Source organism: Nipponia nippon, unplaced genomic scaffold, assembly GCF_047370975.1.
Source record: "Nipponia nippon isolate SJK-2023a ecotype South Korea unplaced genomic scaffold, ASM4737097v1 scaffold_14, whole genome shotgun sequence".
Taxonomy (NCBI): Eukaryota; Metazoa; Chordata; class Aves; order Pelecaniformes; family Threskiornithidae; genus Nipponia; species Nipponia nippon.
In genome coordinates, this window is record NW_028262330.1 from 13,937,513 (window position 1) to 14,007,990 (window position 70,478).

The 70,478-nt window shown below is 46.6% G+C and overlaps 2 protein-coding genes across 2 annotated transcripts; both read left to right on the top strand.

The window, feature by feature from the left end:
* Positions 1–2,779: 2,779 nt before the first annotated feature.
* LOC104010548 (myosin heavy chain, skeletal muscle, adult-like) lies at positions 2,780–20,401 on the top strand. The gene is made up of 38 exons (XM_087751351.1): positions 2,780–2,986; positions 3,074–3,217; positions 3,311–3,467; positions 6,693–6,720; positions 6,819–6,933; positions 7,133–7,225; positions 7,356–7,419; positions 7,512–7,610; positions 7,717–7,820; positions 7,911–8,049; positions 8,701–8,819; positions 8,914–9,063; positions 9,721–9,891; positions 10,537–10,846; positions 10,999–11,066; positions 11,853–11,940; positions 12,032–12,149; positions 12,737–12,860; positions 12,947–13,083; positions 13,188–13,443; positions 14,233–14,475; positions 14,706–14,882; positions 14,969–15,114; positions 15,202–15,292; positions 15,381–15,770; positions 15,923–16,049; positions 16,198–16,316; positions 16,527–16,723; positions 17,141–17,324; positions 17,411–17,576; positions 17,749–17,873; positions 18,041–18,349; positions 18,450–18,653; positions 18,921–19,046; positions 19,142–19,312; positions 19,399–19,503; positions 19,647–19,742; positions 20,246–20,401. Exons 1-38 carry the CDS (start codon positions 2,780–2,782, stop codon positions 20,399–20,401), a joined length of 5,823 nt encoding a protein of 1,940 aa, XP_087607477.1.
* Positions 20,402–37,676: 17,275 nt separating this feature from the next.
* Positions 37,677–55,296, top strand: LOC148056482 (myosin heavy chain, skeletal muscle, adult-like). Its single transcript, XM_087751349.1, has 38 exons — positions 37,677–37,883; positions 37,971–38,114; positions 38,208–38,364; positions 41,588–41,615; positions 41,714–41,828; positions 42,028–42,120; positions 42,251–42,314; positions 42,407–42,505; positions 42,612–42,715; positions 42,806–42,944; positions 43,596–43,714; positions 43,809–43,958; positions 44,616–44,786; positions 45,431–45,740; positions 45,893–45,960; positions 46,748–46,835; positions 46,927–47,044; positions 47,632–47,755; positions 47,842–47,978; positions 48,083–48,338; positions 49,128–49,370; positions 49,601–49,777; positions 49,864–50,009; positions 50,097–50,187; positions 50,276–50,665; positions 50,818–50,944; positions 51,093–51,211; positions 51,422–51,618; positions 52,036–52,219; positions 52,306–52,471; positions 52,644–52,768; positions 52,936–53,244; positions 53,345–53,548; positions 53,817–53,942; positions 54,037–54,207; positions 54,294–54,398; positions 54,542–54,637; positions 55,141–55,296. Exons 1-38 carry the CDS (start codon positions 37,677–37,679, stop codon positions 55,294–55,296), a joined length of 5,823 nt encoding a protein of 1,940 aa, XP_087607475.1.
* Positions 55,297–70,478: the final 15,182 nt, after the last annotated feature.

The window sequence follows — 70,478 nt, forward strand, 5'->3', positions numbered from 1 at the left end:
CAATTACCTCCTGGGCTGCACAAAAGAAGCGTGACTAGCAGGTCGAGGGAGGGGATTCTTCCCCTCTACTCCACTCTCGTGAGACCCTGCCTCGAGCACTGTGTTCAGCTCTGGGGTCCCCAGCATAAGAAAGACATGGACCTGCTCGAGTGGGTCCAGAGGAGGGCCATGAAGATGATCAGGGGGCTGGAGCACCTCCCCTGTGAGGACAGGCTGAGAGAGCTGGGGTTGTTTAGCCTAGAGAAGAGAAGGCACCGGGGAGACCTTATAGCAGCCTTCCAGCACTTAAAGGGGGAAAGGGGGCGTGCAGGAAAGATGGGGAGGGGCCCTTTGTCAGGGAGTATAGTGATAGGACGAGGGGTAATGGTTTTAAACTGAAAGAGGGTAGATTTAGATTCAATATTAGGAGGAACTTCTTCACTGTGGAGGTGGTGAGACACTGGAACAGGTTGCCCAGAGAAGATGTGGATGCCCCCTCCCTGGGAGCATTGAAGGCCAGCTTGGATGGAGCTTTGAGCAACCCGATCTAGTCAAAGATATCCCTGCCCACAGCAGGGGTCTTGCACTAGGTGATTTTTTAAGGTCCCTTCCAACCCAAACCATTCTATGATTCTATGATTCTGCCCTCTAAGTTCCGCATGTCCATGGGAGTCAGGGATTGCCCAGAGAGGCAGGACTTTGGATGCACCCCTGCGCCCACCATTTCCCCCTGGTTGTTTCTGGGCTCCTCCTGGGCAGGACACAGCGTGTTTCCATCAGCTTCCCCATGCCCTGTGCAGGGAGCCCAGGGGTGAGCTCGGGGTTTGAACTCCAGAAACGTGGGTGCTGCAGTGCCAGAGCCCTCCTTGGAACAAGCTCTTCATGCACAGGCCAGTGCCCGATGCTGGATATTACCTTAGATCACAGGCATCATTTTTCTGACCTTGCCCCTGTGTTATTCACTGAGCTTTATCCAGTGAGCTCTTTTAATAACCAAAATGCCAATGACCAGGAGAAGAGCATGTTTGGATCGGACAGTGTTTAAAGCAGCTCAAGTGACAGTGCCCTTTTCCTAGACCTAGATCAGTCACTCTCCAGGACTACCGGCACATTCCCCCTTTCTCAGAGTATCAGCATTGTATAGGGCTGCCTGCCACCTCTAATGCTCTGATATAGGCAGCACTGTGTTGACAGCCTTTGTTGCTGGACCTGTATGAGTGTGTAAATGTGCAGGATATTTGTGATGGGATGGGAGTGCTGGACTGAGGATGTATCAGAGGGCAGAGGATCTTGGACTGTATGCTCTGTGTGTGATTGTGTGTAGAGTTGTGTTTGGGTAGAGGGGTGGGTTTTTTTGGAGTGGTAGGTAGTGAAGGGCTACAGGGAGCTCCCCTCCTTCCTGGTTGAGGACATTGCTTGGTATATGTTGACAGTGGGTACATATGTGAGGAACAGGCTTGAGCTGTTTAGAAGGTTATTTTGCATTTTTGGCTCTATTGTGTTCTTAAAAATCTGTGCTAAAGCTGGAGGTGCAGTAAAAACTTTGTTAATTACTTTATTGCTAGTCACTAAATATTACAAATTTATACTTACTCAGCTCTGTATCTAATGCATTTTCATGTGTATCCTATCTTTCAACAGGATTGTTTAGAAAAATATGTAATTGTTTCTTTGTCTTGGGCTGCATCTCAGTTCCCAAGAATGATGTATGTAAGAATTTGGATTTTAACACATGTTGTTTCTCTTATTTCAAATATTAGATGAACATAAGTGTTAAATTCATTGAACAAGAACATTTTTAGCTTTTTTCTCCACCCTTAATGCATTTCTTCATTAGCCTCAGAACATCATGTGGAAAACATTAATGTTATCTGCACAATGCAAGTAGAAGAGTTGCAGCACAGACATGCAATGAAAATCTGCCTTGAGTCCAGGAGGAAATCACTGGAAATGCAGCAGCAGAATCCATAACTCTTACATCCAAGTTCTCCAAGTGCCTTGACTAATTGAAATTCTCTCCTTAAGTCTCTTGTCAAATTATTTATAGTTGATACATTCACATCATTGGTAAGATACAAAACATTTCTAAATATATCTGGTCAAATCAAATGACAATTATGCCCTTAGTTAAGTTTGCCAGACAATGCTTTGCCAAAGAATGTTTGCCAAAAAATGTTTTGACCGAAGAAAGAGGAGGAATCCAGAGCATCTGCCAACCAGACTCTATAAAAGTGTCTTTGCAGTGCTCTGCCCTGTCTCCAAGAAAAGTTTCAAGGTAAGTGTGCTGGGTCTAGTGATTTGTCGAAATTAGGCATCCCCCTTTATTGCATATCATGCACCATATTCTTCCCTCTGAAACTGGTTTCCAAATAAATTTTTCCATCTGCTTTCAAGGCACCTGTGTATTTTCTACCTATACCTTTTTTTTGAATTTTACAGAAGAAGAAGAATGTTCCTTTAACATAATTCGTATTCTCGAATATGACACTGTACAATCTGTAAAGCCAACATACAATCTGTACAGTGTCACAGGACACAAATAACATCAATTTTTGAAAGGTTATTCTGTATTATTCAAGGATGAAAACAAGATTTTTCTCTTCTGGGTTTAAATCATTAAACAGGAAGAAGGCTAGTTTTGCTAGTTTTAGCAATTCTATTATCTGCCTAATTTTAAAACATTGGAAAAGGTCTCCTTGCAAGCAATGTGCATTAATGATCTATTGATGCTAAGTTTCTTCTCTCCCACAGGGTTCTCTGCCAGGGTTCTCTGTTGACGTGCCTTCAATAAAGTGCAACCATGACCTCTCCGGATGCTGAGATGGCTGCCTTCGGGGAGGCAGCTCCTTACCTCCGAAAATCAGAGAAGGAGAGAATTGAGGCCCAGAACAGGCCTTTTGATGCCAAGACATCTGTCTTTGTAGTGCATCCTAAGGAATCCTTTGTGAAAGGGTCAATCCAGAGCAAAGAATCAGGGAAGGTCACTGTCAAGACTGAAGCTGGAGAGGTGGGTAAAAACCAAGGCTTAAAAACTGTGTGTAGATCACAGTCTCAGCTCTCAGCTGACATCATACATTCTTTCTTCATCTGACAGACCCTGACCGTGAAGGAAGATCAGGTCTTTTCCATGAACCCTCCCAAGTATGATAAAGTCGAAGACATGGCCATGATGACCCACCTCCATGAACCCGCTGTGCTGTACAACCTCAAAGAGCGTTATGCAGCCTGGATGATCTACGTAAGTACCAGCAGCAGTCTTCCTTTGGGCGGCTAGGAGGAACTGCTCTGCCAGGCTAAGTGGAAGCCAACGTGCTGTCTCCCTTCCTCACAGACCTACTCGGGACTCTTCTGTGTCACTGTCAACCCCTACAAGTGGCTGCCGGTGTACAACCCGGAGGTGGTGTTGGCCTACCGAGGCAAGAAGCGCCAGGAGGCCCCTCCACACATCTTCTCCATCTCTGATAATGCCTATCAGTTCATGCTAACTGGTGAGTGGCTTGGTTTTCTTTAAAATTTTTTGGCTGTGAACACTTGTAGAGGAGAAAAAAAGTCTTTTCACTGCAAAATAGTTCAGGTTAATGGTGTTGGGAGGGTGGATGTCCTCTCATCATTGGAAAAATTTTCTTTACTGGACACCATCATGGAGATTATGTTTCTAACCATCAATGTTAGAATTTACTGTCCAAGATATTTGGGAGGATATGGTTTAACGCTGAATACATTGTCAGATTTTCCTTCAAAAGAATTCAGATAAACTTTTAAAGTTTTGGTTTTTTTCTTAGTTGGGAGGATTGTTCTTTGAATGATTTGCTTTGCAGGACTGAAAGTCACTAGGGTGGAGTTCTGTAAATTAGATTGGGTAAGGCGATTCAACATTGAAGCTTCCTCCCTTTTTATCCCATTAATACTTCCTCCCTCCCTTCCTTCTCAGAAACAATTTCTTCTTTTCCATTCATTAATATAAATGGAAGCAATAAGAAAGAAGGGTAGTGGAAACTTTTCCAGCATTGTCTAAATCTCCAGACTTTCAAGAAAGTGTAGATTAGTCAGAAAAATATTAAACAGAGAGGTATATTTTAATTTGTTAAAATAAATCTTGTTCCCCCCTCCCTTCCCAATTACTGTGTTTAATTCTGTAGCATTCATAGTGGTAAGAAGGTTAATTGGAAGATAATATGTAGAAAATGGAACAATAATAAATTGATGTTTAGTTAGTGTGTCTTATTATGGAAGTTTTTAGGTAGGTCATCATACATTTACTCCTGCTGGCACCTTCAAGAGATGTGCAGGACATTGGTGAACACCAATCCAGACTTGTCCACTGGGAGTTAGTTGCCTAATAGCTTAGTTTCTTCAGACTGCATGCAGATTATTGGAAAACACCATCCTAGAGGCATAGAAGAGATGTAAATCATCCAGCAAAAAGCACTTGCTTTGAAAGCCAGTCCAGCTACACAGCCTACTAAGGAAGGTTATTAAACACACATAGACTTTCTTCAAAACGTACCTCTGGCTAGTTAACTGTGAAAACACAGGAAGGCATGCAAAATTAAAGGTTTGAGAACAACCTGCAGCACACATAAAAACTTGTGCTTATTTCTTTTTCAAATACATAAGGAGTGGAAGGGCTTAAACTGAGTCTGTAGAGTCTGTACTGACACAGTCAAAATTTAAAAAGGCAACTTGGAAAATATAAGGTCATATCAGAACAACTAAATGAGATTTTCATTTGTTTACCTTAAAGCAGTGTGGCAAGTATTCATTTCTGGAAGTCCTCCTTATAATGGGATTCATCAGAGGAACTTCTTCTAACCGAAGTGTCCCTAAAAAAAAAACCAATAAAGTAAACATGAGCAAATTGCCAGGATAGAATTCAATCAGGCATTCCAGTGGAACTCTACAGATCAAAAATTCTCACTGAAAATTGCCTGGAAAATGGCAAGTGCTACACTAACTTGTAAAAAGAGTTGTAAGGGAGTTTTAAGGAACAGAATACCAGTTAGCTTGATTTTTGTAAAAGGCAAACTGCCAGCAATTTCTAAACAAGGCAATTACTGGGCATGTGAATACATGTGACTTACCAAGAAAAAAAAGATGCATTTTTTTAAAATGGGAAGTCTTGCATTACAAAACTACTGATTTTTTTTTAACAAAGGAGAACTGGTCAAGGTAATCTATCTGAATTCAGCAAAGATCTTCAGTACAGTTGATAAAGCAGCTATTCTTAGCATAATTTTTTATGCTTACATTTGCTACCAGCTATAGAATTAAGAGGATTCAAAAAGAACTGGTTAAGAAAAAGGAAGACATGATAAAAATTTTTTTTTTTCAGTTTTCATAGTGCAAAGATTTTATCAATGAAGTCATACTAGGATGCATTCTGGGACTTCTGCTGTTCAACATTTTTTTAAATGATTTGGAAATGATAATGCTTTCTGATGTGACAGAGTCTCTCAGGCCAGTAAAGTTGAAGTCTAACAGTGAAGAATTTCAGAGGGACTTCATGACATTAAATTATCAAATTATTATTCAGTGAAGTGGCAACAAAGTTTGGTCAACAAGAATGTAAAATAATGGACATCATAGGAGAAAAACCCAGAAGATGGGCTCATTGCTGACAACTACTGCTTATGTTATAGATATCCTTTAATAGAGCTTCAAAAATTTTGGCTCAGTGATCAGAAATCTACAATATAACAAGTTAGAAGTTTGCAATCACTGAGAAAGAAGTAGAGACCAAAACAGAAAACATCATTATATCATGATGCTTACCCAAGGAATATCTGCACCTTGTGTACCGTATGCATTTCTGCCCTTCCTTTTTCAAAAAAGAATATAGTAGAAATGGAACAGGTCAAGACAAAGATGAAAAGGTTTCCTAAAGGTATGGCAGGACATCTGCAGATAACTCTAGATAAATGATTCGTGCTACTTTATAAAATTATGCATGGCATGGAGAAGATGAATAGACAAGAAAAGAGTAAACAAGAAACCAAGCTCAGCATCAACCACATTTTTTTTCTTCACACAGTAAGTGGTTCAAAAATGGAGCAGACTGGATGATAAAAGTTGAAGCAATGCAAAAAGAACTGAGCATGGGTTAAAACACCAACCAGACAAAATTCTGGAAAGCAAACTCAGCCCAAGCTCTTACACATAAAACCATCAAATATAGCTTTACAAGTACCAAAATTTCAATATTTTGGAGTATGGGAGAGTATTCTGGTAAAAGGTTACTACATGCTTATGCTGTTTTTGTGATTTTCTTTAGGTAACACTCAATTGGCCGCTGACAGAAAAACTGTCTAGGGGGGCCTATGGACTGATCAGGAGTGGTTGTTCCTATGTTACAAAGTTTATGAGAAGCACCAGCTCCAGTTCACTTCACCTTACAGAGAGTTCAATTAATCAGCAACTCTACAAAAATACTCCTTAGTTAGAATCCTTTTCATAAAGAAAATGAGCAGCTTTACATGAAGAGAATATCCAGAAAAAGAAGCACGTATGCTACACCTGACATCCACATCAGTGTTGACATGTCGGCTTCCCAGGGACACCTGGGAACTTTAAAGTATTCAAAAGGAATTAGAGGTGAAGACACACAGATTAAGAAAGGAATTAGCTGCCTACTGCTAGTGCATCTTCTAAAAGCCCCAGGAATATTTTCATCCAGGATATTCATGATACGTATTAATAAACTGCCTCTTTCACAGATCGCGAGAACCAGTCAATCCTGATCACGTATGTACCCTCCCTACTCAGGTCCCTGTGGGGCTGTCGGGTGCCAGGGGACCTCCTGCCTGACCACACGCTCTCTGCCTCTCTCTGTGGTTTGACAGCGGAGAATCCGGTGCAGGGAAGACTGTGAACACAAAGCGTGTCATCCAGTACTTTGCAACAATTGCAGCGAGTGGGGAGAAGAAGAAGGAAGAGCAGCAGTCAGGCAAAATGCAGGTGAGTCAGGAAGAACAGACTGAAGGTTCGATGTGCAATTGCCATGTCAGCTAAACGCTGTAACTGAATAATTATCATCCTGTAGGGAATGCTTGAGGATGAAATCATTAATTAATAGATAGTAGTTTGAATCAATGATTTTCTCTGCTCCTGACAAGAGTTTTGGAAAGGATAACCTGCCATAATTATTGTCCTGCAGGGAACGCTTGAGGATCAAATCATCAGCGCCAACCCACTGCTGGAGGCCTTTGGAAACGCCAAGACTGTGAGGAACGACAACTCCTCACGCTTTGTAAGTTGTTGCTTTGGACAAAATCTCTCCCTCTCATTATAAGAAAAGTGATGGCCCTAGCAGTATTCCACGTAAAGGAGACATCAAAAGAACCCATCCAGGCTGAAATGCTGCTGCTTCTCCTTAACAGGGCAAATTCATCAGAATCCACTTTGGGGCCACGGGCAAACTGGCTTCTGCTGACATTGAAACCTGTAAGAGACTCTCCTGACCTCATCCCATTCCTTCCTAAATTCTCACCTCCTTGTGCGTTCCTGTGCCTCACTCTTTCTACCTTCCTTGCCAGATCTGCTGGAGAAGTCCAGAGTCACTTTCCAGCTCAAGGCAGAAAGAAGTTACCACATATTTTATCAGATCACCTCCAACAAGAAGCCGGAGCTGATTGGTAGGAAGGATCATTGTGACTTTTTGAGGAAGACTGCTGAGCAACAGTTCCCGCTATTACCCGGCTGGCTAAACTAAGCCTGTGCCTTGCCTCTTCCTGCTTTCAGACATGCTCCTCATTACCACCAACCCTTTTGATTTCCACTATGTGAGTCAAGGTGAGGTCACTGTTCCCAGTATTGATGACCAGGAGGAGCTCATGGCTACAGATGTAAGTAACACAGCAAAAAGGTACCTACTGTACATGTCTCAAAGGTGACCTACTAAGGACACGTATTTTACTTCATTGTTTTGACTGCAGAGTGCCATTGACATCCTGGGCTTCACTGCTGATGAAAAGACTGCCATCTACAAGCTGACAGGGGCTGTCATGCACTACGGGAACTTGAAGTTCAAACAGAAGCAACGAGAGGAGCAGGCAGAGCCCGATGGCACAGAAGGTATCAGCACAGTCAGCAACTGACTTGTTCAAAGAACTTCTCTGTTTGCAGAGGTGATATGTTGGCCTCCAAGCACAGGCCTTTGTTGGCCTGAGTCACCACATAAAACACCGAGGAAAAACATCTTTGTTCATTGCCTATCTAACTGCAGAGGTGCTTCCCTGATCATGGGGAATACCATTACTTTATCCAATGGATACTCCCCAAACACACACAGCCTGAGAGAGGGAACTTCAACCTCAACGCAGGCTACCTCTCTCTCTGTAAAACCTTCAGCCACTAAGTCACCATGATGTGCAATCATATTTTTAGTGAAATAAATCCTGCATTCTTTGCTATGCAGGAATCAGCTTTCCACAGAAAAAGAATGTGCTGCATGCATGCCTCACGTATTGCCAGAGGGTTTTTGCGGTTCTTCTAGGACCTTCCAGATTCAAGCTATTCCTATCCAAGCCATACCTGCTCTTGCTTTCAAAGGGGGCCATCATTAGCTTCCAGAATTTACATTCCTTCCCAGACGTTCTGTATGAGACCAGTCCAATGCTTTTCCATTTCTAGAACAGGAACAGCAGAGTTTTTCACACTGACCAAATTCTAGCCATTGTCCAAAGATAAATGCTTCTCTCTCTCTCTCTCTCTCCTGCTCTTTAGTGGCTGACAAGGCTGCCTACCTGATGGGCCTGAACTCAGCTGAATTGCTCAAAGCCCTGTGTTACCCCCGAGTCAAGGTTGGGAACGAATTCGTGACCAAAGGTCAAACTGTAGAACAGGTAAATAGGAGATAGTTTGAAAGTACTTTTTCAGTACTTGAGCATTCTTTTTTGACCCTAGGAGGTAACTCCGGTCCTTTCTTCTCTGCTTTAGGTGAACAATGCAGTTGGTGCCCTGGCAAAAGCTGTCTATGAGAAGATGTTCTTGTGGATGGTTATTCGCATCAACCAACAGCTGGACACCAAGCAACCCAGACAGTACTTCATTGGTGTCCTGGACATTGCTGGCTTTGAGATCTTTGATGTAAGGAGCAAGGATTTAGCACCATTGTCAAGGGAGGGCCAGGGAGGGGTCATGAGGACTCAGAAACACCCTTCTTTTTAAGAAGATTCAGAAGTTTATCCTCCTTACCTGCAGTTTCTAGAAACCCCTCCCTCCTCTCTGTCACAGTAACACCCTCAAATGGCTTTACTAACCACAACCACTTTGATTCTAGCCTTGTCAACAGGTAGAAGAAAGCTCTGCTTTCCGGCTAATGGTCTCAGAGACCCTTGAGCTTGCAAAAGTCTTAGGCTTTGCCAACAAAGAGACAGCTCGAGGACTAAGGCTCACACAGATGTGGGCCAAAGGTGTGGATGCTCTTGGAAGAGCCAAGGAAAGGGTAGTGCTATGGGAAAGTTCACGATGCTGCAGCTAAGGTTACTGAAGGATTTGCTTCTGAGTAGCACAGTAAAAAAGAAATGCTACTTTTAGCTTGATTTCAAAAGTAATAACAATAAAATCTTTCAAGAACAGCAAATTTTGCAATAGAAGCCCTGCTAAGGAAACACATGCTGTTACAGTAGGGTTAGGAGTGGTGTTTCAGCTGGGGAACTTCAACAGCATTAGGCGAATGCTAGCAAAAACCTGTGGTGTTTGCCACACCTTGAGAACCTGTGCACCTCTCCTTGCTTTGGACAGTTCAACAGCTTTGAGCAGCTGTGCATCAACTTCACCAACGAGAAACTGCAACAGTTCTTCAACCACCACATGTTCGTGCTGGAGCAGGAAGAGTACAAGAAGGAAGGGATTGAATGGGAGTTCATTGACTTTGGGATGGACCTGGCGGCTTGCATCGAGCTCATTGAGAAGGTACCTTTTCCATACAAGTGTACGATGTATTCTGGAATTCTCGGATGTTTCTGGGCCAGATTCATCTCAGGAAGAACTCAGGGCCAGGCATTCAGTGTCAGTTAAATGAAATATTTTGCACTGAGATTTATTTTAGTCTGGGGAAGAGAAATTAGGAAATGCAAATCTGTGTCTTCAGTCCTGCATTACCTGCTCTTCAAGCCTGGAAAAGGTAGCCTCGACTCCCACCAACAGACTTCTTCAAAACCAGCTGGAGTCAGTCTCCTTTCCTTTTCCCCCTGAAGACTCAATCAGAACTCCACACACAAATTTGGGAAATAAATATCATCTCACCTGATTTCCCAAAACAACTGGGCCTCTTGTAGCTATTTTCCCCATTATTTTTTCCTTAACCACTTCTCCCTCTAATTCTGCTCCCAATTCTAACCTGAGCCAGACAGACGTTCTTACCAGTTCTGTGAAGGCAGTCTGCAGGAAGGTAAGGACAGGCAGAAATAAGCTCCCTGGCTGAGAACAGCTCCTGACAAACTTAGGCCCTTATCCAGGCTGAGATGCTACCAGCAACACACTGGTACCTTTGATGTTCATAGCACATGCTTCACATCATTATCATCTTTCTCTGTCACTACTTGTGGTACCTTCCAGCCCATGGGCATCTTCTCCATCCTGGAAGAGGAGTGCATGTTCCCCAAGGCAACTGACACCTCTTTCAAGAACAAGCTCTATGACCAGCATCTGGGCAAGTCCAGCAACTTCCAGAAGCCCAAGCCTGCCAAAGGCAAGGCTGAGGCCCACTTCTCCCTCGTGCACTATGCTGGCACGGTGGACTACAACATCACTGGCTGGCTTGAGAAGAACAAGGACCCCCTGAACGAAACTGTCATTGGGTTGTACCAGAAATCATCCGTGAAGACACTGGCTTTACTCTTTGCCAACTATGGTGGAGCAGATGCAGGTCAGCTCTGTGAAAATTGTACTTTCAATGTGGGAAAATGTTGACAGGAAGTCAAACAGAAAGACCTAAATGTTTAAAAATTGTTTTTTTCTCTGTAGTTCAATGTTCAACATCACTATTTTAACTTTGTTTTCCCCTTCTTTCGATTACAGAGGGTGGTGGCAAGAAGGGTGGCAAGAAGAAGGGTTCTTCTTTCCAGACTGTCTCAGCTCTTTTCCGGGTACGTAGTGGTTTCCTTATTTCTTCTCTTTTTCCTTGAAGAAAGGGAATTTGAAATGTGAAAAGGGATGTTGCAACTCTTGAAGTCCTATAGCAAGAGCATGAAGAAGATGATGTACTATAGGTAAATTTTCTTTCCATTTAAATGAGGGACTAGTTTCTTCTCTTTTTCAATGTGGAACGATATTGTCTCATTAAAATATCAAAATGAAAAGTCCTTCAAATCGCTGAGGATGTTGTTATTCAGATCTTTTTTCCGTACAGCTCTACTTTTTAAGCTAAATATGACATTGAAATAGGTCAATTCCTTTCAGCTATTGCACAGAGTTCAGAATGTTTTACCAAATAGAGTTTTTGGACTTCTGAATCTTTTCAATACTGCTACCAGGCACAATTCATCAGTAATGGGGCAGTTCTGAAAAACAGAGAGGCTGGCTTTAAGATTATCACACATAAAAGCCTAACCAGTATATTGATTCAGGAGGGCAAGCAGAGGGAATTGTTCATGACTTTCAAAGCCATGCCTCTCAGGCTATCAAATGCGCTGTATCCCGTTTTTGTAAATAATAAATTATGATGACACAGTAACCAAATTCTGTTTCTTTTTCATAGTAACGTTCCATAGCAAAAGATGGATGAAAGCATAAGCTTTTGTACATTAACATGGAAATTTTGGAATTTAGTTTAAATCTGACAAATTAAGTCCTTTCCATGGATGAAATACATGCAGGTGCAGGGATGCACATCTTTAATTTGTTGATCTAAACTTTACCTTGTAATCTCACAGGAGAATTTAAACAAGCTGATGACAAATCTACGCAGCACTCACCCCCATTTTGTACGATGCATCATCCCAAATGAGACAAAAACACCTGGTAAGGGGATCCAATAGGAGGAAAACTCAAGGCACAGCAGCTCTTCTCCTGAGTATCAAAGAACGGGGTAGTCACTACTGCTGTTTCTTAGGTGCCATGGAGCATGAGCTGGTGCTGCATCAGCTGCGGTGTAACGGTGTGCTGGAAGGGATCAGAATTTGCAGGAAAGGATTCCCCAGCAGAGTCCTGTATGCTGACTTCAAACAAAGGTAAGAGTGCTCCACCTTTCTCCCCATTCTCTTCCTGTTCCACTCCTTCAATGTCCTAAATTACTTAAGTAGCATATTTACTACACAGTTTAGTGTATACACAAATCACATTACAGAAGTCTACTATGTGAAAACAATGAGATAACAAAATTTTTCTTCACACATCCACTTCACATTTGAACAACAATACATGTTTCCACCCAATGTCCCAAAAATGCCACTGAACTGTCTCTAGGGAGGTCTGTCCCTATCAACGATGGAGTCAGCTGTTGCTGAAAATGACCACCTGTTGCTGAGAACAGATTGAGTATCCTAACATAAATATTTTAACAAGGAATGGATTTGTAATATAAAAATGCTTCACTACCATTTCATTATGGTATGACATGGCTGATGATCAGGATTCCCAGAGTCCATCTGAGTTAACAGTATGAAACCTTCATTACACCCTCTTGAAAGAATGGACTGTCCCTAATACATGATATTACTCAGTCAGGCAGTCAGCTGTTGCTGAGAAGACTGTGGGGTTCAGTCACAGTGGTGGTCTCAGTAATGTGAATTTCTTCATGTCCTGTTTTCTTCTACAGATACAGAGTGCTTAATGCAAGTGCTATTCCAGAAGGTCAGTTCATGGATAGCAAGAAGGCTTCAGAGAAGCTTCTTGGGTCCATTGATGTGGACCACACCCAGTACAGATTTGGTCACACCAAGGTAGAAACAAGTCCCGTGTTCAAAAACTATGTGCCTCTGTTATGTACTACCTGAGACTGATGTGCCACAATGTTCCATTTCTTAAGGTGTTCTTCAAAGCTGGGCTGATAGGTCTGCTGGAGGAGATGAGAGATGAGAAACTAGCAGAGATTATGACCATGACACAGGCCAGGGCCAGGGGCTTCCTGATGAGAGTGGAGTATCGGAGAATGGTGGAGAGGAGGTAGACATTTCTCACCCATGTATCTTGTTCTCATGGTACTTGGCTAACTGAGTCTAAATTCACCATCCACAAAGTATGCAATAGCCATGTGAATTTCATTTCAGGGACTCAATCTTCTGTATCCAGTACAATGTTCGTGCATTCATGAATGTCAAGCACTGGCCATGGATGAAGCTGTTCTTCAAGATCAAGCCCTTGCTGAAGAGTGCAGAATCTGAGAAGGAGATGGCCAACATGAAACAAGAGTTTGAGAAAACCAAGGAAGAGCTTGCAAAGTCTGAGGCAAAGAGGAAAGAGCTGGAGGAGAAAATGGTGACCTTACTGCAGGAGAAAAATGACCTGCAGCTCCAAGTGCAGGCGGTGAGCATTACCATTCATTTGTCCCTGGGAAAAGAATGATATACAGTCAGAATGCTTCTTGTCCTACGCAGAGACTCAGAGGAAGCTGACTAACATGCAGTAGAAAACAGTCGAAATCACACGCTCCAATGCTGAGTAACCAGGCACTGGCAGGGGCATGGTGAGTCTCATGGCAGCCCCACCTGAGACTCAGCATTCCTGCTACCTGAGGAAAGAGCCATGTAACACTAGCCAACATGTAATCCACAACAGCGAGCTCTGAACTGGAAGGGAAGTATCTCCATCTACGCAGCTTTCAGAGCAATGGATCTGTCTAATAGAGTCAAGGCAAACCTGGGAAGGCCCCATTTTCCTACTTACAGCTACACTGGAAGGCCTTGATTACTTCCCGAAACACAGATACTTCCCGTTCAAAGTCCATTAGGAAAAGGCAGTTTCTTCACACCAAACAGAACACCACTTGCTCCACTAAATTATTCTCACAAAGCCTCTTCTCCCCAAACATGACGAGGTTCGTGAGGAGTCCATTAAAAAGAAGCAGCTGTTGAGTACTGTTTCTGTCAGCTACCCTCTCTGTGAGGCATTTTTAAGAGACACAAAACAATTGGAATCACTGTTGATTCCAGATGACAAGGTTTCCCAGTAGACACCGGGCAAGATCTTGCAGTTGCGGGAGTGGAAGACCAGGTTTGGCTCCCATTTTAACAGATGCCTCCTCAGTGACAGAAAAGACAGAGAGGAGAAACTTCAAACCATTACAACCCACAAAAATCTGTGTCTCCCCACCAGGAAGCGGACAGCTTGGCTGATGCTGAGGAAAGATGTGACCAGCTCATCAAAACCAAAATCCAGCTGGAAGCCAAAATTAAGGAGGTGACTGAAAGGGCTGAGGATGAGGAGGAAATCAATGCTGAGCTGACAGCCAAGAAGAGAAAACTGGAGGATGAATGTTCAGAGCTGAAGAAAGATATTGATGACCTCGAGTTAACATTGGCCAAAGTGGAGAAGGAGAAGCATGCCACTGAAAACAAGGTACACACACAGGGAGGCACGTAAAGGGTGAAGGGACAGATGCCTCCCACATCAGCCTGGTACCCTCAGAACGAAGCTAGGTTTGGAGCATACCAGGAGCATAAGAGCAGGGCAGCTAGGCAGCCCCCAGAAAAACCAAGCTCCTGGCTAAGGACTGCAAGGTGAAAAGGTCACTGCATTAGCAGTCAAGTCTTCTACACAGGCTTTTGGCACTTTTTTACAATCAACAGGTGAAAAACCTCACAGAGGAGATGTCAGCCCTGGATGAGACCATTGCCAAGCTGACAAAAGAGAAGAAAGCCCTCCAAGAGGCCCATCAGCAGACACTGGATGACCTGCAGGTAGAAGAGGACAAGGTCAATACTCTGACCAAAGCTAAGACCAAGCTGGAGCAGCAAGTGGACGATGTAAGCACACAGGCATAGAGCAAGAATAAGTCCAGGTACGGAGTTCGAACTGGCTGGCAGCGCACTGATGGTCTTGTTCTTTGTAGCTGGAAGGGTCCCTGGAGCAAGAGAAGAAACTGCGCATGGACCTTGAGAGAGCTAAGAGGAAACTCGAAGGAGACCTGAAGCTGGCCCATGACAGCATAATGGATCTGGAAAATGATAAGCAGCAGCTGGATGAGAAACTGAAGAAGTAAGTGTGGCTGTGGGGCACCTGAGTGCTGGGCTGGTGCACTTGTCTTCTTCCTTTGAGCTCTAACACGGTTTGCTTTGCCCAAAGGAAAGACTTTGAAATCAGCCAGATCCAGAGCAAAATCGAGGATGAGCAAGCCCTGGGCATGCAACTACAGAAGAAGATCAAGGAGCTGCAGGCAAGTCTCTGTTCCTTCTCTTCTGCCCTTCAGAAAGACATCAGGTAGGAGGAGGGCACGGGTGTGAAGGGTCCCTAATGTTCCCCAGGCTCGCATTGAGGAACTGGAGGAGGAAATTGAGGCAGAGCGAACTTCTCGGGCAAAAGCAGAGAAGCATCGGGCTGACCTCTCGCGGGAGCTAGAGGAGATCAGCGAGCGCCTGGAAGAAGCAGGAGGGGCTACCGCAGCTCAGATTGAGATGAACAAGAAGCGTGAGGCAGAGTTTCAGAAGATGCGTCGCGACCTCGAAGAGGCCACGCTGCAGCACGAAGCCACAGCTGCTGCCCTGCGGAAGAAGCACGCGGACAGCACAGCTGAGCTTGGGGAGCAGATCGACAACCTGCAACGAGTGAAGCAGAAGCTGGAGAAGGAGAAGAGTGAGCTGAAGATGGAGATTGACGACTTGGCCAGTAACATGGAGTCTGTCTCCAAAGCCAAGGTATAGAATTGCAGTAGAACATTCTCACAGGGCCAAGGTATGGCACAATAGGCTACATCTCCCAGCCACATTCTCATAAAAAAGTCCCTGCTGCGATGATAAGGCAGAGTCCAGGTGTTCATTTCCTTTCCTTCCTTGCATCTGCTATGTAGGCAAATCTGGAGAAGATGTGCCGCACTCTGGAAGATCAGCTGAGTGAGATTAAAACTAAGGAGGAGCAGGATCAGCGCATGATCAATGACCTCAATACTCAAAGAGCTCGTCTGCAGACAGAATCAGGTGAGACATCCTCATTCCTGAGGTGCAAGGGGAGGAGCTGCACGCTATGCCAATACCACGCAGTATCTCAGAGCTACTGGTCATAGGGTTTTACAGGAACAAATATCATTAATAGTCTGGTTCCTTTTCTTCACCGTACCTTTCCCAGGTGAATATTCACGCCAGGTGGAGGAGAAGGATGCTCTGATTTCTCAGCTTTCGAGAGGCAAGCAAGGCTTTACCCAACAAATTGAGGAACTCAAGAGACATTTAGAGGAAGAAACAAAGGTGAGGATATTTAGTATAAAATTATTTTTTCTGGGGATAAAACCGTTCTTTCAACACATCCTGATCTCCAGAACACATTGATGAAGGCTTCACCAGCCTTCAGCGTTGCAGTTGCCTACTGAGAGTTTCATTCTAATTCCGCTGTCGGTTTCACTGTCAAGAGGCATCTCAAGTCAAGTATTCAGGTTACCAGCCCCAGTGTCCCCACAGGCCAAGAACGCCCTGGCCCACGCCTTGCAGTCTGCTCGCCACGACTGTGACTTGCTCCGGGAGCAATATGAGGAGGAGCAGGAAGCCAAGGGGGAGCTGCAGCGTGCCCTGTCCAAGGCCAACAGCGAAGTGGCCCAGTGGAGAACCAAATATGAGACGGATGCTATTCAGCGCACGGAAGAGCTGGAGGAGGCCAAGTATGTGGCAAGCGGGATGTCGAATGGCTGGAGAAGACGGAGACTGTCAAGGGAAATTGGAAACTGGAGTCTCTGAGAGTGGAATAGGACAGGGGTGGGACGAAGGCAGGGATATACTGTCTTTGTGGTGAAGGGGAGAGAGGGAGGGAGAGGAAAAGGGTGCTGTGGAAGAAGTGTAGATTGGAAGGACAAACATAGCCTTTAGGGCTAGAAAGGCTAAGACAGGCCGAATACTCAGTAGGTGCTAAGACACGGAAGTGATAGACCCTTCAGGCTGCATGCAATCTTGGAACAGAACAAACACTGTGAAAAGCGCTAGGCTCAAAGCCCCCAAAGCGGCCAACTGCCCTCTTGTGAACAGTACAACATTGGCTCCTCTCTAAGCGCTAACCTGGAGCTGTGCTTATCTCCTCCCAGGAAGAAGCTGGCACAGCGCCTGCAGGATGCAGAGGAACACGTTGAAGCCGTCAATGCCAAATGTGCCTCCCTGGAAAAGACAAAGCAGAGGCTGCAGAACGAAGTGGAGGACCTGATGATTGACGTGGAGCGATCGAATGCTGCATGCGCAGCTCTGGATAAGAAGCAGAGGAACTTTGACAAGGTCTTTTAGGCTCCAGACCTGGGGCTCCTGGGCAGAGCATCCCCTCCTCATTACCACATCCATACTCACGCCCCGTTTCTCTTCAGATCCTGGCAGAGTGGAAGCAGAAGTATGAGGAAACGCAGGCTGAGCTGGAAGCCTCCCAGAAGGAGGCTCGCTCTCTCAGCACGGAGCTGTTTAAGATGAAGAATGCCTATGAGGAGTCCTTGGACCACCTGGAAACGCTGAAGCGTGAGAACAAGAACTTGCAGCGTAAGTCCCTGGCCCTCTGCTCCTGGCAGGGCTTTCTCACTATGCACCACTATCGACCGCCCCACATGGGTCTGTGCCTGCAGGTCTGCAAAGCTGCCTTTTACGTTGGTGTGGCAGGGCCCTTCCCATTCTGCTCTGTGCCTGACCATGCCCTTGGTCTTTGTTCCCACAGAGGAGATTTCTGACCTCACGGAGCAGATTGCTGAGGGAGGAAAGGCGATTCATGAGCTGGAGAAAGTCAAGAAGCAGATTGAGCAGGAGAAATCTGAACTCCAAGCCTCCCTGGAGGAAGCTGAGGTACACACAGTGCTAATGCATGGTGTCCAGACTGAAAGTATGGGAACAGTTTTCTGCAGAAACAGCAGGAAAGCAAACTTAGATTTCATGAAGAAGGACTACATCAGAGGAGATTACTCTAGAAAGGAAGCAGTAGTTTAAGTCACTGTTCCTGCTGACTTGTCCAGGCCTCCCTGGAACACGAAGAGAGCAAGATCCTGCGCCTCCAGCTTGAGCTCAACCAGGTGAAGTCTGAGATTGACAGGAAGATAGCAGAGAAAGATGAGGAGATCGACCAGATGAAGAGAAACCACCTCAGAATTGTGGAGTCGATGCAGAGCACCCTGGACGCTGAGATCAGGAGCAGGAATGAAGCCCTGCGGCTGAAGAAGAAGATGGAGGGAGACCTGAATGAAATGGAGATCCAGCTGAGCCATGCCAACCGCGTGGCTGCAGAGGCACAAAAGAACCTGAGGAACACACAGGCAGTGCTCAAGGTGCGTTCAGCAAAGCTACAGAAAGAGAAATGACATCCCTGACATTTTTGGCACCCAAGCTCACACTGCTGCCTTGCAACTTCTCTTGCCTCTTTTACAGGATACCCAGCTGCACTTGGACGATGCTCTCAGGACACAGGAGGACCTGAAGGAGCAGGTGGCCATGGTGGAGCGCAGAGCAAACCTGCTGCAGGCTGAAGTTGAAGAACTAAGGGCAGCCCTGGAGCAGACGGAGCGGTCGAGGAAAGTGGCTGAGCAGGAGCTTCTGGATGCCACTGAACGTGTGCAGCTCCTCCATACCCAGGTCAGGCGCTCTGCTGGAAATTAATCCTGTCAAGAAGGGATAACACAGAATGCGATTGCTATGCATCTTGTAAGTGATTACTATGCAAACACTTGAACAGCCATGCTGTGATAGGGCCAATCTAGCCAGCCACCCATGTCTGGTTTCCTGCTATGGCTCTAAAGAGGACTCTTGCATTAAAGACTTTCATAAACAATACTCACACTTTAGCTCTTGTCTGGAGGCATTAGGTCTAACAGTAAAAATCATGTCTTTCCGGTTGCACAGAACACCAGCTTGATCAACACCAAGAAGAAGCTGGAAACAGACATCATGCAAATTCAGGGTGAGATGGAGGAGACGCTCCAGGAAGCCCGCAATGCTGAAGAGAAGGCCAAGAAGGCCATCACAGATGTGAGTTGGGGGCTCCTTTCATTACTCCTGGTGGGTGCATTCTCTCCTAAACTGTCTGCAACCCCAAAATGGCTTTGACCCTTTGCTCTCATCAGGCAGCCATGATGGCAGAAGAGCTGAAGAAGGAACAGGACACCAGCGCCCACCTGGAGAGGATGAAGAAGAACCTGGACCAGACGGTGAAGGACCTGCAGCACCGTCTGGATGAGGCTGAGCAGTTGGCACTGAAGGGAGGCAAGAAGCAAATCCAGAAGCTGGAGGCCAGAGTGCGTAGGGCTGATACTTGTGCATGAGTGAGCGTGTCCCTTGGAGAGATACCAGGGAAGCTCCAAAGATGGGCTTCTCATTGCAGGTGCGGGAGCTGGAAGGGGAGGTTGATGCTGAGCAGAAGCGCAGCGCTGAAGCCGTGAAGGGTGTGCGCAAGTACGAGAGGAGGGTGAAGGAGCTGACCTACCAGGTAAGGCAGGAGGCCGCTGCGGGCTGACAGAGTTTTCTCAAAGCCAGTGAAATTTTGCACACACCATCCTCAAGGGCAATTGTAAACCTGACGTGGTGGGAAACCAATAATTAATTCTCTTTGCTGCTTACCAACCACTCTAGTCCGAGGAAGACCGGAAGAATATTCTCAGGCTCCAGGACCTGGTGGACAAGCTGCAAATGAAGGTGAAATCCTACAAGAGACAAGCTGAGGAGGCTGTAAGTATTGCTTGGAGAATGGGCAAGAGCCACCTTCCATTGGGGCAGCACGCTCCTTGAGCAGCTGTCGGGGATGAACTGAGGGAAGGTCTGCAGCCTGTTTTATACAGGAGGTGAGACTAAAGAAACTCGGGGGCCACATCCACTGACTGAGAAGTTCATGAATCTCACTAATCTACAGCAGAAGGCTTCAGGGTCTTTCTCAACCTAATAAGTTACACTGATAGCTGGGCAGCAAGTAGTGGGAGACTAAGTACACCAATGACAAATCCAAGTGACAAAATAGCTCCTCAAGTGTGACACAGTACCACTGAGGCTTGTCACAGGGGGGTCCTGGATAAGGGAGGATGAGGAGGTCTGTGTGAGGCTTATGTGTAAGCAGTGGTGGGTGGGGGATGGAGGTTTGTGCCTTCCCCCAGGGAAGAGCCACAGCCCCGCAAGGCCGAGGCGCAGGAGGAGTGAAACCCCTGCCCTGGGCTCCTCACCACCCTCTCCCCACACAGGAGGAGCTGTCCAATGTCAACCTCTCCAAGTTCCGCAAGATCCAGCATGAGCTGGAGGAAGCCGAGGAGCGGGCTGACATTGCAGAGTCGCAGGTCAACAAGCTCCGAGTCAAAAGCCGGGAGTTTCACGGCAAGAAGATAGAAGAGGAAGAGTGAGGATGTCATGAGGCAGCAAAGTGACCTGAGGGCTGCACAAAATGTGAACCTCCTGGTCAGTTTCTTCTGCAATGAGTCTTTGTAACCATGTCGATGTCTAGGGAATAAAGACCGTAGAATCCTTTGCATACAGACCATGAACACCAGTTTTCATTTGTTTGTCTTTTTACTGGTTAGGTCTATATCATCATTAGCTTTTGGGCGCAGCTTTGACTTCTAACTTTTGTGTACCTGTGTCACGGTACAGCTTTTTGTCACCTAGTTCCTGACTACTTATCCCTTCTTTCTTGCTTAGTATCTGTGCCACGAATAAAAATGTAACTTCACATGAGGAGAAATCAAGGACAATCATTCCTGCCAATGACTGCTGCCACTGCGTCCTTCCTACTGTTCTGTCCCATACAACATCTTATGTTATATTTACCCATACATACTCCACTATGTTTGTTTCATGAATTTCATTAGATAGGGGGACCATGTAGAGCATCTCCTCCCCTTGGGCTAAAACTGGAGAAGGCTGGTGACAGTTCCGTGACGATTTCTTTAATTCCTGTAAATCAGAGCAGTGTCCACAAAAGCTGACTCTCTGGCACGCTACCCTCTGAAGCGGTACCCTGCCTGGGGGAAACGTTCTTTCCGGATGAGACAGCCCAGCTGTTCAACGTGGTGCTTTCCTTAGTGGCATTAGAAACTCAAGGCCTCAACCAGGAGCTTCTCCCCCTAGCCTATGGCAAGAGAGGTCAGAGCAGACAGTGAGCAGAGAAGACGCAGCTGCAGTAGCCCATCGGCGGAAGGGAAAGACAGCGGTGTTCAGTAGTAGCTGGCATTTCCAGTCTAGCCTACTGATTTTCCATTCAGTGTGCAGAAAAAGTAACAAGGAAGCTGGGCAGACAAATGGCACCTTGATTTTGGCCAGAGCAGAGCTCCACAGGAACTGACACTGAAGACTTGAGAGCAGGGGTAAAAAGCCATCATGTTCAGTCTCAATCACTACCTGTTGGGGCAGAGCTCAAAGGGCTGGAGCTCACTGTCACAGCCACGGCTTCTGAACTCCCAATGAGCACTGGACCAAGCCAGCACACGTAACACCTCCTGGAAAAGAACTGGTATGGGCGACGGAGGACAGGTAGCTTGTGTCCTTCCAAAGGGCGTATTCCATAAAACTCAAGTCAGCCTTATACGTGAATCAACGCAGAAACCTTTGAAAGGTTTTTTGAAATGGGCATGCGGACAGGCAGATCCAGCTGATCTAATTGACTGGGATTTCCAGAACCTTTCAGCAAGGTATCTCAACAAAGGCTTTTAGAGAAGTGCTGAAGCATGGGCTAAGGTGGAAGCTTCTCACTCAGATAAATAATCCTCAAAGACACAGAATGAAGGAAAAAAGCTATTTGTGCTGGGGCGTGTGTTGTTCAAGCTATTGATAAAGCAAGCTGAAGAGGTGTTCAACAGGAAGAAACATCATGTTTCCCAGTGAAAGAACGCTATGCCAGGCAGTAAGGACAATGACTGATACCTAAGAAACACAGAAGGCTTTCATGACACTGAGCACACAGTGCCATTAAATAGCATACAAAGTTCAGTGCTGTCAAAACCACAAAACTATCTGCGTGGGGAAACATAATGCAGTGTCACATATAAAAAGATGGACTCTGAGCTGACAATAACCCATCAGGAGCAAGGTCTTCCACATGTGCTGCATATCGGTGTGAAAATACCCACTCATTTCTCAGCAGTGGTAGTGAAAGAGAAAATAAGAAGAGACAAACTGAATTTGCAAGGAGTTCTGATTCCAAAGGCAATCAAGTTGATCAGACGCATGGAGGGGCTTCCATAGGAGGACCAATTAAACAAACTCAGAGACTTAAGAGAGGAAAGGAGAGAGAACTGAGTGGGCATACAAGACAGAATTATAAAATCAGCACAGTGTGGAGAGGCTTGACAGGGATCAATCTTCTAACTGGCTCTGGCATGAAAAGAAACAGGAGAGTGCAGAAGGTGGAAGGCGGATGGCCATGTGCGTGCGTGTGCGTGTGTGCGTGTGTGTGTGTGTAAATCGAATGAAACTACCTGAAGGCAAGGTATTCAAAACCACAAAGATGTGTGGGTACTTCACAAAGTATGCAGTTAAGCTGTGGAACTCCTTGTCACTGCAAGCGGAAGGCTTGCATGGAGTCAAAAGAAACTTGGTCATGTTCATGGAGAAGAAATCTGCCGGAATTTACCAGCTGCACAGAAACCCTATCCACGGTGCAAAGGCTCAGAGCTGTATAGAAAGACAGAAGTTCACAGAGCACTTGAGGGTTACAGCATGCTTGGTTTCTCTTTTCTTACAAGCCTACCTACTGCCAGCAGAGCACAAATCCATTTGGGGGATGGGAGGGCATCCTCTGCTCCAAGTTTGTTTTGGGGTGGAAGATGAGGCTGCCAGTCAGGGGCAGAGGGATGAGCATATGGTTTGGGAGGGATACGGAGGCTTCTGGGCTGCTCTCATGAGTTTGCAGTCTATGCTCTCCATAACTTGCTCTCTGGGTGCCTCATGCCTGGTTTAGGTCTTGCCTAAAAGGAAAATTAAAAGAAAACTTGACCTCTAGCTATGACTGGGGTTGCCTTGGAGCTGCATTGTCAAGCAGAGAGCAATGCAGGGGAAGCTGACTATCGCCTGCTTGGTCAGGCACGGCATGCAGACCATGGCTGTGCCCAGGCCCGAGGTCAGTGGTCTCCAAAAACTTTGGCTCTCTTCACCTACAAAGCTTTCAAAGGAGAGCCTGCCATTGGAGCTCTTGAGGTTTCCTGGGAAGTGCTGAGGGTTGACAGTGGTCCCTCAGCCACTGTGTGCCAAAACCACTGTCATAGCATGGGCTTTGCTTCCAAAGGGCAAAGTGAGCTTCCCGTGAGCTTTGCTCACTCTGCTGGAAACTTCCAGCCCACAGCTCCGTGTCTGTATGGCTAAGACGGAATTATCAAAATGAGTCTTCAGTTATCTGTCTCCAACACACAAACTCACCAACACACCAGTAATATTGAGGTTGTCCTGCTCTCAGTAGTGAGGATGAGAAAGCAGAAAGCCCAGACATCTCCGTCATCGCTATCTGAAAGAGGGACGAGAGTGAGCTTTTTTGGATCTGATCAGTTTTTCAGCCACAAAGAGCTGAATAATTCCAGCTAACATCTAGCAGTGATGCCAGCCTAGCTCTTCCTTCCCGTGACATGTCAGAAGGCTTCCCATGGTTCCCTAGTAGGCTTCAGATTTCTTTCACTCCATTTTAGTCTCTGCACTCGTGGTCCATGACAGAGACCAGCCTGACTCTGTTTTCGGATACTGTCTTTGATGACAGTTTATCTTCTTTTTGCTCCTCCTTCTGAACACCTGACCATCCTGAGATGCTTCAGTTCCTTGAAATCTCCCTTACTGCAGAGCAGCAAATACGATTTTTTTCCATTAATAGCAAAAGGCTTGAGGGTATGTATTGAACTGACAGTGCACGGTCCCAGGACTTGCCTGGGCCTGAAGTGGTTTTAGGTTGTTTTAATAACGGTTGTAGTAGTCAAGCAGCTATTACCTAACCTGTTTTAGGTTAAGCTTGGTGAATACCATATACGACAAAGGTCTGACCAGCCTTGGCAGTCACTGCATAATAAAGAATTACCTTTTGTGGTAACTGAGGCAGGGGAAGCTACTCTGCACCTTTTAAACTTCAGGTGGGAACCAGGAAAGGGAAGCAGACTGTGATAAGGAAATAGATGAAAATAAACCCAAGCAAACCCAAGACCAAGTAGGAAGAAATCCCTGCCGTACCATACTCCTCCTGGCAAAGACTTGAGGATGCTGCTTGCTCATAGTAGGCTCCCTCCTTACTGCACCACCATTCTTAAGAAAGACTGACGAGTCAACCTTAGGACAGAAAGTAGCATTGAGAGGGTAAGTATAATACCACACAAAAGAGTCTGTGACAAGAAAGTACTGTGTATAAAAATTTTGACTGTTTTATTAATGAGGCTTTTCTAGATCAATGAGAGGATTTCTATTCTTAGAATGGGAACTTAGATTCACATATATGGTATGTACCAAACGGCCCATAGCAAGGAAATATCTCCTTCCATGTTCCCACTACTCAGGATGTGTGAATTTCCATGCAGAAGAGATTTTAGAGACACTTTAAAATCGCACTTAACAGACAATGCACATGTTAGTGTGAAATCTTCAGCATGTATCAGCACCCGCTGATTATGAGGGACCTTCCCTATTAGAAAGCAGTGCAGGACAGAATGGTCTGGGCCTCTGTCAAATGCAGTTTTGCTTTTTTGGGACACTTTCTAAGATAACCTTGTATAGAAGGAAAAGGGCGAACTGCACTTCTGCATGAAGATGCACTATTTATGGGAAATGTGTAAAATGACTTAGCAGATCCTTTCCCATCTCAGGAACTAGTCATACAGATTTGAACCCTGCAGGTGGACCTAAAATCTTGGGATGTATACATGGACATTCTACCTCAGCAGCACATCTCCAGCCTATAAACGTAGGTCAGAAGAAATCTGGTGTGCCCCTTTTAGTTGCATGCTTAAATCAGGTCTTAAAATTTTTTCACTTAACCATCATCAATAACATTTTTGCATGTGCCTAGTGGAAAAATCTACTCTAATCCATTCTGAAGTATGAAGCACATGCTCCCGCACAGCTGTCATGTGAGAGTGAGCAGAGGCTGTACTAGCAGGAGGGACATGCTTGGCTCTCTTCGCAGTATTTGTGAAGAGTCTTCTGGAGAGACAGATTGTTAACAACCTGGTTAGGAAGGTCATGCTTGCCTTAGCTATTCTCTTCCCTTAGAAACCCGGTCTGGAGGTAGACGATCTTCTGTGTCTTAAACTGTAATGTGAAGCTACTGTGTCATGTGCCCACACAATCAATATTCTCATCCCAGTGAGCTTCTCATGGCATACTTCAATCTCCCAGGCTAAAATGGTACAAACAAGGCAAGAGCCATCAGAGAGGGCAGCTCCAGGCTGGAAGTCCAAGCAATGAGAGGATTTTTATTCTTAGAATGGGAACTTTAGATTCACATATATGGTAAGTACCAAACTGCTGTCCATGGTGCAAAGACTCAGAGCTGTATAAAAAGACAGAAGTTCAGAGAGCATTGGAGCGTAACAACTGTTACAATTTGGGAGAATGGAGGGCATCCTCCACTCCAAATCCATTTTGTAGGTAGAAAATGAGGCTGCCAGTCATACACGCATGGACCAAATGAGGTACCTCAAGAAGACACAGGTATAAACACATAGCTGTTGAATCCCATTATTTTCATGCAAGACATGATTGGATTGCAACAGTAACAGCACTACTGGACCTCCCTAGGAAAGCTGGGAGAAATACAGTCCAGCATACATGAAAATAGAAGCTTACTTTGTGTTGACTTGGGATTTGCTGCCATACATGGAGAAGAGGAGCTATTTTTCCCCTGACATGCTATTTTTGGAGTCAGGCTGCTGTCACCTGCTAAAGTGCCGATGCAAAGTGAGGAAATCATCGCTCCATAAGAGCCCACAACGGATAATATCTCAAAGAAAGTTTTAAATAGATGCAGTTAGTGTTCTCCCCATATGGCCTGTAGGGGATCATCGATCTATGACAATCTGAACAAGAAAAGGCAAATTGTCTCTTGCAAGCACAAAAGCAGCATGCCAGTAGCAGCACCAGCAAGAGGACCAGCAACAGAATCTGGAAATGCCTTTCACCGACAATTTTGTCAGAAAAGCTCAATTCAGCTGCTCTGTTCTACAGGCACCAGTGAATCCCTCTGATGGAAATTCAGGAACATTGCCAGCTCCACGAGCAGAGCTGAGCTCCCTGTCACACCCCTCCATGGGGTAGAGGAATCAACTAGCACCTGAGCCTTGCTCTTAGGTTCTCATGACAGTGCTCTTACACCTCCCGCAGAATAGGCACGCCGCACCCCCCTCGCCATGCCAGCAGCACAGCCCCAACATCAGCACAGTAGTGCTGGGTAAACACGGTCCAGCACACAGGAAGGCTTTGGAATCGGAGCCCAAGGAGGTAAAGTCCAAGCTTGGCTAACGTGTGAGGCCGAGAGCAGCGTGGGGTCATGGGATGGCTCTGCTCTGAGACCCTGTGAGTCACCCTGCAAGATACTGCCTGACTGGAGGCACTTCTCAGGGAGCTGAAGAGACTGGTCTGGAAGGAGGGCAATATACACCTGTGCTGCCTGGCCAAGCAGTGACCAAGTGAAGGGGCCGTTGCAGCTTGAGCTGGGGAGGATATGAGATGCATTTTCCCAAGTCTACTTGCTTAGAGCTCAGACAATGTCCCCGTCTCTCAGGTTAAACTCAGACCTTGCCAAGTACAAGCCTCATGGAAAGAAAGGTGTGTCCCCAGCAGCCTTTAATGGGGTGAGCAGGGAATCTCCTCCAGACAGGGGATGCAACACTGTTAGAGCACCCTGATGCTATGGCTGCTGGCTATCTGGTGGCACGTCGCCATCATTGCTTCATTTCTGACCCATTTCCTTCCCTGTTTTTACCCAAGAGGCCTGTTCCCCTCCTCACCTGCCCTGCAGCAGGAGCCCTCCAGTTGCTTTGACGGGTGTTCGGAAGGTCACCTTCTCAGCCAGGACTCACTGCTCAGCAGCGATTGCTTCCAGAGACGTTAGCTGAGAACATAAGAGGCGTCTGAGTAACTGTGCAACTCGGGCACTCGTTCAAGTGCAGCCCAACTTCAAATGACAGGTCTGTCCTACCGGCCACTCTGCTTGCCTTTTCAGTTAGACAGTCTGGTCCTTCTCCACTGAGATGCTCTGTCTTTTTCAGGCTGCAGGAAGCCATGTAAGAGTGTCATCACTGGAAAGAGAAGACACGACCACTAGATAAAGCTGTGAATCAAACTCCCCAAAGGAAAGATGCCTTCAATTCCCTTTTCCCTGCTGTGAGGTCATGGAATACCTACAGAAATTGGTCCCTGAGTGGAGAAGCAGCATGAGGAGATGGCAAAAGGCCATCCCGGTCTCTTCGTGGCTATCCTGAGATAGGATATATCTTAACCAGATAACACACAAACACCTACGTGGAGTAGACCTGGTGTGCTAGGCATGAAGAAAGCACTCCTCATATTTAATTCCACATGACTCAATGACCATCAGCAGAATAAACAGGCTTCTTAACGAGGAAAGTGCGTCCGTACCATATACAGGCTCCAGCACTCAGCCATGTCTTAGCAGAAGGGCAGGGAAGAGGAGTTTTCCTCCAAAGGATTAGGGTGCCGGCATTTCTGTTCAGCCTGGGCTAGCATTCCTGGCAGTTCTCCTTTTACACAGAGGACTGCTGTCTGAAGAAACACTGCTGAAGTGGAGGCTGGGCATTCCCTGTCAAACTGCCCATCGCGTCTGGTGACATCTCTCTCAGCATGCCTAACAAATAACTGCAGCATAAACTGACAACACCATTTGAAAGCTGCGCTTCTTACAGTGGATGTTTTCTAACATCTTTTGTCTCTGCCGGTGCTGGGAATGCTTTTACTGCATCTCTAAGCACCCTGGGTTCAGTGCTGAACAAATGCAATCCCTACCCGTTACTGAATGCAGGTTTACGATAGCTTTATTTTTTCACCTAAGAAGCGCCATACAGCATCACCCATGCGAGGCACCATCCCCTTAACCCTGTGAGCAGGAAATCTGCTCTGTGAAACCAATTAAAAAATCTGGAAAGAAGGAAGGAAGGAAGGCAGGCAGGCAGGAAGGAAGGAAGGAAGGAAGGAAGGAAGAAAGGAAGGAAAGAAGGAAGGAAGGAAGGAAGGAAAGAAAGAAGGAAGGCATTGTGGATGAGTTGGTGACACACTGACATCTCACCTCTGCTGTAGCTCCCTCTTCAGCAGCCAGTGTTCTCTGTCAAGTCTGCCTTGCTACACACTAGCTTGAAGCTAGGTCTTCCATGTCACATGATCTGCTGGTGATTCACAGGGTGTGCTGATCCCTGCAAGCATGCTTTGCTAATCCAGACAGCATGGCTGATAACACCAGCATGCTGCAAATCCCACAGGGACTGCTTTTGCAAAGTCATCTACTGGAACCACAAACTCTACCCCATCTTTCTGGGCTTAGCAGCAGGGTAGCAGGTTCAGTGCTGTCTCACAGAAGCATTTTGGAAACAGCAGAGAGAGGGTTTGACTGCATCCTGGCCTTTGATGTTTCCAAGGGTGGCTTATTACTTTACCAGGGACACGTTAAGTATTGAACGTAACAGTACGTGTAACACCTACGTGAAACAATGGTTCCAGCAGCAACTGGGGGAAAAGCCCACCATTGACTGGGAACAAACACTGTGGGGCCCAGGTCCTGGAACAGTTTTCTGCCAAACCTCAAAGGGCTAGCTGAGGTCTGAGGTCTGGCATGTCCACTGGCTGGTACGAATCAGTATCCCTCCTGCAGTGTGCAGCGCCAACAGACGCCTGCCTGCTTGCAGACGGTCACAGGCTTCACTGCCAACAGGAAGCACAGTGTGACACAAGGAACCAGCGGGCAGGCCCAAAGTATGTTCGATCTGTGCTTTGTAGTTGGTTGTATTTAGGGGCATGTCCGTCAAAATGTCGGGCGTGCCAGAATGGGAAGGAAATGTTACTGTTGTGCACAGGCACATCAGTTTCTTTCGGTCAGGCCCATTCAGCAGCACAGACTTTGTGCCTTCTGGTTGCTCCATGGGGTCTTGCTAAAGGCAGAAGATTTGGAAGAAGTTGCTCCGTTGTCAGTGCTGAAAGTAATCCCTTCAGCTAGCAGCTATTTAGAACCGTGATCAGGGCATGAGCAGTTGCAGGGTGGGCGTGTAAAGAAGGAAGGCCTGGCTGGAGAGATTGGTGGAGGAAGGAGTAACTAGCTGGAGGAAGTACTGGGAAAGGAGCAGCTAACGAGAATGGCCAGGATAGCAGGAGCAGCCAGCAGGAAAAATGGGCAGCTCAGTTTAGGCCATGCCATCCATTGTGGCTCACGGCAGTTATGGGACTTGACCTCCACAAGCTGTGCTGAGATGTTTTCCGGCAGGAGGAACAGCCGGCTGGCTGCTGCTTGGTGGCCTGACTAAAACTTCCGAGTAGAAGAGGACTTTACATCATCACTGAGGCACTTCAGGACGGCTTGGGAAAAGAGGGATGGCTTATCCTGTTATATCACCATGAATACCCCTCCTCAAAATGCCTGTGAAATCCATGGTGCGGCTGCTCTAAGATGGCTGCATGGTTAAGGGAATCCAATGAGAGTAACAAAAGTACGCAATGCTATTGTGAAAGCATGAACTACATGAGGGTGACCCCGATGTTGTGCTCCTTCAAAGGCTTAGATGGGAGCTCACCAACTCAGCTACCTTTCTGTACTGGCAGTCACTGCTGCCAAGGTTAAATTTTACCCCACACGTACTGACCCCCAAGAAGATGCCTTCTTGAACTTTGCTGGTTGATTCCCACATGGCCCAGCTGGGTTTGCTTTAGTTGCTTCTCTCTGGGCAGAAAAGAAGACAATGGGCCTGAAATGGAGGCCAGAGGCTTGCAATCATGCTTCTTTTCCTGTTATTGCCACTGGACAGGAGGTCCTGGTCAGCCTGGTCGGGGGTGGAAGGAGTGGAGGACCTAAGCAGGAGGCCTGAAGGTGGTTCCATGACAATGACACGGAGATCCTGGTCCTGGAATTTCCTTCTAACTAGACAGGTTACAAGGCTGCTGCTGCTGCTCTAAGAATTAACTACCTTTAATTTCCAAAAGGAAAAGTTACAGCTGTGATGGATGTGCTCGACCCCTTGACCAGACTGGTGGTGGTTTGGTGCAGGCTCTGGAAGAGGTAAAGGCCTGAGCTGTAGCCGGGCCATGCACTCCTCTAGTTTCAATCTGTTCTCTGAAAACCCACAAAGGAGCAGAGTGACATAGTGAGCATCGATGCATATGAGCTTGGAACACCGATCATGCGATTGACACAGGAAGAGCGGGTGGCTTTTCCAAGACTCAAGGAACAAAGAAAGTTGTGGGTACAAGGAGTCTCCTGCATACCTTTCCCATTGCATGTAACTGACTACAAGCCAACCACTTTATCCTATAAATACAACAGCCTAAGTGAGCCTTCCTTGAGTTCTCCCTGCTAGGCAGCGTGGCTGCATGGCAGTGATCTCCCTTTCAGCTGGGACACCTCTCAAGGTTGCTCCTTGAGGCAGAGAGACATTTTACCAACAACAGATCTTTGGTAAGCGACCGACATCGTGCATAACCTTGTAGTACGGTAACTTTGATTTTGTCTTGGCAACTTTGATTGCATGCCAAATTGATGCTCATGAAACATTATCTAAACTGCACGTATAATCCCTTAGACATAAACCGTCGACCAGGTGTGAGACTAAGATTGGACCTAGCCGCACCTAAGATCCATCAGGAGTTTAGAAAGCAAGGTGGCCGACTCTGAACCCGTGACTCAACGGGAGGGTCTTCCTTACTCTTTGCATCTCTGGTCTCTCTACGAATCATTCTGACTTGAGTGCAACTCAGTTTTCCCTTGTGTGATTCTTCCACGCAGTAATTAATAGAGTGAACCTTGCCATCGAACTTGGTTAAGTCACACTTTTACAACATCATATTAAAACCACTTTTGCTAATACCTTTGTCGGCGATTCCTTAAGCATTCTAAATCACCCATTTGCGACAAACTGGCGTAGTCGGCAGGATCCTAAATCAGGATTTGCGAGAACAGCTTATGGTTATGAATGGCGGGCATGACGAATGGGTAGCATGACTGGAAATGGGACTTCTCCCGTGTTCATTGCTGTTTCTGTTTACTTTGTATTACAGTGAAATGTTTACAGCTGAGCCTGGAATAGTGTAAGGCTCAACCCTGTAACCACCACTGCTGGGCCTGACCTGCCGAGCTTGTACCATTTTTGCGCTACAAGACAACTGACAGAAGGATAAGACGACACATCTGGTGCCATTTGCAGGAGTCACACAATGGTGGGGACATCAGCATTTAATGGAGAGATTTTGTGGTTTTTTAGCTGAACTCATTTGCAAAGTGTTCTCAGTGCGAAGACTGAACCTCTGTATGCAATAGTTTGGAGAATTTTGCTTCCTTTCGCTAATCCTCCTGATTATTACTTGATTAATAGCAGTCACCTTTCAAGGTGTGTTTTGCTCCATCCCACCAAACACAGCCCGCACATCTGTAACTGCTTTATGTTAACCTCCATTGCGTGTACCTGGGGCATAAGGTGTCAATGCAGAGCTATTAATAGACAGAGGCCAACTTCCGTGCTGAGCACAGAAATTGCAAATAGAGCTCCGTTGCAACTGCAGTTTCTTCTTCAAGAGGTAGCCAGCGCATACGTTCATGCTGTGGATTTGTATCTGCTGCTAGCATTTGACCAGAGAAACGTTCTGTCAAAGGAAAACCTCCTCCAAGACCTTCCAGCCACATGCAGGGTTAGGTGGGACAGTGCGTTGTGTTCTTCTGCACCCTGAGCAGACAGGCAGCCTTCTGCATCCTCCTTTCTGGATGCTGCTGTCTGCAGTTTTCTGGGTTCTCCTTTACAGATCTCCTAGGCGTCTTCTCACCTACCAGTGGTCTTCTCTTGGAATGTTTTTCCTTCTGCTTCTCAATGGAAGTCAGCTCATTACCTTTCCTTGACTCTGCCCACAGTCAGTTAGGCTCACATTACTTATACAGGAATTCTCTTGGAACTATTTTCATGCTTGGAATTATTCTCATTGTTTAAACAGAGTAATAAGGAGGACCCTGGGAACTACCAACCAGTCAGCCTCATGTCAGTGACTGGCAAGATCACGGAACACACCTTCCTGGAAGTTATGTCAAAGTCCATGGGACACAGGGAGGTGATAAGAGACAGCCAACATGGCTTCACCAAGAGCAAATTGTGCCTGACTCACCTAGTGGCCTTCGATGAGGGAGTGACTGCATCAGTGGACAAGGGAAGAGCAACCGATACCATCTACCTGGACTTCTGTAGGGCCTCCGATACAGTGCCCCACAACATTCTTGCCGCTAAACCAGAGAGTTATGGTTTGGATGGATGCGCAGTTAGATGGATAAGGAATTGTCTGGATGGCCGCATCCAAGGAGTTACAGTCAAAGGCTCAATGTGCAAATGGGGTGCCAAGGCATTAGGGAGCAACAGGGAAACACCTGTGAATTGCCTCAAGGGAATTAGGGCAAACTCCCCTAAAACGGGGATGTGGCCCATAGCCCAGCTGAAGTGCCTCTATACCAGTGCACGCAGCATGAGAAACAAAGAGCAGCAGCTGGTAGCCGCCACCCAGATGGAAAACTATGACCTGATTGCTATCACAGAAACTTGGTGGGATGAATCGCACAATTGGAGTGCTGTGATTGATGGCTACAAACTGTTCAGAAGGGACAGGCAAGGAAGGAGAGGTGGGGGAGTTGCCCTCTATGTCCAAAATGGGATTGATTGCACGGAGCTACCTTTGAAAAACAGCAATGTGCAGGTCGAGAGCTTATGGGTGAAAATGAGAGACCAAACCAACAAAGGAAACTTTGTGGCTGGTGTCAACTACAGGCCACCTGATCAAGAAGAGGAGGTGGACGAAGAGTTTTGCTTCAGCTGCAGGAAGCATCACGCTCACAGGCCCTGATCCTGATAGGGGACCTCAACCGCCCAGACGCCTGCTGCAAAAGCAGCACAGCAAACTGCAGGCAGTCCAGGAAACTACTGGAGTACGTTGAGGACAACTTCCTAGTACAGGCGATGGAGAGCCCGACCAGAGGAGAGGCACTGCTGGACCTGTTGCTCACTCATGCGGAAGAACTTATCGGAGTGGTCTAGACTGGACGTATCCTGGGCTGCAGCGATCATGCCCTTGTACAATTCTCAATCTTGAGGGGTACAGGATGGGTAAAAAGTCGAGTCATGACCCTAAACATCAGAAAGGCAGACTTTTGTCTGTTTAGGGCGCTAGTGCGTGGGATCCCTTGGGAAACTGCCCTCAGAGATAAAGGAGCGAATGAGAGCTGGGAGATATTTAAAGACATTTTTCTTGGGGTGCAAGAGCTCTCAGTCCCAATGTGCAAGAAGTTGGGCAGGCGAGGCAGGAGGCCGGCTTGGCTAAGTCAAGACCTCTTAGCCAAACTAAAACACAAACCCAAAATGCATAGGCAGTGGAGGCAGGGATATACATCCTGAGGAGATTAGAGGGCTATGGCCTGAGAGTGCAGGGAAGGGATCAGGAAAGCCAAGGCACAGCTGGAGCTGAACTTGGCTAGGGACGTGAAAAGTAACAAGAAGGGTTTCTTCAGGGACCTAGGATGACAAAGGAAGATGAAAGAAACTGTACCCCCCCCGATGAGCGGCACAGGAAACCTGGCTACAGGCGACATGGGGAAGGCTGAGGTACGCAACAGCTTCTTTGCCTCGGTCTTCACTGGCAAGTGCTCTAGCCACGCTGCCCAATTCACAGAATCCAAAGGCAGGGACTGAATGAAGAATGAAGTACCGCCCACCATGGGAGAAGATGGGCTTCGAGACCGTCTAAGAAACCTGAGTGTGCCCAAGTCCATGGGACCTGATGAGATGCATCCGAGGGTCGTGAGCGAACTGGCAGATGAAGTTGCTAAGACACTCTCCACCATATTTGAAAAGTCGTGGCAGACTGGTGAGGTTCCCAGTGACTGGAAAAGGGGAAACATAACCCCCATTTTTAAAAAGGGAAGGAAGGAAGACGTGGGGAACTACAGGCCAGTCAGTATCACGTCTGTGCCTGGCAAGGTCATGGAGCAGATCCTCCTGGAAACTATGCTAAGGCACACGGAGAACAGGGAGGTGATTGGTGACAGCCAACATGGCTTCGCTAAGGGTAAATCGTGCCTGACAAATTTGGTGGGCTTCTACGACGGGGTTACAGCATTGGCGGATAAGGGAAGGGCGACTGACATCATCTACCTGGACTTGTGCAAAGCATTTAATACTGTCCCACACAACATCCTTGTCTCTACAATGGAGAGACATGGATTTGACGGGTGGGCCACTCAATGGATAAGGAATTGGCTGGATGGTTGCACTCAAAGACCTGCGGCCAATGGCTCGATGTCTGGGAGGAGACCAGCGATGAGTGGGGTGCCTCCGGGGTCCGTATTGGGACCAGTGTCATTCAACACCGTTTTCGGGGACATGGACAGTGGGACTGAGTGCACCCTCAGCAAGTTTGCAGATGACGCCAAGCTGAGTGGTATGGTGGATACTCTAGAGGGACGGGATGCCATCCAGAGGGACCTCGACAGGCTGGAGAGGTGAGCCCGTGCAGACCTCATGAAGTTCAACAAGGCCAAGGGTAAGGTCCTGCACCTGGGTCGGGGCAATCCCAAACATGGATACAGGCTGGGCCAAGAGTGGATTGAGAGCAGCCCTGCGGAGAAGGACTTGGGGGTACTGGTGGATGAAAACCTGAATCTGAGCTGACAATCTGTGCTAGCAGCCCAGAAAGCCAATTACCTCCTGGGCTGCACAAAAGAAGCGTGACTAGCAGGTCGAGGGAGGGGATTCTTCCCCTCTACTCCACTCTCGTGAGACCCTGCCTCGAGCACTGTGTTCAGCTCTGGGGTCCCCAGCATAAGAAAGACATGGACCTGCTCGAGTGGGTCCAGAGGAGGGCCATGAAGATGATCAGGGGGCTGGAGCACCTCCCCTGTGAGGACAGGCTGAGAGAGCTGGGGTTGTTTAGCCTAGAGAAGAGAAGGCACCGGGGAGACCTTATAGCAGCCTTCCAGCACTTAAAGGGGGAAAGGGGGCGTGCAGGAAAGATGGGGAGGGGCCCTTTGTCAGGGAGTATAGTGATAGGACGAGGGGTAATGGTTTTAAACTGAAAGAGGGTAGATTTAGATTCAATATTAGGAGGAACTTCTTCACTGTGGAGGTGGTGAGACACTGGAACAGGTTGCCCAGAGAAGATGTGGATGCCCCCTCCCTGGGAGCATTGAAGGCCAGCTTGGATGGAGCTTTGAGCAACCCGATCTAGTCAAAGATATCCCTGCCCACAGCAGGGGTCTTGCACTAGGTGATTTTTTAAGGTCCCTTCCAACCCAAACCATTCTATGATTCTATGATTCTGCCCTCTAAGTTCCGCATGTCCATGGGAGTCAGGGATTGCCCAGAGAGGCAGGACTTTGGATGCACCCCTGCGCCCACCATTTCCCCCTGGTTGTTTCTGGGCTCCTCCTGGGCAGGACACAGCGTGTTTCCATCAGCTTCCCCATGCCCTGTGCAGGGAGCCCAGGGGTGAGCTCGGGGTTTGAACTCCAGAAACGTGGGTGCTGCAGTGCCAGAGCCCTCCTTGGAACAAGCTCTTCATGCACAGGCCAGTGCCCGATGCTGGATATTACCTTAGATCACAGGCATCATTTTTCTGACCTTGCCCCTGTGTTATTCACTGAGCTTTATCCAGTGAGCTCTTTTAATAACCAAAATGCCAATGACCAGGAGAAGAGCATGTTTGGATCGGACAGTGTTTAAAGCAGCTCAAGTGACAGTGCCCTTTTCCTAGACCTAGATCAGTCACTCTCCAGGACTACCGGCACATTCCCCCTTTCTCAGAGTATCAGCATTGTATAGGGCTGCCTGCCACCTCTAATGCTCTGATATAGGCAGCACTGTGTTGACAGCCTTTGTTGCTGGACCTGTATGAGTGTGTAAATGTGCAGGATATTTGTGATGGGATGGGAGTGCTGGACTGAGGATGTATCAGAGGGCAGAGGATCTTGGACTGTATGCTCTGTGTGTGATTGTGTGTAGAGTTGTGTTTGGGTAGAGGGGTGGGTTTTTTTGGAGTGGTAGGTAGTGAAGGGCTACAGGGAGCTCCCCTCCTTCCTGGTTGAGGACATTGCTTGGTATATGTTGACAGTGGGTACATATGTGAGGAACAGGCTTGAGCTGTTTAGAAGGTTATTTTGCATTTTTGGCTCTATTGTGTTCTTAAAAATCTGTGCTAAAGCTGGAGGTGCAGTAAAAACTTTGTTAATTACTTTATTGCTAGTCACTAAATATTACAAATTTATACTTACTCAGCTCTGTATCTAATGCATTTTCATGTGTATCCTATCTTTCAACAGGATTGTTTAGAAAAATATGTAATTGTTTCTTTGTCTTGGGCTGCATCTCAGTTCCCAAGAATGATGTATGTAAGAATTTGGATTTTAACACATGTTGTTTCTCTTATTTCAAATATTAGATGAACATAAGTGTTAAATTCATTGAACAAGAACATTTTTAGCTTTTTTCTCCACCCTTAATGCATTTCTTCATTAGCCTCAGAACATCATGTGGAAAACATTAATGTTATCTGCACAATGCAAGTAGAAGAGTTGCAGCACAGACATGCAATGAAAATCTGCCTTGAGTCCAGGAGGAAATCACTGGAAATGCAGCAGCAGAATCCATAACTCTTACATCCAAGTTCTCCAAGTGCCTTGACTAATTGAAATTCTCTCCTTAAGTCTCTTGTCAAATTATTTATAGTTGATACATTCACATCATTGGTAAGATACAAAACATTTCTAAATATATCTGGTCAAATCAAATGACAATTATGCCCTTAGTTAAGTTTGCCAGACAATGCTTTGCCAAAGAATGTTTGCCAAAAAATGTTTTGACCGAAGAAAGAGGAGGAATCCAGAGCATCTGCCAACCAGACTCTATAAAAGTGTCTTTGCAGTGCTCTGCCCTGTCTCCAAGAAAAGTTTCAAGGTAAGTGTGCTGGGTCTAGTGATTTGTCGAAATTAGGCATCCCCCTTTATTGCATATCATGCACCATATTCTTCCCTCTGAAACTGGTTTCCAAATAAATTTTTCCATCTGCTTTCAAGGCACCTGTGTATTTTCTACCTATACCTTTTTTTTTGAATTTTACAGAAGAAGAAGAATGTTCCTTTAACATAATTCGTATTCTCGAATATGACACTGTACAATCTGTAAAGCCAACATACAATCTGTACAGTGTCACAGGACACAAATAACATCAATTTTTGAAAGGTTATTCTGTATTATTCAAGGATGAAAACAAGATTTTTCTCTTCTGGGTTTAAATCATTAAACAGGAAGAAGGCTAGTTTTGCTAGTTTTAGCAATTCTATTATCTGCCTAATTTTAAAACATTGGAAAAGGTCTCCTTGCAAGCAATGTGCATTAATGATCTATTGATGCTAAGTTTCTTCTCTCCCACAGGGTTCTCTGCCAGGGTTCTCTGTTGACGTGCCTTCAATAAAGTGCAACCATGACCTCTCCGGATGCTGAGATGGCTGCCTTCGGGGAGGCAGCTCCTTACCTCCGAAAATCAGAGAAGGAGAGAATTGAGGCCCAGAACAGGCCTTTTGATGCCAAGACATCTGTCTTTGTAGTGCATCCTAAGGAATCCTTTGTGAAAGGGTCAATCCAGAGCAAAGAATCAGGGAAGGTCACTGTCAAGACTGAAGCTGGAGAGGTGGGTAAAAACCAAGGCTTAAAAACTGTGTGTAGATCACAGTCTCAGCTCTCAGCTGACATCATACATTCTTTCTTCATCTGACAGACCCTGACCGTGAAGGAAGATCAGGTCTTTTCCATGAACCCTCCCAAGTATGATAAAGTCGAAGACATGGCCATGATGACCCACCTCCATGAACCCGCTGTGCTGTACAACCTCAAAGAGCGTTATGCAGCCTGGATGATCTACGTAAGTACCAGCAGCAGTCTTCCTTTGGGCGGCTAGGAGGAACTGCTCTGCCAGGCTAAGTGGAAGCCAACGTGCTGTCTCCCTTCCTCACAGACCTACTCGGGACTCTTCTGTGTCACTGTCAACCCCTACAAGTGGCTGCCGGTGTACAACCCGGAGGTGGTGTTGGCCTACCGAGGCAAGAAGCGCCAGGAGGCCCCTCCACACATCTTCTCCATCTCTGATAATGCCTATCAGTTCATGCTAACTGGTGAGTGGCTTGGTTTTCTTTAAAATTTTTTGGCTGTGAACACTTGTAGAGGAGAAAAAAAGTCTTTTCACTGCAAAATAGTTCAGGTTAATGGTGTTGGGAGGGTGGATGTCCTCTCATCATTGGAAAAATTTTCTTTACTGGACACCATCATGGAGATTATGTTTCTAACCATCAATGTTAGAATTTACTGTCCAAGATATTTGGGAGGATATGGTTTAACGCTGAATACATTGTCAGATTTTCCTTCAAAAGAATTCAGATAAACTTTTAAAGTTTTGGTTTTTTTCTTAGTTGGGAGGATTGTTCTTTGAATGATTTGCTTTGCAGGACTGAAAGTCACTAGGGTGGAGTTCTGTAAATTAGATTGGGTAAGGCGATTCAACATTGAAGCTTCCTCCCTTTTTATCCCATTAATACTTCCTCCCTCCCTTCCTTCTCAGAAACAATTTCTTCTTTTCCATTCATTAATATAAATGGAAGCAATAAGAAAGAAGGGTAGTGGAAACTTTTCCAGCATTGTCTAAATCTCCAGACTTTCAAGAAAGTGTAGATTAGTCAGAAAAATATTAAACAGAGAGGTATATTTTAATTTGTTAAAATAAATCTTGTTCCCCCCTCCCTTCCCAATTACTGTGTTTAATTCTGTAGCATTCATAGTGGTAAGAAGGTTAATTGGAAGATAATATGTAGAAAATGGAACAATAATAAATTGATGTTTAGTTAGTGTGTCTTATCATGGAAGTTTTTAGGTAGGTCATCATACATTTACTCCTGCTGGCACCTTCAAGAGATGTGCAGGACATTGGTGAACACCAATCCAGACTTGTCCACTGGGAGTTAGTTGCCTAATAGCTTAGTTTCTTCAGACTGCATGCAGATTATTGGAAAACACCATCCTAGAGGCATAGAAGAGATGTAAATCATCCAGCAAAAAGCACTTGCTTTGAAAGCCAGTCCAGCTACACAGCCTACTAAGGAAGGTTATTAAACACACATAGACTTTCTTCAAAACGTACCTCTGGCTAGTTAACTGTGAAAACACAGGAAGGCATGCAAAATTAAAGGTTTGAGAACAACCTGCAGCACACATAAAAACTTGTGCTTATTTCTTTTTCAAATACATAAGGAGTGGAAGGGCTTAAACTGAGTCTGTAGAGTCTGTACTGACACAGTCAAAATTTAAAAAGGCAACTTGGAAAATATAAGGTCATATCAGAACAACTAAATGAGATTTTCATTTGTTTACCTTAAAGCAGTGTGGCAAGTATTCATTTCTGGAAGTCCTCCTTATAATGGGATTCATCAGAGGAACTTCTTCTAACCGAAGTGTCCCTAAAAAAAAAACCAATAAAGTAAACATGAGCAAATTGCCAGGATAGAATTCAATCAGGCATTCCAGTGGAACTCTACAGATCAAAAATTCTCACTGAAAATTGCCTGGAAAATGGCAAGTGCTACACTAACTTGTAAAAAGAGTTGTAAGGGAGTTTTAAGGAACAGAATACCAGTTAGCTTGATTTTTGTAAAAGGCAAACTGCCAGCAATTTCTAAACAAGGCAATTACTGGGCATGTGAATACATGTGACTTACCAAGAAAAAAAAGATGCATTTTTTTAAAATGGGAAGTCTTGCATTACAAAACTACTGATTTTTTTTAACAAAGGAGAACTGGTCAAGGTAATCTATCTGAATTCAGCAAAGATCTTCAGTACAGTTGATAAAGCAGCTATTCTTAGCATAATTTTTTATGCTTACATTTGCTACCAGCTATAGAATTAAGAGGATTCAAAAAGAACTGGTTAAGAAAAAGGAAGACATGATAAAAATTTTTTTTTTTCAGTTTTCATAGTGCAAAGATTTTATCAATGAAGTCATACTAGGATGCATTCTGGGACTTCTGCTGTTCAACATTTTTTTAAATGATTTGGAAATGATAATGCTTTCTGATGTGACAGAGTCTCTCAGGCCAGTAAAGTTGAAGTCTAACAGTGAAGAATTTCAGAGGGACTTCATGACATTAAATTATCAAATTATTATTCAGTGAAGTGGCAACAAAGTTTGGTCAACAAGAATGTAAAATAATGGACATCATAGGAGAAAAACCCAGAAGATGGGCTCATTGCTGACAACTACTGCTTATGTTATAGATATCCTTTAATAGAGCTTCAAAAATTTTGGCTCAGTGATCAGAAATCTACAATATAACAAGTTAGAAGTTTGCAATCACTGAGAAAGAAGTAGAGACCAAAACAGAAAACATCATTATATCATGATGCTTACCCAAGGAATATCTGCACCTTGTGTACCGTATGCATTTCTGCCCTTCCTTTTTCAAAAAAGAATATAGTAGAAATGGAACAGGTCAAGACAAAGATGAAAAGGTTTCCTAAAGGTATGGCAGGACATCTGCAGATAACTCTAGATAAATGATTCGTGCTACTTTATAAAATTATGCATGGCATGGAGAAGATGAATAGACAAGAAAAGAGTAAACAAGAAACCAAGCTCAGCATCAACCACATTTTTTTCTTCACACAGTAAGTGGTTCAAAAATGGAGCAGACTGGATGATAAAAGTTGAAGCAATGCAAAAAGAACTGAGCATGGGTTAAAACACCAACCAGACAAAATTCTGGAAAGCAAACTCAGCCCAAGCTCTTACACATAAAACCATCAAATATAGCTTTACAAGTACCAAAATTTCAATATTTTGGAGTATGGGAGAGTATTCTGGTAAAAGGTTACTACATGCTTATGCTGTTTTTGTGATTTTCTTTAGGTAACACTCAATTGGCCGCTGACAGAAAAACTGTCTAGGGGGCCCTATGGACTGATCAGGAGTGGTTGTTCCTATGTTACAAAGTTTATGAGAAGCACCAGCTCCAGTTCACTTCACCTTACAGAGAGTTCAATTAATCAGCAACTCTACAAAAATACTCCTTAGTTAGAATCCTTTTCATAAAGAAAATGAGCAGCTTTACATGAAGAGAATATCCAGAAAAAGAAGCACGTATGCTACACCTGACATCCACATCAGTGTTGACATGTCGGCTTCCCAGGGACACCTGGGAACTTTAAAGTATTCAAAAGGAATTAGAGGTGAAGACACACAGATTAAGAAAGGAATTAGCTGCCTACTGCTAGTGCATCTTCTAAAAGCCCCAGGAATATTTTCATCCAGGATATTCATGATACGTATTAATAAACTGCCTCTTTCACAGATCGCGAGAACCAGTCAATCCTGATCACGTATGTACCCTCCCTACTCAGGTCCCTGTGGGGCTGTCGGGTGCCAGGGGACCTCCTGCCTGACCACACGCTCTCTGCCTCTCTCTGTGGTTTGACAGCGGAGAATCCGGTGCAGGGAAGACTGTGAACACAAAGCGTGTCATCCAGTACTTTGCAACAATTGCAGCGAGTGGGGAGAAGAAGAAGGAAGAGCAGCAGTCAGGCAAAATGCAGGTGAGTCAGGAAGAACAGACTGAAGGTTCGATGTGCAATTGCCATGTCAGCTAAACGCTGTAACTGAATAATTATCATCCTGTAGGGAATGCTTGAGGATGAAATCATTAATTAATAGATAGTAGTTTGAATCAATGATTTTCTCTGCTCCTGACAAGAGTTTTGGAAAGGATAACCTGCCATAATTATTGTCCTGCAGGGAACGCTTGAGGATCAAATCATCAGCGCCAACCCACTGCTGGAGGCCTTTGGAAACGCCAAGACTGTGAGGAACGACAACTCCTCACGCTTTGTAAGTTGTTGCTTTGGACAAAATCTCTCCCTCTCATTATAAGAAAAGTGATGGCCCTAGCAGTATTCCACGTAAAGGAGACATCAAAAGAACCCATCCAGGCTGAAATGCTGCTGCTTCTCCTTAACAGGGCAAATTCATCAGAATCCACTTTGGGGCCACGGGCAAACTGGCTTCTGCTGACATTGAAACCTGTAAGAGACTCTCCTGACCTCATCCCATTCCTTCCTAAATTCTCACCTCCTTGTGCGTTCCTGTGCCTCACTCTTTCTACCTTCCTTGCCAGATCTGCTGGAGAAGTCCAGAGTCACTTTCCAGCTCAAGGCAGAAAGAAGTTACCACATATTTTATCAGATCACCTCCAACAAGAAGCCGGAGCTGATTGGTAGGAAGGATCATTGTGACTTTTTGAGGAAGACTGCTGAGCAACAGTTCCCGCTATTACCCGGCTGGCTAAACTAAGCCTGTGCCTTGCCTCTTCCTGCTTTCAGACATGCTCCTCATTACCACCAACCCTTTTGATTTCCACTATGTGAGTCAAGGTGAGGTCACTGTTCCCAGTATTGATGACCAGGAGGAGCTCATGGCTACAGATGTAAGTAACACAGCAAAAAGGTACCTACTGTACATGTCTCAAAGGTGACCTACTAAGGACACGTATTTTACTTCATTGTTTTGACTGCAGAGTGCCATTGACATCCTGGGCTTCACTGCTGATGAAAAGACTGCCATCTACAAGCTGACAGGGGCTGTCATGCACTACGGGAACTTGAAGTTCAAACAGAAGCAACGAGAGGAGCAGGCAGAGCCCGATGGCACAGAAGGTATCAGCACAGTCAGCAACTGACTTGTTCAAAGAACTTCTCTGTTTGCAGAGGTGATATGTTGGCCTCCAAGCACAGGCCTTTGTTGGCCTGAGTCACCACATAAAACACCGAGGAAAAACATCTTTGTTCATTGCCTATCTAACTGCAGAGGTGCTTCCCTGATCATGGGGAATACCATTACTTTATCCAATGGATACTCCCCAAACACACACAGCCTGAGAGAGGGAACTTCAACCTCAACGCAGGCTACCTCTCTCTCTGTAAAACCTTCAGCCACTAAGTCACCATGATGTGCAATCATATTTTTAGTGAAATAAATCCTGCATTCTTTGCTATGCAGGAATCAGCTTTCCACAGAAAAAGAATGTGCTGCATGCATGCCTCACGTATTGCCAGAGGGTTTTTGCGGTTCTTCTAGGACCTTCCAGATTCAAGCTATTCCTATCCAAGCCATACCTGCTCTTGCTTTCAAAGGGGGCCATCATTAGCTTCCAGAATTTACATTCCTTCCCAGACGTTCTGTATGAGACCAGTCCAATGCTTTTCCATTTCTAGAACAGGAACAGCAGAGTTTTTCACACTGACCAAATTCTAGCCATTGTCCAAAGATAAATGCTTCTCTCTCTCTCTCTCTCTCCTGCTCTTTAGTGGCTGACAAGGCTGCCTACCTGATGGGCCTGAACTCAGCTGAATTGCTCAAAGCCCTGTGTTACCCCCGAGTCAAGGTTGGGAACGAATTCGTGACCAAAGGTCAAACTGTAGAACAGGTAAATAGGAGATAGTTTGAAAGTACTCTTTCAGTACTTGAGCATTCTTTTTTGACCCTAGGAGGTAACTCCGGTCCTTTCTTCTCTGCTTTAGGTGAACAATGCAGTTGGTGCCCTGGCAAAAGCTGTCTATGAGAAGATGTTCTTGTGGATGGTTATTCGCATCAACCAACAGCTGGACACCAAGCAACCCAGACAGTACTTCATTGGTGTCCTGGACATTGCTGGCTTTGAGATCTTTGATGTAAGGAGCAAGGATTTAGCACCATTGTCAAGGGAGGGCCAGGGAGGGGTCATGAGGACTCAGAAACACCCTTCTTTTTAAGAAGATTCAGAAGTTTATCCTCCTTACCTGCAGTTTCTAGAAACCCCTCCCTCCTCTCTGTCACAGTAACACCCTCAAATGGCTTTACTAACCACAACCACTTTGATTCTAGCCTTGTCAACAGGTAGAAGAAAGCTCTGCTTTCCGGCTAATGGTCTCAGAGACCCTTGAGCTTGCAAAAGTCTTAGGCTTTGCCAACAAAGAGACAGCTCGAGGACTAAGGCTCACACAGATGTGGGCCAAAGGTGTGGATGCTCTTGGAAGAGCCAAGGAAAGGGTAGTGCTATGGGAAAGTTCACGATGCTGCAGCTAAGGTTACTGAAGGATTTGCTTCTGAGTAGCACAGTAAAAAAGAAATGCTACTTTTAGCTTGATTTCAAAAGTAATAACAATAAAATCTTTCAAGAACAGCAAATTTTGCAATAGAAGCCCTGCTAAGGAAACACATGCTGTTACAGTAGGGTTAGGAGTGGTGTTTCAGCTGGGGAACTTCAACAGCATTAGGCGAATGCTAGCAAAAACCTGTGGTGTTTGCCACACCTTGAGAACCTGTGCACCTCTCCTTGCTTTGGACAGTTCAACAGCTTTGAGCAGCTGTGCATCAACTTCACCAACGAGAAACTGCAACAGTTCTTCAACCACCACATGTTCGTGCTGGAGCAGGAAGAGTACAAGAAGGAAGGGATTGAATGGGAGTTCATTGACTTTGGGATGGACCTGGCGGCTTGCATCGAGCTCATTGAGAAGGTACCTTTTCCATACAAGTGTACGATGTATTCTGGAATTCTCGGATGTTTCTGGGCCAGATTCATCTCAGGAAGAACTCAGGGCCAGGCATTCAGTGTCAGTTAAATGAAATATTTTGCACTGAGATTTATTTTAGTCTGGGGAAGAGAAATTAGGAAATGCAAATCTGTGTCTTCAGTCCTGCATTACCTGCTCTTCAAGCCTGGAAAAGGTAGCCTCGACTCCCACCAACAGACTTCTTCAAAACCAGCTGGAGTCAGTCTCCTTTCCTTTTCCCCCTGAAGACTCAATCAGAACTCCACACACAAATTTGGGAAATAAATATCATCTCACCTGATTTCCCAAAACAACTGGGCCTCTTGTAGCTATTTTCCCCATTATTTTTCCTTAACCACTTCTCCCTCTAATTCTGCTCCCAATTCTAACCTGAGCCAGACAGACGTTCTTACCAGTTCTGTGAAGGCAGTCTGCAGGAAGGTAAGGACAGGCAGAAATAAGCTCCCTGGCTGAGAACAGCTCCTGACAAACTTAGGCCCTTATCCAGGCTGAGATGCTACCAGCAACACACTGGTACCTTTGATGTTCATAGCACATGCTTCACATCATTATCATCTTTCTCTGTCACTACTTGTGGTACCTTCCAGCCCATGGGCATCTTCTCCATCCTGGAAGAGGAGTGCATGTTCCCCAAGGCAACTGACACCTCTTTCAAGAACAAGCTCTATGACCAGCATCTGGGCAAGTCCAGCAACTTCCAGAAGCCCAAGCCTGCCAAAGGCAAGGCTGAGGCCCACTTCTCCCTCGTGCACTATGCTGGCACGGTGGACTACAACATCACTGGCTGGCTTGAGAAGAACAAGGACCCCCTGAACGAAACTGTCATTGGGTTGTACCAGAAATCATCCGTGAAGACACTGGCTTTACTCTTTGCCAACTATGGTGGAGCAGATGCAGGTCAGCTCTGTGAAAATTGTACTTTCAATGTGGGAAAATGTTGACAGGAAGTCAAACAGAAAGACCTAAATGTTTAAAAATTGTTTTTTTCTCTGTAGTTCAATGTTCAACATCACTATTTTAACTTTGTTTTCCCCTTCTTTCGATTACAGAGGGTGGTGGCAAGAAGGGTGGCAAGAAGAAGGGTTCTTCTTTCCAGACTGTCTCAGCTCTTTTCCGGGTACGTAGTGGTTTCCTTATTTCTTCTCTTTTTCCTTGAAGAAAGGGAATTTGAAATGTGAAAAGGGATGTTGCAACTCTTGAAGTCCTATAGCAAGAGCATGAAGAAGATGATGTACTATAGGTAAATTTTCTTTCCATTTAAATGAGGGACTAGTTTCTTCTCTTTTTCAATGTGGAACGATATTGTCTCATTAAAATATCAAAATGAAAAGTCCTTCAAATCGCTGAGGATGTTGTTATTCAGATCTTTTTTCCGTACAGCTCTACTTTTTAAGCTAAATATGACATTGAAATAGGTCAATTCCTTTCAGCTATTGCACAGAGTTCAGAATGTTTTACCAAATAGAGTTTTTGGACTTCTGAATCTTTTCAATACTGCTACCAGGCACAATTCATCAGTAATGGGGCAGTTCTGAAAAACAGAGAGGCTGGCTTTAAGATTATCACACATAAAAGCCTAACCAGTATATTGATTCAGGAGGGCAAGCAGAGGGAATTGTTCATGACTTTCAAAGCCATGCCTCTCAGGCTATCAAATGCGCTGTATCCCGTTTTTTGTAAATAATAAATTATGATGACACAGTAACCAAATTCTGTTTCTTTTTCATAGTAACGTTCCATAGCAAAAGATGGATGAAAGCATAAGCTTTTGTACATTAACATGGAAATTTTGGAATTTAGTTTAAATCTGACAAATTAAGTCCTTTCCATGGATGAAATACATGCAGGTGCAGGGATGCACATCTTTAATTTGTTGATCTAAACTTTACCTTGTAATCTCACAGGAGAATTTAAACAAGCTGATGACAAATCTACGCAGCACTCACCCCCATTTTGTACGATGCATCATCCCAAATGAGACAAAAACACCTGGTAAGGGGATCCAATAGGAGGAAAACTCAAGGCACAGCAGCTCTTCTCCTGAGTATCAAAGAACGGGGTAGTCACTACTGCTGTTTCTTAGGTGCCATGGAGCATGAGCTGGTGCTGCATCAGCTGCGGTGTAACGGTGTGCTGGAAGGGATCAGAATTTGCAGGAAAGGATTCCCCAGCAGAGTCCTGTATGCTGACTTCAAACAAAGGTAAGAGTGCTCCACCTTTCTCCCCATTCTTTTCCTGTTCCACTCCTTCAATGTCCTAAATTACTTAAGTAGCATATTTACTACACAGTTTAGTGTATACACAAATCACATTACAGAAGTCTACTATGTGAAAACAATGAGATAACAAAATTTTTCTTCACACATCCACTTCACATTTGAACAACAATACATGTTTCCACCCAATGTCCCAAAAATGCCACTGAACTGTCTCTAGGGAGGTCTGTCCCTATCAACGATGGAGTCAGCTGTTGCTGAAAATGACCACCTGTTGCTGAGAACAGATTGAGTATCCTAACATAAATATTTTAACAAGGAATGGATTTGTAATATAAAAATGCTTCACTACCATTTCATTATGGTATGACATGGCTGATGATCAGGATTCCCAGAGTCCATCTGAGTTAACAGTATGAAACCTTCATTACACCCTCTTGAAAGAATGGACTGTCCCTAATACATGATATTACTCAGTCAGGCAGTCAGCTGTTGCTGAGAAGACTGTGGGGTTCAGTCACAGTGGTGGTCTCAGTAATGTGAATTTCTTCATGTCCTGTTTTCTTCTACAGATACAGAGTGCTTAATGCAAGTGCTATTCCAGAAGGTCAGTTCATGGATAGCAAGAAGGCTTCAGAGAAGCTTCTTGGGTCCATTGATGTGGACCACACCCAGTACAGATTTGGTCACACCAAGGTAGAAACAAGTCCCGTGTTCAAAAACTATGTGCCTCTGTTATGTACTACCTGAGACTGATGTGCCACAATGTTCCATTTCTTAAGGTGTTCTTCAAAGCTGGGCTGATAGGTCTGCTGGAGGAGATGAGAGATGAGAAACTAGCAGAGATTATGACCATGACACAGGCCAGGGCCAGGGGCTTCCTGATGAGAGTGGAGTATCGGAGAATGGTGGAGAGGAGGTAGACATTTCTCACCCATGTATCTTGTTCTCATGGTACTTGGCTAACTGAGTCTAAATTCACCATCCACAAAGTATGCAATAGCCATGTGAATTTCATTTCAGGGACTCAATCTTCTGTATCCAGTACAATGTTCGTGCATTCATGAATGTCAAGCACTGGCCATGGATGAAGCTGTTCTTCAAGATCAAGCCCTTGCTGAAGAGTGCAGAATCTGAGAAGGAGATGGCCAACATGAAACAAGAGTTTGAGAAAACCAAGGAAGAGCTTGCAAAGTCTGAGGCAAAGAGGAAAGAGCTGGAGGAGAAAATGGTGACCTTACTGCAGGAGAAAAATGACCTGCAGCTCCAAGTGCAGGCGGTGAGCATTACCATTCATTTGTCCCTGGGAAAAGAATGATATACAGTCAGAATGCTTCTTGTCCTACGCAGAGACTCAGAGGAAGCTGACTAACATGCAGTAGAAAACAGTCGAAATCACACGCTCCAATGCTGAGTAACCAGGCACTGGCAGGGGCATGGTGAGTCTCATGGCAGCCCCACCTGAGACTCAGCATTCCTGCTACCTGAGGAAAGAGCCATGTAACACTAGCCAACATGTAATCCACAACAGCGAGCTCTGAACTGGAAGGGAAGTATCTCCATCTACGCAGCTTTCAGAGCAATGGATCTGTCTAATAGAGTCAAGGCAAACCTGGGAAGGCCCCATTTTCCTACTTACAGCTACACTGGAAGGCCTTGATTACTTCCCGAAACACAGATACTTCCCGTTCAAAGTCCATTAGGAAAAGGCAGTTTCTTCACACCAAACAGAACACCACTTGCTCCACTAAATTATTCTCACAAAGCCTCTTCTCCCCAAACATGACGAGGTTCGTGAGGAGTCCATTAAAAAGAAGCAGCTGTTGAGTACTGTTTCTGTCAGCTACCCTCTCTGTGAGGCATTTTTAAGAGACACAAAACAATTGGAATCACTGTTGATTCCAGATGACAAGGTTTCCCAGTAGACACCGGGCAAGATCTTGCAGTTGCGGGAGTGGAAGACCAGGTTTGGCTCCCATTTTAACAGATGCCTCCTCAGTGACAGAAAAGACAGAGAGGAGAAACTTCAAACCATTACAACCCACAAAAATCTGTGTCTCCCCACCAGGAAGCGGACAGCTTGGCTGATGCTGAGGAAAGATGTGACCAGCTCATCAAAACCAAAATCCAGCTGGAAGCCAAAATTAAGGAGGTGACTGAAAGGGCTGAGGATGAGGAGGAAATCAATGCTGAGCTGACAGCCAAGAAGAGAAAACTGGAGGATGAATGTTCAGAGCTGAAGAAAGATATTGATGACCTCGAGTTAACATTGGCCAAAGTGGAGAAGGAGAAGCATGCCACTGAAAACAAGGTACACACACAGGGAGGCACGTAAAGGGTGAAGGGACAGATGCCTCCCACATCAGCCTGGTACCCTCAGAACGAAGCTAGGTTTGGAGCATACCAGGAGCATAAGAGCAGGGCAGCTAGGCAGCCCCCAGAAAAACCAAGCTCCTGGCTAAGGACTGCAAGGTGAAAAGGTCACTGCATTAGCAGTCAAGTCTTCTACACAGGCTTTTGGCACTTTTTTACAATCAACAGGTGAAAAACCTCACAGAGGAGATGTCAGCCCTGGATGAGACCATTGCCAAGCTGACAAAAGAGAAGAAAGCCCTCCAAGAGGCCCATCAGCAGACACTGGATGACCTGCAGGTAGAAGAGGACAAGGTCAATACTCTGACCAAAGCTAAGACCAAGCTGGAGCAGCAAGTGGACGATGTAAGCACACAGGCATAGAGCAAGAATAAGTCCAGGTACGGAGTTCGAACTGGCTGGCAGCGCACTGATGGTCTTGTTCTTTGTAGCTGGAAGGGTCCCTGGAGCAAGAGAAGAAACTGCGCATGGACCTTGAGAGAGCTAAGAGGAAACTCGAAGGAGACCTGAAGCTGGCCCATGACAGCATAATGGATCTGGAAAATGATAAGCAGCAGCTGGATGAGAAACTGAAGAAGTAAGTGTGGCTGTGGGGCACCTGAGTGCTGGGCTGGTGCACTTGTCTTCTTCCTTTGAGCTCTAACACGGTTTGCTTTGCCCAAAGGAAAGACTTTGAAATCAGCCAGATCCAGAGCAAAATCGAGGATGAGCAAGCCCTGGGCATGCAACTACAGAAGAAGATCAAGGAGCTGCAGGCAAGTCTCTGTTCCTTCTCTTCTGCCCTTCAGAAAGACATCAGGTAGGAGGAGGGCACGGGTGTGAAGGGTCCCTAATGTTCCCCAGGCTCGCATTGAGGAACTGGAGGAGGAAATTGAGGCAGAGCGAACTTCTCGGGCAAAAGCAGAGAAGCATCGGGCTGACCTCTCGCGGGAGCTAGAGGAGATCAGCGAGCGCCTGGAAGAAGCAGGAGGGGCTACCGCAGCTCAGATTGAGATGAACAAGAAGCGTGAGGCAGAGTTTCAGAAGATGCGTCGCGACCTCGAAGAGGCCACGCTGCAGCACGAAGCCACAGCTGCTGCCCTGCGGAAGAAGCACGCGGACAGCACAGCTGAGCTTGGGGAGCAGATCGACAACCTGCAACGAGTGAAGCAGAAGCTGGAGAAGGAGAAGAGTGAGCTGAAGATGGAGATTGACGACTTGGCCAGTAACATGGAGTCTGTCTCCAAAGCCAAGGTATAGAATTGCAGTAGAACATTCTCACAGGGCCAAGGTATGGCACAATAGGCTACATCTCCCAGCCACATTCTCATAAAAAAGTCCCTGCTGCGATGATAAGGCAGAGTCCAGGTGTTCATTTCCTTTCCTTCCTTGCATCTGCTATGTAGGCAAATCTGGAGAAGATGTGCCGCACTCTGGAAGATCAGCTGAGTGAGATTAAAACTAAGGAGGAGCAGGATCAGCGCATGATCAATGACCTCAATACTCAAAGAGCTCGTCTGCAGACAGAATCAGGTGAGACATCCTCATTCCTGAGCTGCAAGGGGAGGAGCTGCACGCCATGCCAATACCACACAGTATCTCAGAGCTACTGGTCATAGGGTTTTACAGGAACAAATATCATTAATAGTCTGGTTCCTTTTCTTCACCGTACCTTTCCCAGGTGAATATTCACGCCAGGTGGAGGAGAAGGATGCTCTGATTTCTCAGCTTTCGAGAGGCAAGCAAGGCTTTACCCAACAAATTGAGGAACTCAAGAGACATTTAGAGGAAGAAACAAAGGTGAGGATATTTAGTATAAAATTATTTTTTCTGGGGATAAAACCGTTCTTTCAACACATCCTGATCTCCAGAACACATTGATGAAGGCTTCACCAGCCTTCAGCGTTGCAGTTGCCTACTGAGAGTTTCATTCTAATTCCGCTGTCGGTTTCACTGTCAAGAGGCATCTCAAGTCAAGTATTCAGGTTACCAGCCCCAGTGTCCCCACAGGCCAAGAACGCCCTGGCCCACGCCTTGCAGTCTGCTCGCCACGACTGTGACTTGCTCCGGGAGCAATATGAGGAGGAGCAGGAAGCCAAGGGGGAGCTGCAGCGTGCCCTGTCCAAGGCCAACAGCGAAGTGGCCCAGTGGAGAACCAAATATGAGACGGATGCTATTCAGCGCACGGAAGAGCTGGAGGAGGCCAAGTATGTGGCAAGCGGGATGTCGAATGGCTGGAGAAGACGGAGACTGTCAAGGGAAATTGGAAACTGGAGTCTCTGAGAGTGGAATAGGACAGGGGTGGGACGAAGGCAGGGATATACTGTCTTTGTGGTGAAGGGGAGAGAGGGAGGGAGAGGAAAAGGGTGCTGTGGAAGAAGTGTAGATTGGAAGGACAAACATAGCCTTTAGGGCTAGAAAGGCTAAGACAGGCCGAATACTCAGTAGGTGCTAAGACACGGAAGTGATAGACCCTTCAGGCTGCATGCAATCTTGGAACAGAACAAACACTGTGAAAAGCGCTAGGCTCAAAGCCCCCAAAGCGGCCAACTGCCCTCTTGTGAACAGTACAACATTGGCTCCTCTCTAAGCGCTAACCTGGAGCTGTGCTTATCTCCTCCCAGGAAGAAGCTGGCACAGCGCCTGCAGGATGCAGAGGAACACGTTGAAGCCGTCAATGCCAAATGTGCCTCCCTGGAAAAGACAAAGCAGAGGCTGCAGAACGAAGTGGAGGACCTGATGATTGACGTGGAGCGATCGAATGCTGCATGCGCAGCTCTGGATAAGAAGCAGAGGAACTTTGACAAGGTCTTTTAGGCTCCAGACCTGGGGCTCCTGGGCAGAGCATCCCCTCCTCATTACCACATCCATACTCACGCCCCGTTTCTCTTCAGATCCTGGCAGAGTGGAAGCAGAAGTATGAGGAAACGCAGGCTGAGCTGGAAGCCTCCCAGAAGGAGGCTCGCTCTCTCAGCACGGAGCTGTTTAAGATGAAGAATGCCTATGAGGAGTCCTTGGACCACCTGGAAACGCTGAAGCGTGAGAACAAGAACTTGCAGCGTAAGTCCCTGGCCCTCTGCTCCTGGCAGGGCTTTCTCACTATGCACCACTATCGACCGCCCCACATGGGTCTGTGCCTGCAGGTCTGCAAAGCTGCCTTTTACGTTGGTGTGGCAGGGCCCTTCCCATTCAGCTCTGTGCCTGACCATGCCCTTGGTCTTTGTTCCCACAGAGGAGATTTCTGACCTCACGGAGCAGATTGCTGAGGGAGGAAAGGCGATTCATGAGCTGGAGAAAGTCAAGAAGCAGATTGAGCAGGAGAAATCTGAACTCCAAGCCTCCCTGGAGGAAGCTGAGGTACACACAGTGCTAATGCATGGTGTCCAGACTGAAAGTATGGGAACAGTTTTCTGCAGAAACAGCAGGAAAGCAAACTTAGATTTCATGAAGAAGGACTACATCAGAGGAGATTACTCTAGAAAGGAAGCAGTAGTTTAAGTCACTGTTCCTGCTGACTTGTCCAGGCCTCCCTGGAACACGAAGAGAGCAAGATCCTGCGCCTCCAGCTTGAGCTCAACCAGGTGAAGTCTGAGATTGACAGGAAGATAGCAGAGAAAGATGAGGAGATCGACCAGATGAAGAGAAACCACCTCAGAATTGTGGAGTCGATGCAGAGCAGCCTGGACGCTGAGATCAGGAGCAGGAATGAAGCCCTGCGGCTGAAGAAGAAGATGGAGGGAGACCTGAATGAAATGGAGATCCAGCTGAGCCATGCCAACCGCGTGGCTGCAGAGGCACAAAAGAACCTGAGGAACACACAGGCAGTGCTCAAGGTGCGTTCAGCAAAGCTACAGAAAGAGAAATGACATCCCTGACATTTTTGGCACCCAAGCTCACACTGCCGCCTTGCAACTTCTCTTGCCTCTTTTACAGGATACCCAGCTGCACTTGGACGATGCTCTCAGGACACAGGAGGACCTGAAGGAGCAGGTGGCCATGGTGGAGCGCAGAGCAAACCTGCTGCAGGCTGAAGTTGAAGAACTAAGGGCAGCCCTGGAGCAGACGGAGCGGTCGAGGAAAGTGGCTGAGCAGGAGCTTCTGGATGCCACTGAACGTGTGCAGCTCCTCCATACCCAGGTCAGGCGCTCTGCTGGAAATTAATCCTGTCAAGAAGGGATAACACAGAATGCGATTGCTATGCATCTTGTAAGTGATTACTATGCAAACACTTGAACAGCCATGCTGTGATAGGGCCAATCTAGCCAGCCACCCATGTCTGGTTTCCTGCTATGGCTCTAAAGAGGACTCTTGCATTAAAGACTTTCATAAACAATACTCACACTTTTAGCTCTTGTCTGGAGGCATTAGGTCTAACGGTAAAAATCATGTCTTTCCGGTTGCACAGAACACCAGCTTGATCAACACCAAGAAGAAGCTGGAAACAGACATCATGCAAATTCAGGGTGAGATGGAGGAGACGCTCCAGGAAGCCCGCAATGCTGAAGAGAAGGCCAAGAAGGCCATCACAGATGTGAGTTGGGGGCTCCTTTCACTGCTGGAGATAAGTACCTTCTCTGCAAACTGTCTGCAGCCCCAAAATGGCTTTGACCCTTTGCTCTCATCAGGCAGCCATGATGGCAGAAGAGCTGAAGAAGGAGCAGGACACCAGCGCCCACCTGGAGAGGATGAAGAAGAACCTGGACCAGACCGTGAAGGACCTGCAGCACCGTCTGGATGAGGCTGAGCAGTTGGCACTGAAGGGAGGCAAGAAGCAAATCCAGAAGCTGGAGGCCAGAGTGCGTAGGGCTGATACTTGTGCATGAGTGAGTGTGTCCCTTGGAGAGATACCAGGGAAGCTCCAAAGATGGGCTTCTCATTGCAGGTGCGGGAGCTGGAAGGGGAGGTTGATGCTGAGCAGAAGCGCAGCGCTGAAGCCGTGAAGGGTGTGCGCAAGTACGAGAGGAGGGTGAAGGAGCTGACCTACCAGGTAAGGCAGGAGGCCGCTGCGGGCTGACAGAGTTTTCTCAAAGCCAGTGAAATTTTGCACACACCATCCTCAAGGGCAATTGTAAACCTGACGTGGTGGGAAACCAATAATTAATTCTCTTTGCTGCTTACCAACCACTCTAGTCCGAGGAAGACCGGAAGAATATTCTCAGGCTCCAGGACCTGGTGGACAAGCTGCAAATGAAGGTGAAATCCTACAAGAGACAAGCTGAGGAGGCTGTAAGTATTGCTTGGAGAATGGGCAAGAGCCACCTTCCATTGGGGCAGCACGCTCCTTGAGCAGCTGTCGGGGATGAACTGAGGGAAGGTCTGCAGCCTGTTTTATACAGGAGGTGAGACTAAAGAAACTCGGGGGCCACATCCACTGACTGAGAAGTTCATGAATCTCACTAATCTACAGCAGAAGGCTTCAGGGTCTTTCTCAACCTAATAAGTTACACTGATAGCTGGGCAGCAAGTAGTGGGAGACTAAGTACACCAATGACAAATCCAAGTGACAAAATAGCTCCTCAAGTGTGACACAGTACCACTGAGGCTTGTCACAGGGGGGTCCTGGATAAGGGAGGATGAGGAGGTCTGTGTGAGGCTTATGTGTAAGCAGTGGTGGGTGGGGGATGGAGGTTTGTGCCTTCCCCCAGGGAAGAGCCACAGCCCCGCAAGGCCGAGGCGCAGGAGGAGTGAAACCCCTGCCCTGGGCTCCTCACCACCCTCTCCCCACACAGGAGGAGCTGTCCAATGTCAACCTCTCCAAGTTCCGCAAGATCCAGCATGAGCTGGAGGAAGCCGAGGAGCGGGCTGACATTGCAGAGTCGCAGGTCAACAAGCTCCGAGTCAAAAGCCGGGAGTTTCACGGCAAGAAGATAGAAGAGGAAGAGTGAGGATGTCATGAGGCAGCAAAGTGACCTGAGGGCTGCACAAAATGTGAACCTCCTGGTCAGTTTCTTCTGCAATGAGTCTTTGTAACCATGTCGATGTCTAGGGAATAAAGACCGTAGAATCCTTTGCATACAGACCATGAACACCAGTTTTCATTTGTTTGTCTTTTTACTGGTTAGGTCTATATCATCATTAGCTTTTGGGCGCAGCTTTGACTTCTAACTTTTGTGTACCTGTGTCACGGTACAGCTTTTTGTCACCTAGTTCCTGACTACTTATCCCTTCTTTCTTGCTTAGTATCTGTGCCACGAATAAAAATGTAACTTCACATGAGGAGAAATCAAGGACAATCATTCCTGCCAATGACTGCTGCCACTGCGTCCTTCCTACTGTTCTGTCCCATACAACATCTTATGTTATATTTACCCATACATACTCCACTATGTTTGTTTCATGAATTTCATTAGATAGGGGGACCATGTAGAGCATCTCCTCCCCTTGGGCTAAAACTGGAGAAGGCTGGTGACAGTTCCGTGACGATTTCTTTAATTCCTGTAAATCAGAGCAGTGTCCACAAAAGCTGACTCTCTGGCACGCTACCCTCTGAAGCGGTACCCTGCCTGGGGGAAACGTTCTTTCCGGATGAGACAGCCCAGCTGTTCAACGTGGTGCTTTCCTTAGTGGCATTAGAAACTCAAGGCCTCAACCAGGAGCTTCTCCCCCTAGCCTATGGCAAGAGAGGTCAGAGCAGACAGTGAGCAGAGAAGACGCAGCTGCAGTAGCCCATCGGCGGAAGGGAAAGACAGCGGTGTTCAGTAGTAGCTGGCATTTCCAGTCTAGCCTACTGATTTTCCATTCAGTGTGCAGAAAAAGTAACAAGGAAGCTGGGCAGACAAATGGCACCTTGATTTTGGCCAGAGCAGAGCTCCACAGGAACTGACACTGAAGACTTGAGAGCAGGGGTAAAAAGCCATCATGTTCAGTCTCAATCACTACCTGTTGGGGCAGAGCTCAAAGGGCTGGAGCTCACTGTCACAGCCACGGCTTCTGAACTCCCAATGAGCACTGGACCAAGCCAGCACACGTAACACCTCCTGGAAAAGAACTGGTATGGGCGACGGAGGACAGGTAGCTTGTGTCCTTCCAAAGGGCGTATTCCATAAAACTCAAGTCAGCCTTATACGTGAATCAACGCAGAAACCTTTGAAAGGTTTTTTGAAATGGGCATGCGGACAGGCAGATCCAGCTGATCTAATTGACTGGGATTTCCAGAACCTTTCAGCAAGGTATCTCAACAAAGGCTTTTAGAGAAGTGCTGAAGCATGGGCTAAGGTGGAAGCTTCTCACTCAGATAAATAATCCTCAAAGACACAGAATGAAGGAAAAAAGCTATTTGTGCTGGGGCGTGTGTTGTTCAAGCTATTGATAAAGCAAGCTGAAGAGGTGTTCAACAGGAAGAAACATCATGTTTCCCAGTGAAAGAACGCTATGCCAGGCAGTAAGGACAATGACTGATACCTAAGAAACACAGAAGGCTTTCATGACACTGAGCACACAGTGCCATTAAATAGCATACAAAGTTCAGTGCTGTCAAAACCACAAAACTATCTGCGTGGGGAAACATAATGCAGTGTCACATATAAAAAGATGGACTCTGAGCTGACAATAACCCATCAGGAGCAAGGTCTTCCACATGTGCTGCATATCGGTGTGAAAATACCCACTCATTTCTCAGCAGTGGTAGTGAAAGAGAAAATAAGAAGAGACAAACTGAATTTGCAAGGAGTTCTGATTCCAAAGGCAATCAAGTTGATCAGACGCATGGAGGGGCTTCCATAGGAGGACCAATTAAACAAACTCAGAGACTTAAGAGAGGAAAGGAGAGAGAACTGAGTGGGCATACAAGACAGAATTATAAAATCAGCACAGTGTGGAGAGGCTTGACAGGGATCAATCTTCTAACTGGCTCTGGCATGAAAAGAAACAGGAGAGTGCAGAAGGTGGAAGGCGGATGGCCATGTGCGTGCGTGTGCGTGTGTGCGTGTGTGTGTGTGTAAATCGAATGAAACTACCTGAAGGCAAGGTATTCAAAACCACAAAGATGTGTGGGTACTTCACAAAGTATGCAGTTAAGCTGTGGAACTCCTTGTCACTGCAAGCGGAAGGCTTGCATGGAGTCAAAAGAAACTTGGTCATGTTCATGGAGAAGAAATCTGCCGGAATTTACCAGCTGCACAGAAACCCTATCCACGGTGCAAAGGCTCAGAGCTGTATAGAAAGACAGAAGTTCACAGAGCACTTGAGGGTTACAGCATGCTTGGTTTCTCTTTTCTTACAAGCCTACCTACTGCCAGCAGAGCACAAATCCATTTGGGGGATGGGAGGGCATCCTCTGCTCCAAGTTTGTTTTGGGGTGGAAGATGAGGCTGCCAGTCAGGGGCAGAGGGATGAGCATATGGTTTGGGAGGGATACGGAGGCTTCTGGGTTGCTCTCATGAGTTTGCAGTCTATGCTCTCCATAACTTGCTCTCTGGGTGCCTCATGCCTGGTTTAGGTCTTGCCTAAAAGGAAAATTAAAAGAAAACTTGACCTCTAGCTATGACTGGGGTTGCCTTGGAGCTGCATTGTCAAGCAGAGAGCAATGCAGGGGAAGCTGACTATCGCCTGCTTGGTCAGGCACGGCATGCAGACCATGGCTGTGCCCAGGCCTGAGGTCAGTGGTCTCCAAAAACTTTGGCTCTCTTCACCTACAAAGCTTTCAAAGGAGAGCCTGCCATTGGAGCTCTTGAGGTTTCCTGGGAAGTGCTGAGGGTTGACAGTGGTCCCTCAGCCACTGTGTGCCAAAACCACTGTCATAGCATGGGCTTTGCTTCCAAAGGGCAAAGTGAGCTTCCCGTGAGCTTTGCTCACTCTGCTGGAAACTTCCAGCCCACAGCTCCGTGTCTGTATGGCTAAGACGGAATTATCAAAATGAGTCTTCAGTTATCTGTCTCCAACACACAAACTCACCAACACACCAGTAATATTGAGGTTGTCCTGCTCTCAGTAGTGAGGATGAGAAAGCAGAAAGCCCAGACATCTCCGTCATCGCTATCTGAAAGAGGGACGAGAGTGAGCTTTTTTGGATCTGATCAGTTTTTCAGCCACAAAGAGCTGAATAATTCCAGCTAACATCTAGCAGTGATGCCAGCCTAGCTCTTCCTTCCCGTGACATGTCAGAAGGCTTCCCATGGTTCCCTAGTAGGCTTCAGATTTCTTTCACTCCATTTTAGTCTCTGCACTCGTGGTCCATGACAGAGACCAGCCTGACTCTGTTTTCGGATACTGTCTTTGATGACAGTTTATCTTCTTTTTGCTCCTCCTTCTGAACACCTGACCATCCTGAGATGCTTCAGTTCCTTGAAATCTCCCTTACTGCAGAGCAGCAAATACGATTTTTTTCCATTAATAGCAAAAGGCTTGAGGGTATGTATTGAACTGACAGTGCACGGTCCCAGGACTTGCCTGGGCCTGAAGTGGTTTTAGGTTGTTTTAATAACGGTTGTAGTAGTCAAGCAGCTATTACCTAACCTGTTTTAGGTTAAGCTTGGTGAATACCATATACGACAAAGGTCTGACCAGCCTTGGCAGTCACTGCATAATAAAGAATTACCTTTTGTGGTAACTGAGGCAGGGGAAGCTACTCTGCACCTTTTAAACTTCAGGTGGGAACCAGGAAAGGGAAGCAGACTGTGATAAGGAAATAGATGAAAATAAACCCAAGCAAACCCAAGACCAAGTAGGAAGAAATCCCTGCCGTACCATACTCCTCCTGGCAAAGACTTGAGGATGCTGCTTGCTCATAGTAGGCTCCCTCCTTACTGCACCACCATTCTTAAGAAAGACTGACGAGTCAACCTTAGGACAGAAAGTAGCATTGAGAGGGTAAGTATAATACCACACAAAAGAGTCTGTGACAAGAAAGTACTGTGTATAAAAATTTTGACTGTTTTATTAATGAGGCTTTTCTAGATCAATGAGAGGATTTCTATTCTTAGAATGGGAACTTAGATTCACATATATGGTATGTACCAAACGGCCCATAGCAAGGAAATATCTCCTTCCATGTTCCCACTACTCAGGATGTGTGAATTTCCATGCAGAAGAGATTTTAGAGACACTTTAAAATCGCACTTAACAGACAATGCACATGTTAGTGTGAAATCTTCAGCATGTATCAGCACCCGCTGATTATGAGGGACCTTCCCTATTAGAAAGCAGTGCAGGACAGAATGGTCTGGGCCTCTGTCAAATGCAGTTTTGCTTTTTTGGGACACTTTCTAAGATAACCTTGTATAGAAGGAAAAGGGCGAACTGCACTTCTGCATGAAGATGCACTATTTATGGGAAATGTGTAAAATGACTTAGCAGATCCTTTCCCATCTCAGGAACTAGTCATACAGATTTGAACCCTGCAGGTGGACCTAAAATCTTGGGATGTATACATGGACATTCTACCTCAGCAGCACATCTCCAGCCTATAAACGTAGGTCAGAAGAAATCTGGTGTGCCCCTTTTAGTTGCATGCTTAAATCAGGTCTTAAAATTTTTTCACTTAACCATCATCAATAACATTTTTGCATGTGCCTAGTGGAAAAATCTACTCTAATCCATTCTGAAGTATGAAGCACATGCTCCCGCACAGCTGTCATGTGAGAGTGAGCAGAGGCTGTACTAGCAGGAGGGACATGCTTGGCTCTCTTCGCAGTATTTGTGAAGAGTCTTCTGGAGAGACAGATTGTTAACAACCTGGTTAGGAAGGTCATGCTTGCCTTAGCTATTCTCTTCCCTTAGAAACCCGGTCTGGAGGTAGACGATCTTCTGTGTCTTAAACTGTAATGTGAAGCTACTGTGTCATGTGCCCACACAATCAATATTCTCATCCCAGTGAGCTTCTCATGGCATACTTCAATCTCCCAGGCTAAAATGGTACAAACAAGGCAAGAGCCATCAGAGAGGGCAGCTCCAGGCTGGAAGTCCAAGCAATGAGAGGATTTTTATTCTTAGAATGGGAACTTTAGATTCACATATATGGTAAGTACCAAACTGCTGTCCATGGTGCAAAGACTCAGAGCTGTATAAAAAGACAGAAGTTCAGAGAGCATTGGAGCGTAACAACTGTTACAATTTGGGAGAATGGAGGGCATCCTCCACTCCAAATCCATTTTGTAGGTAGAAAATGAGGCTGCCAGTCATACACGCATGGACCAAATGAGGTACCTCAAGAAGACACAGGTATAAACACATAGCTGTTGAATCCCATTATTTTCATGCAAGACATGATTGGATTGCAACAGTAACAGCACTACTGGACCTCCCTAGGAAAGCTGGGAGAAATACAGTCCAGCATACATGAAAATAGAAGCTTACTTTGTGTTGACTTGGGATTTGCTGCCATACATGGAGAAGAGGAGCTATTTTTCCCCTGACATGCTATTTTTGGAGTCAGGCTGCTGTCACCTGCTAAAGTGCCGATGCAAAGTGAGGAAATCATCGCTCCATAAGAGCCCACAACGGATAATATCTCAAAGAAAGTTTTAAATAGATGCAGTTAGTGTTCTCCCCATATGGCCTGTAGGGGATCATCGATCTATGACAATCTGAACAAGAAAAGGCAAATTGTCTCTTGCAAGCACAAAAGCAGCATTCCAGTAGCAGCACCAGCAAGAGGACCAGCAACAGAATCTGGAAATGCCTTTCACCGACAATTTTGTCAGAAAAGCTCAATTCAGCTGCTCTGTTCTACAGGCACCAGTGAATCCCTCTGATGGAAATTCAGGAACATTGCCAGCTCCACGAGCAGAGCTGAGCTCCCTGTCACACCCCTCCATGGGGTAGAGGAATCAACTAGCACCTGAGCCTTGCTCTTAGGTTCTCATGACAGTGCTCTTACACCTCCCGCAGAATAGGCACGCCGCACCCCCCTCGCCATGCCAGCAGCACAGCCCCAACATCAGCACAGTAGTGCTGGGTAAACACGGTCCAGCACACAGGAAGGCTTTGGAATCGGAGCCCAAGGAGGTAAAGTCCAAGCTTGGCTAACGTGTGAGGCCGAGAGCAGCGTGGGGTCATGGGATGGCTCTGCTCTGAGACCCTGTGAGTCACCCTGCAAGATACTGCCTGACTGGAGGCACTTCTCAGGGAGCTGAAGAGACTGGTCTGGAAGGAGGGCAATATACACCTGTGCTGCCTGGCCAAGCAGTGACCAAGTGAAGGGGCCGTTGCAGCTTGAGCTGGGGAGGATATGAGATGCATTTTCCCAAGTCTACTTGCTTAGAGCTCAGACAATGTCCCCGTCTCTCAGGTTAAACTCAGACCTTGCCAAGTACAAGCCTCATGGAAAGAAAGGTGTGTCCCCAGCAGCCTTTAATGGGATGAGCAGGGAATCTCCTCCAGACAGGGGATGCAACACTGTTAGAGCACCCTGATGCTATGGCTGCTGACTATCTGGTGGCACGTCGCCATCATTGCTTCATTTCTGACCCATTTCCTTCCCTGTTTTTACCCAAGAGGCCTGTTCCCCTCCTCACCTGCCCTGCAGCAGGAGCCCTCCAGTTGCTTTGACGGGTGTTCGGAAGGTCACCTTCTCAGCCAGGACTCACTGCTCAGCAGCGATTGCTTCCAGAGACGTTAGCTGAGAACATAAGAGGCGTCTGAGTAACTGTGCAACTCGGGCACTCGTTCAAGTGCAGCCCAACTTCAAATGACAGGTCTGTCCTACCGGCCACTCTGCTTGCCTTTTCAGTTAGACAGTCTGGTCCTTCTCCACTGAGATGCTCTGTCTTTTTCAGGCTGCAGGAAGCCATGTAAGAGTGTCATCACTGGAAAGAGAAGACACGACCACTAGATAAAGCTGTGAATCAAACTCCCCAAAGGAAAGATGCCTTCAATTCCCTTTTCCCTGCTGTGAGGTCATGGAATACCTACAGAAATTGGTCCCTGAGTGGAGAAGCAGCATGAGGAGATGGCAAAAGGCCATCCCGGTCTCTTCGTGGCTATCCTGAGATAGGATATATCTTAACCAGATAACACACAAACACCTACGTGGAGTAGACCTGGTGTGCTAGGCATGAAGAAAGCACTCCTCATATTTAATTCCACATGACTCAATGACCATCAGCAGAATAAACAGGCTTCTTAACGAGGAAAGTGCGTCCGTACCATATACAGGCTCCAGCACTCAGCCATGTCTTAGCAGAAGGGCAGGGAAGAGGAGTTTTCCTCCAAAGGATTAGGGTGCCGGCATTTCTGTTCAGCCTGGGCTAGCATTCCTGGCAGTTCTCCTTTTACACAGAGGACTGCTGTCTGAAGAAACACTGCTGAAGTGGAGGCTGGGCATTCCCTGTCAAACTGCCCATCGCGTCTGGTGACATCTCTCTCAGCATGCCTAACAAATAACTGCAGCATAAACTGACAACACCATTTGAAAGCTGCGCTTCTTACAGTGGATGTTTTCTAACATCTTTTGTCTCTGCCGGTGCTGGGAATGCTTTTACTGCATCTCTAAGCACCCTGGGTTCAGTGCTGAACAAATGCAATCCCTACCCGTTACTGAATGCAGGTTTACGATAGCTTTATTTTTTCACCTAAGAAGCGCCATACAGCATCACCCATGCGAGGCACCATCCCCTTAACCCTGTGAGCAGGAAATCTGCTCTGTGAAACCAATTAAAAAATCTGGAAAGAAGGAAGGAAGGAAGGCAGGCAGGCAGGAAGGAAGGAAGGAAGGAAGGAAGGAAGAAAGGAAGGAAAGAAGGAAGGAAGGAAGGAAGGAAGGAAAGAAAGAAGGAAGGCATTGTGGATGAGTTGGTGACACACTGACATCTCACCTCTGCTGTAGCTCCCTCTTCAGCAGCCAGTGTTCTCTGTCAAGTCTGCCTTGCTACACACTAGCTTGAAGCTAGGTCTTCCATGTCACATGATCTGCTGGTGATTCACAGGGTGTGCTGATCCCTGCAAGCATGCTTTGCTAATCCAGACAGCATGGCTGATAACACCAGCATGCTGCAAATCCCACAGGGACTGCTTTTGCAAAGTCATCTACTGGAACCACAAACTCTACCCCATCTTTCTGGGCTTAGCAGCAGGGTAGCAGGTTCAGTGCTGTCTCACAGAAGCATTTTGGAAACAGCAGAGAGAGGGTTTGACTGCATCCTGGCCTTTGATGTTTCCAAGGGTGGCTTATTACTTTACCAGGGACACGTTAAGTATTGAACGTAACAGTACGTGTAACACCTACGTGAAACAATGGTTCCAGCAGCAACTGGGGGAAAAGCCCACCATTGACTGGGAACAAACACTGTGGGGCCCAGGTCCAGGAACAGTTTTCTGCCAAACCTCAAAGGGCTAGCTGAGGTCTGAGGTCTGGCATGTCCACTGGCTGGTACGAATCAGTATCCCTCCTGCAGTGTGCAGCGCCAACAGACGCCTGCCTGCTTGCAGACGGTCACAGGCTTCACTGCCAACAGGAAGCACAGTGTGACACAAGGAACCAGCGGGCAGGCCCAAAGTATGTTCGATCTGTGCTTTGTAGTTGGTTGTATTTAGGGGCATGTCCGTCAAAATGTCGGGCGTGCCAGAATGGGAAGGAAATGTTACTGTTGTGCACAGGCACATCAGTTTCTTTCGGTCAGGCCCATTCAGCAGCACAGACTTTGTGCCTTCTGGTTGCTCCATGGGGTCTTGCTAAAGGCAGAAGATTTGGAAGAAGTTGCTCTGTTGTCAGTGCTGAAAGTAATCCCTTCAGCTAGCAGCTATTTAGAACCGTGATCAGGGCATGAGCAGTTGCAGGGTGGGCGTGTAAAGAAGGAAGGCCTGGCTGGAGAGATTGGTGGAGGAAGGAGTAACTAGCTGGAGGAAGTACTGGGAAAGGAGCAGCTAACGAGAATGGCCAGGATAGCAGGAGCAGCCAGCAGGAAAAATGGGCAGCTCAGTTTAGGCCATGCCATCCATTGTGGCTCACGGCAGTTATGGGACTTGACCTCCACAAGCTGTGCTGAGATGTTTTCCGGCAGGAGGAACAGCCGGCTGGCTGCTGCTTGGTGGCCTGACTAAAACTTCCGAGTAGAAGAGGACTTTACATCATCACTGAGGCACTTCAGGACGGCTTGGGAAAAGAGGGATGGCTTATCCTGTTATATCACCATGAATACCCCTCCTCAAAATGCCTGTGAAATCCATGGTGCGGCTGCTCTAAGATGGCTGCATGGTTAAGGGAATCCAATGAGAGTAACAAAAGTACGCAATGCTATTGTGAAAGCATGAACTACATGAGGGTGACCCCGATGTTGTGCTCCTTCAAAGGCTTAGATGGGAGCTCACCAACTCAGCTACCTTTCTGTACTGGCAGTCACTGCTGCCAAGGTTAAATTTTACCCCACACGTACTGACCCCCAAGAAGATGCCTTCTTGAACTTTGCTGGTTGATTCCCACATGGCCCAGCTGGGTTTGCTTTAGTTGCTTCTCTCTGGGCAGAAAAGAAGACAATGGGCCTGAAATGGAGGCCAGAGGCTTGCAATCATGCTTCTTTTCCTGTTATTGCCACTGGACAGGAGGTCCTGGTCAGCCTGGTCGGGGGTGGAAGGAGTGGAGGACCTAAGCAGGAGGCCTGAAGGTGGTTCCATGACAATGACACGGAGATCCTGGTCCTGGAATTTCCTTCTAACTAGACAGGTTACAAGGCTGCTGCTGCTGCTCTAAGAATTAACTACCTTTAATTTCCAAAAGGAAAAGTTACAGCTGTGATGGATGTGCTCGACCCCTTGACCAGACTGGTGGTGGTTTGGTGCAGGCTCTGGAAGAGGTAAAGGCCTGAGCTGTAGCCGGGCCATGCACTCCTCTAGTTTCAATCTGTTCTCTGAAAACCCACAAAGGAGCAGAGTGACATAGTGAGCATCGATGCATATGAGCTTGGAACACCGATCATGCGATTGACACAGGAAGAGCGGGTGGCTTTTCCAAGACTCAAGGAACAAAGAAAGTTGTGGGTACAAGGAGTCTCCTGCATACCTTTCCCATTGCATGTAACTGACTACAAGCCAACCACTTTATCCTATAAATACAACAGCCTAAGTGAGCCTTCCTTGAGTTCTCCCTGCTAGGCAGCGTGGCTGCATGGCAGTGATCTCCCTTTCAGCTGGGACACCTCTCAAGGTTGCTCCTTGAGGCAGAGAGACATTTTACCAACAACAGATCTTTGGTAAGCGACCGACATCGTGCATAACCTTGTAGTACGGTAACTTTGATTTTGTCTTGGCAACTTTGATTGCATGCCAAATTGATGCTCATGAAACATTATCTAAACTGCACGTATAATCCCTTAGACATAAACCGTCGACCAGGTGTGAGACTAAGATTGGACCTAGCCGCACCTAAGATCCATCAGGAGTTTAGAAAGCAAGGTGGCCGACTCTGAACCCGTGACTCAACGGGAGGGTCTTCCTTACTCTTTGCATCTCTGGTCTCTCTACGAATCATTCTGACTTGAGTGCAACTCAGTTTTCCCTTGTGTGATTCTTCCACGCAGTAATTAATAGAGTGAACCTTGCCATCGAACTTGGTTAAGTCACACTTTTACAACATCATATTAAAACCACTTTTGCTAATACCTTTGTCGGCGATTCCTTAAGCATTCTAAATCACCCATTTGCGACAAACTGGCGTAGTCGGCAGGATCCTAAATCAGGATTTGCGAGAACAGCTTATGGTTATGAATGGCGGGCATGACGAATGGGTAGCATGACTGGAAATGGGACTTCTCCCGTGTTCATTGCTGTTTCTGTTTACTTTGTATTACAGTGAAATGTTTACAGCTGAGCCTGGAATAGTGTAAGGCTCAACCCTGTAACCACCACTGCTGGGCCTGACCTGCCGAGCTTGTACCATTTTTGCGCTACAAGACAACTGACAGAAGGATAAGACGACACATCTGGTGCCATTTGCAGGAGTCACACAATGGTGGGGACATCAGCATTTAATGGAGAGATTTTGTGGTTTTTTAGCTGAACTCATTTGCAAAGTGTTCTCAGTGCGAAGACTGAACCTCTGTATGCAATAGTTTGGAGAATTTTGCTTCCTTTCGCTAATCCTCCTGATTATTACTTGATTAATAGCAGTCACCTTTCAAGGTGTGTTTTGCTCCATCCCACCAAACACAGCCCGCACATCTGTAACTGCTTTATGTTAACCTCCATTGCGTGTACCTGGGGCATAAGGTGTCAATGCAGAGCTATTAATAGACAGAGGCCAACTTCCGTGCTGAGCACAGAAATTGCAAATAGAGCTCCGTTGCAACTGCAGTTTCTTCTTCAAGAGGTAGCCAGCGCATACGTTCATGCTGTGGATTTGTATCTGCTGCTAGCATTTGACCAGAGAAACGTTCTGTCAAAGGAAAACCTCCTCCAAGACCTTCCAGCCACATGCAGGGTTAGGTGGGACAGTGCGTTGTGTTCTTCTGCACCCTGAGCAGACAGGCAGCCTTCTGCATCCTCCTTTCTGGATGCTGCTGTCTGCAGTTTTCTGGGTTCTCCTTTACAGATCTCCTAGGCGTCTTCTCACCTACCAGTGGTCTTCTCTTGGAATGTTTTTCCTTCTGCTTCTCAATGGAAGTCAGCTCATTACCTTTCCTTGACTCTGCCCACAGTCAGTTAGGCTCACATTACTTATACAGGAATTCTCTTGGAACTATTTTCATGCTTGGAATTATTCTCATTGTTTAAACAGAGTAATAAGGAGGACCCTGGGAACTACCAACCAGTCAGCCTCATGTCAGTGACTGGCAAGATCACGGAACACACCTTCCTGGAAGTTATGTCAAAGTCCATGGGACACAGGGAGGTGATAAGAGACAGCCAACATGGCTTCACCAAGAGCAAATTGTGCCTGACTCACCTAGTGGCCTTCGATGAGGGAGTGACTGCATCAGTGGACAAGGGAAGAGCAACCGATACCATCTACCTGGACTTCTGTAGGGCCTCCGATACAGTGCCCCACAACATTCTTGCCGCTAAACCAGAGAGTTATGGTTTGGATGGATGCGCAGTTAGATGGATAAGGAATTGTCTGGATGGCCGCATCCAAGGAGTTACAGTCAAAGGCTCAATGTGCAAATGGGGTGCCAAGGCATTAGGGAGCAACAGGGAAACACCTGTGAATTGCCTCAAGGGAATTAGGGCAAACTCCCCTAAAACGGGGATGTGGCCCATAGCCCAGCTGAAGTGCCTCTATACCAGTGCACGCAGCATGAGAAACAAAGAGCAGCAGCTGGTAGCCGCCACCCAGATGGAAAACTATGACCTGATTGCTATCACAGAAACTTGGTGGGATGAATCGCACAATTGGAGTGCTGTGATTGATGGCTACAAACTGTTCAGAAGGGACAGGCAAGGAAGGAGAGGTGGGGGAGTTGCCCTCTATGTCCAAAATGGGATTGATTGCACGGAGCTACCTTTGAAAAACAGCAATGTGCAGGTCGAGAGCTTATGGGTGAAAATGAGAGACCAAACCAACAAAGGAAACTTTGTGGCTGGTGTCAACTACAGGCCACCTGATCAAGAAGAGGAGGTGGACGAAGAGTTTTGCTTCAGCTGCAGGAAGCATCACGCTCACAGGCCCTGATCCTGATAGGGGACCTCAACCGCCCAGACGCCTGCTGCAAAAGCAGCACAGCAAACTGCAGGCAGTCCAGGAAACTACTGGAGTACGTTGAGGACAACTTCCTAGTACAGGCGATGGAGAGCCCGACCAGAGGAGAGGCACTGCTGGACCTGTTGCTCACTCATGCGGAAGAACTTATCGGAGTGGTCTAGACTGGACGTATCCTGGGCTGCAGCGATCATGCCCTTGTACAATTCTCAATCTTGAGGGGTACAGGATGGGTAAAAAGTCGAGTCATGACCCTAAACATCAGAAAGGCAGACTTTTGTCTGTTTAGGGCGCTAGTGCGTGGGATCCCTTGGGAAACTGCCCTCAGAGATAAAGGAGCGAATGAGAGCTGGGAGATATTTAAAGACATTTTTCTTGGGGTGCAAGAGCTCTCAGTCCCAATGTGCAAGAAGTCGGGCAGGCGAGGCAGGAGGCCGGCTTGGCTAAGTCAAGACCTCTTAGCCAAACTAAAACACAAACCCAAAATGCATAGGCAGTGGAGGCAGGGATATACATCCTGAGGAGATTAGAGGGCTATGGCCTGAGAGTGCAGGGAAGGGATCAGGAAAGCCAAGGCACAGCTGGAGCTGAACTTGGCTAGGGACGTGAAAAGTAACAAGAAGGGTTTCTTCAGGGACCTAGGATGACAAAGGAAGATGAAAGAAACTGTACCCCCCCCGATGAGCGGCACAGGAAACCTGGCTACAGGCGACATGGGGAAGGCTGAGGTACGCAACAGCTTCTTTGCCTCGGTCTTCACTGGCAAGTGCTCTAGCCACGCTGCCCAATTCACAGAATCCAAAGGCAGGGACTGAATGAAGAATGAAGTACCGCCCACCATGGGAGAAGATGGGCTTCGAGACCGTCTAAGAAACCTGAGTGTGCCCAAGTCCATGGGACCTGATGAGATGCATCCGAGGGTCGTGAGCGAACTGGCAGATGAAGTTGCTAAGACACTCTCCACCATATTTGAAAAGTCGTGGCAGACTGGTGAGGTTCCCAGTGACTGGAAAAGGGGAAACATAACCCCCATTTTTAAAAAGGGAAGGAAGGAAGACGTGGGGAACTACAGGCCAGTCAGTATCACGTCTGTGCCTGGCAAGGTCATGGAGCAGATCCTCCTGGAAACTATGCTAAGGCACACGGAGAACAGGGAGGTGATTGGTGACAGCCAACATGGCTTCGCTAAGGGTAAATCGTGCCTGACAAATTTGGTGGGCTTCTACGACGGGGTTACAGCATTGGCGGATAAGGGAAGGGCGACTGACATCATCTACCTGGACTTGTGCAAAGCATTTAATACTGTCCCACACAACATCCTTGTCTCTACAATGGAGAGACATGGATTTGACGGGTGGGCCACTCAATGGATAAGGAATTGGCTGGATGGTTGCACTCAAAGACCTGCGGCCAATGGCTCGATGTCTGGGAGGAGACCAGCGATGAGTGGGGTGCCTCCGGGGTCCGTATTGGGACCAGTGTCATTCAACACCGTTTTCGGGGACATGGACAGTGGGACTGAGTGCACCCTCAGCAAGTTTGCAGATGACGCCAAGCTGAGTGGTATGGTGGATACTCTAGAGGGACGGGATGCCATCCAGAGGGACCTCGACAGGCTGGAGAGGTGAGCCCGTGCAGACCTCATGAAGTTCAACAAGGCCAAGGGTAAGGTCCTGCACCTGGGTCGGGGCAATCCCAAACATGGATACAGGCTGGGCCAAGAGTGGATTGAGAGCAGCCCTGCGGAGAAGGACTTGGGGGTACTGGTGGATGAAAACCTGAATCTGAGCTGACAATCTGTGCTAGCAGCCCAGAAAGCCAATTACCTCCTGGGCTGCACAAAAGAAGCGTGACTAGCAGGTCGAGGGAGGGGATTCTTCCCCTCTACTCCACTCTCGTGAGACCCTGCCTCGAGCACTGTGTTCAGCTCTGGGGTCCCCAGCATAAGAAAGACATGGACCTGCTCGAGTGGGTCCAGAGGAGGGCCATGAAGATGATCAGGGGGCTGGAGCACCTCCCCTGTGAGGACAGGCTGAGAGAGCTGGGGTTGTTTAGCCTAGAGAAGAGAAGGCACCGGGGAGACCTTATAGCAGCCTTCCAGCACTTAAAGGGGGAAAGGGGGCGTGCAGGAAAGATGGGGAGGGGCCCTTTGTCAGGGAGTATAGTGATAGGACGAGGGGTAATGGTTTTAAACTGAAAGAGGGTAGATTTAGATTCAATATTAGGAGGAACTTCTTCACTGTGGAGGTGGTGAGACACTGGAACAGGTTGCCCAGAGAAGATGTGGATGCCCCCTCCCTGGGAGCATTGAAGGCCAGCTTGGATGGAGCTTTGAGCAACCCGATCTAGTCAAAGATATCCCTGCCCACAGCAGGGGTCTTGCACTAGGTGATTTTTTAAGGTCCCTTCCAACCCAAACCATTCTATGATTCTATGATTCTGCCCTCTAAGTTCCGCATGTCCATGGGAGTCAGGGATTGCCCAGAGAGGCAGGACTTTGGA

Excerpts from the sequence above, each read along its gene's own strand:
- LOC104010548 (XM_087751351.1), top strand. The coding sequence starts at position 2,780 with ATGACCTCTCCGGATGCTGAGATGGCTGCCTTCGGGGAGGCAGCTCCT. Across the intron at positions 7,226-7,355 it reads ACGACAACTCCTCACGCTTT|GGCAAATTCATCAGAATCCA; the intron begins GTAAGTTGTTGC and ends TCTCCTTAACAG. Across the intron at positions 7,420-7,511 it reads TTCTGCTGACATTGAAACCT|ATCTGCTGGAGAAGTCCAGA; the intron begins GTAAGAGACTCT and ends CTTCCTTGCCAG.
- LOC148056482 (XM_087751349.1), top strand. The coding sequence starts at position 37,677 with ATGACCTCTCCGGATGCTGAGATGGCTGCCTTCGGGGAGGCAGCTCCT. Across the intron at positions 41,829-42,027 it reads AGCAGTCAGGCAAAATGCAG|GGAACGCTTGAGGATCAAAT; the intron begins GTGAGTCAGGAA and ends ATTGTCCTGCAG. Across the intron at positions 46,836-46,926 it reads AAATGAGACAAAAACACCTG|GTGCCATGGAGCATGAGCTG; the intron begins GTAAGGGGATCC and ends GCTGTTTCTTAG.